This window comes from Ricinus communis, chromosome 8, assembly GCF_019578655.1.
Source record: "Ricinus communis isolate WT05 ecotype wild-type chromosome 8, ASM1957865v1, whole genome shotgun sequence".
Classification (NCBI taxonomy): domain Eukaryota; kingdom Viridiplantae; phylum Streptophyta; class Magnoliopsida; order Malpighiales; family Euphorbiaceae; genus Ricinus; species Ricinus communis.
The window spans coordinates 18,709,064-18,780,820 of NC_063263.1; the positions used below are offsets into that span (position 1 = coordinate 18,709,064).

Genomic DNA, 71,757 nt, shown 5'->3' on the forward strand with positions numbered 1-71,757 from the left:
CCAAACTCAAGTAAATACTTTTTTATGAGTAAAAAGCATAATGTTTAAACTAAATGCTGCTTAATAATATTCAACTTCTGTTGTAAAATAAGCTTTTTGGTTTGGCATACAAACTTTAAACCTTATGATGATCCGTTTGTATCAGGATTTTGTGTATAGTTGAAGGTTAGAAGTTATGAACCCAGCCTTAATTATGGAGGGATCAGAGTTAGCAAAACACTGAAGAAAATAGCAAGATTACCCTGCTTAAACAATTTTTTTTTTTTTTTATCTGGGGTAAGCCACATTTATCATGTATGCTTAAATGTGAAAAGTTTGCTGGGAGGTGATAAACCAATGCTTGAAAGGATTACCAGTTAAGGTCCAGTGAAGGAAAAAAAAAAAGTGTGTGGCTGCACCATATTGGGCTGATAGAGGTTCCACATCCTGTCCCAATTCACATGTAATATTCTTTCAGGATGGGGTTGGGGGGGAGGGGTGGGGGCGGGGTGGGAGTTGTTGGATGGTAGAAGGCTGGGGCATGACTGATTCTGCTATATACTGGGTGCTACAGCTGTTTCATGCTGCTTTTAATTTTTGCACTATAATTAGATTCCTAACTAAGCCTCATACATTCAGAAAGTAATCAAAGAAATAGAGATCCAGTCTGGGCCAGGTGGCTTACATGAAAATACTCTTCTTCTTGTGATGGGTGACCATGGACAAACATTAAATGGTGATCATGGTGGAGGCAGTGCTGAGGAGGTATATTTTATATCTCTTCTTATAGAAATTTAATTCATCTTCTCGTACTTCTTTTTCTTTTCTTTTTTAAGGTTACGGACACTCCAACAATATAATGCAGGTGGAAACATCAATTTTTGCCATGAGTTCTAAGCGGCAGCCATTTTCCATTCCATCTGAACTGGACACTTCATCTTGTGAACAAGATCTGGTAGTGCCACTATCTTTAAGTGCACACGTATACTAGCAGCCCCAAGATATATATGTCCTCTCTCGCTTTAGCTTCTTCTTGCTGATCTTGTTCTTTCCCTATGTTATTGGAGTGTTTTCTTTCTTGATGTTATTCATTTGGTTGGCTGTATTTCTTCTTCCCAAATGTGTAAGAAATGAATATTAGAGGGCAAGGGAATAGGAGGCAGAGGTGTAGGAATGTACATGAACGTGATTTTGCATTCTAAAAGTAATATTATTATGCAGTGAATAAAACTCAAGAGGTACTGCTTAGAGAATGTTTCTAATGGTTACGATAGATGATCCAATTGTGCTTACCCCGTCTAACTTGTAAGAAAAGAAAATGCATTGGTTAGTAGACAAATTGATGAATGATGTTTGCTCCTTATGAGCAAAAGCTCTAGTTTGTCCTTCTTCTAAGTGAATTTCACTCTCCATTTGTGATTTCAGGATGGAAACGAGATATGTACCAGTTCCCTCCATCAGGTGAGTGAAACTCTGGACTGGGATTCACTTGTGGCTTTTTTCAAATGTAGAAGGTACTAATTCAGGTAAACTCTCTGCAGCTTGATTTTGCAGTGACACTGTCAGCTTTACTTGGTGTATCCTTTCCATTTGGAAGGTGCCGTGTAAGCATCCTTTTATTTTAACTTCTACATCAGTCTATTCATGTATACTTTTTCGTTTATGGGATGACTTTGGTACTGATCAGTTAAATCAGCTTTGATAATCTGCTGTGTTGCTCCTTTCTATTAAGTCCGTTGTTTCGGGAGAATGCTATTTCTTAATTTGTTTATTCTTGCTCTTCTTTCAGCATTGGGCGTGTTAACCCTGAACTATATGCTTTAGGTTCTGGTACATGGAATTTGGAGGAAACTAAAGTGGGGGATTGCAAACTGTCAAAACTGGAAGACTGGGTACAGAATTATGTCAATGTACTTTGCATCAATTCCTGGCAGGTATATTTTTTTCTTTACTGGTCTTGGATTTTAAAATACACATGTAATGACACTGTCAATTCGGTTTTTAATTCTACTAAGTAAATGACCTGTTCTTTCCCATTCAGTAGGCCCATTGCATTACCGGTGTGGCCTTGAGCTGGTTGGTGTATGCCAGTTATCTACCATTCTTTTAGGTTAAAGACAAAAACTTGGAATGAATTTGTTGATAGTCTGACATATTGAAATGAAAACAATAACTAGAGGCTTTCCTGCTATGGCTTACTAAAAGGGCAAGGTGCCTCCATCACTACTCTTTGAACTGAGTTGGTAGGATTTTGGATATAGCCCCTTGATCCATTGAAATGTGTATTAACTAGAGGTACAAATATATCATCTCCATACAATGCTTGATTTAGTTGGCAGGATGTAAGGTCTTTGTTTGATGCGCTTGTTTCCACACGCAATCCATCGGATTCCGATCTTATATATCTTCTTATGCAGGTCAAAAGATACATTGATGTCTATTCAGCTTCATCGATGATTGGATTTTCCTCTGAAGACTTGCTACACATATCAGATGTATATAATCAGGCAGAGGAGAATTGGTTACATATTAAGGATTTATTATCATATAAAAATGAAAGCTGCCACTCCTTGTTGCCTGATCTTTTAAGGCAAATCGACACTTATTTTAACTTTCTCTCAAATGTTTCGGAGTTGGCACGCTCCAAATGGACCGAGTTTAATTTGAAGATGATGGGCATCGGTCTTGGGATTATGTTGATGTCACTTTTAGTTATGTTTCTTGCTATTCAGCAGGCAAATAGGCCATATGCTGTTTTCCGTCCTACACCTGGAAATTCTATGATTTCCTTTGACTTAGTATTTGCTTTCTTTATAGTGGCAATACGTGCTGGCAGCTTGTTTTCAAATAGTTACATTTGTAAGTTCTGACTTCTAATGTTTCTACAAATGCTTTTTCTTCTTGTCCCCTATTATTCCCTACTTCTGTTTTGACATTCCATTTTTCTGAACCTTGAGCTCAGTGGAAGAAGGAAAAGTAGCAAGTTTTCTGTTAGCCACAACTGGAATTATCAAGTTACGATACTCAATCATGAAAAAAAAGATGATATATGAAGTATGTGCCTGTAACCTTTGAGGTTGATTATATATATATATATATATTGATCGTGCTGACTTTTCAGATATTTATTTGCAGGCAGTAATATTTCTTCTATTAATATCCATTCTGAGATTCAGCATCGAGGTTGGGCTGTCAAAGCAGGCTGCTACTTCTCTATTTATGAGCGCATCTCCCTCGTGGATGCTTGGGATTGCCCCAGGGCATCCAATATGGATGTATATGTCTGAAATTGGGCCAATTTTAGCTATAATCTCATTAGCATGGTTATTGTATAGAACCACTTCTAGCAGCCATTATTGGGGAATTTGGAAATGCATAATCATGGGAACCATTTCAAGTTATTTACTTATAGCAGTACATTGGCTATCTGAAAGTAGCACACTGAGTCTGGTTCTGTTGCTTCGAGGAATTGGAAAAAGTTATATTCCCAGATTAGTTTATGGTATTGGTCTGGGTCAACTTACTTTAGTGGCATTTGGTCAATGTTTTACAAAGGAGAAACCTTTAGATGGAAACTGGAGCTTGATAATTAAAACAGTGGCCCTGTCATCTGCTTGGAGTTCAACAATCATTCTTTTGTCAGGAAAACAGGGTTCCTTGGTTGCATTAGCATTCATAATTGGAGGTGCTTATCTTTGCTGTAGCTTGCTTATTCTTGCTATAGCTTTAATATTTATTAGTTTGCATCATTGAGCTGTGGTTTATGATTTTTTCTTCTTTAGCTTTGAAAATTTTTGGTGTTTTTTTCATGTTTCTTTAAGTTGTGTCCCTCTTTTCTGATCCATAATGTAATAGTATCATTAGCTGTCACCCTCCTTTAAAGGATTTGTGTATTTGTATAAAAGCCTTTTTTGACAGGGTATTGCATTAAAAAGCTGGAAAATATGGAAGATGCCATTAGCGGGACTGCTACAATGTTGAATTTCAATCCCCTTGCTGTAACACAATGGAATCTTTTAGCCGTGTGTCTATTCTTTGCCACAGGTCACTGGTAAGATAAGATGCTTGTACCTACTTTGATGTTTGCATGCATGCTGAGTGCCTGAGCCTGTTTCTAGTCTATTTTATTAGTTTCATTGGTCATCATTGCAGCTCATTCTCTAATAGTTGAAGCAGTTCAAGCTATCATATAGCTCAGTAATTCCTAAGCTTAGAAGCTTTATACCTATGCGTGCATTCCCTAACCAGAGTTACAAATTTTCAGGTGTGCTTTTGATGGCCTCCGCTATGGTGCTGCATTTATTGGGTGAGTCTTGGAATGTGCATGCATGCACATGTTTGGGATTATTCATAATGGCTGCCTGTGGAACTAATAATCATTTCCAATCAATGAATTTTTCAGGTTTGATGAGTTCATCCTAGTTCGTCAGGCGGTCCTTCTTACAATTGATACTTTTGGTTTTTCACATATTCTTCCTATTTTTGGGCTTCCATTTCTTGCTCTGCACCGATCTTCTTTGGGTCAGACCAACTGCTGGAAAAGTTCTATCTTGTCACGGCTATCTCAGGTGAGTATCTTTTTTACTTCTCCATTTTGTGATGCCACAAAATAATTGTCCAACTTATTTCAGGAGTATTTGTGTATGAATTTTCTAGTCATGTAGGTTTAGATGCTAGTTACATTATGTTTGGCATAAATGAAATCCAGAAGTTCTTACGGAATTCATTTGCAAATCCATATTCCGTGTGTTTGGTATAAACATAAATCATTTGAGAATCTATTTCGTTGAATCCTTAGAGTCAGATAGAGCTAAATCAAATTTTATCAAATTTGATAGAATTTCTAAATGAATTCTAAATTTATGAGATTTTATTTTTATTATTGGCAATTTACCCTTGATTCAGATACATTTTTCTTCTCTCATCCCTATCTTCCTTCTTTTATTCATTTCTCCTCTTTCTTTCTCTCTTTTATCTCTTCAACTCTAGATCAATTTTTAAATAAATTCTACATTTACATATCATACCAAAGAAAGAAGTTCATTTGCAAATAAATCTATTAGAAATTCATTTATGATGAAATGAAATTTTTTTGTAGGATTTGAACCAAACACAATATTAGTTTATGTTTCAATGATTTGGTAGTCTAAGCCATCTAAAAAGACTAATATGGATAAGAATGTACTTTTCAGATGTATATGATGTTTGGACTCATCACAGCCACCACAGTTACAGCCACTATAATATGTGTCACTATTCAAAGGCGGCATCTAATGGTAATGGCGACCATTTAAGTCGGTAATTGATTCTACTTATATTTACACTACTGCCTTTGTTTACTGCTCTCTTTCCTCGTAGGTGTGGGGTTTATTTGCTCCAAAATTTGTTTTCGATGTGGTGGGTCTTCTGCTGACAGATCTTCTAATGTGCTTGGCTTTTCTATTCTATTCTGGTGGAGCGGAAGATGTTGCACAGCAGGATCAGAGTACTGAAAAATGATGGTAAAAAAGATCTTGACTTGGGATTTTCGCTGCTGATGCCAACGGAAGATATAAACTCTGAAAATCTTCTGGGTTCATTGTTTATTCATCTTTTGTAAGTGCTTGTTAGTGCAAGATATTGTTGATCCTGGTTTACACATGTCTGACTGCCAGCCAACGATTAGAATTCTATAAAGATGTGAAAAGCTGGCACAAGAATTTGGCAATTTTGAGAAGAAGAAAAAGAGTTAGGAAGATTGTTTAACTTAGTGGGATAGAGTCTCTTGCTGAGATGTGTTCAGGCCAAAATTACCCTTGAAGTATAATGGTGTTGATGGCATGTGATGTATCTGGTGTTGGCCAAAAGCCTTATAGAGAAGGGGAAAAAAGATATCAAATGTGCTAATTATTATTATTTTCTTTGTCTCATTCTGTATAAAAACCTTTTATTTCCATTATATCCTGGTATATTGCATGCACATTATACTTTCTAGCTTTGTTAACTTTATCAAAAACACCTAACCCTTTAATTATAATCCTATTTCTGTACATATAAATAATAAACCTAAAATCATAATCCTAACCTTATAGAAGGTAAATGTAAACCTTTATCAAAACACATTATGTGTATACTTCAAACACAAAGAAGAGTTTTTCACCAAAGGAGGTGGCTCATTAGCCTCACAAAGATGATTCACCTGAGCCACTTTATGAATACAGCTGAAAATTCCTACAATTTATTTTTAATCGGTTTTTCAAACTATTTGAAAAGTTTGCTTTTGATCCAAAATTATTAGATAGATCATCCTTACTTTGATTAACATTTTCATCCTTTTTGAGTCTAAAAATATAGCTTTTTAATTCCTAAATGGTTAATAAATAAAGGATTATAATTTTTTTAACTTTTAAAAATGAAGTGTTAAATATTGAGTTCTTTTTTTTTAATAAAAAGACTAAAACATAATGTTTGCACTAAAGTGTATATATTATTCAAAATTATTAAATTAAGGACAATTTTACTCAATTTTCAAACAAGAGGGAAGAAAATGTAATTAAAGTCAAAACTCTGAGGGGAAATGGTAAATTGCTCGGCCTTAGAAAAGAATAGAACTGCTGAAGGAGGACCTTTTGTAAAATTTCAAACCAGTCACGTGATAGCACGCTCATCACGTGCTTATATATATCAGTATCAAAAATCAAAAATCCGCAACACATTTTTGCAATACCATCATCTTCTTCCGTGAAAATCTACTCTAATGGCCTCTCTCAAATTCAAATTCCAGTTTCCTCCGCCACTGAGAATTTTCCAAATTCCCAAAACGCCCAACTTCAAAACATCATTTGTAACCTGTAGCCTAAGAGGTGGACCGAGAAAACCTTTGTGGAGGTCAAAGAGAGTATCAACAGAAGCTATACAAGCAATCCAATCACTCAAATTAGCTAAATCATCAAATCCAAGATTACACCAAGTTTTCAACACTAAATTATCAAGACTTCTCAAAACTGATTTGCTTGATGTTCTTGAAATTTTGCAAAACCAAAATGAATTAGATTTAGCACTGAAGGTACTGTCTTTTACTACTTTCTTTTTTTTCTCTTTTTGTTTGAGTATTTTTATACCCATTTTGAAGTTCTTTTATCTGAATTGAAATCAGGGTTTTATTAGGTGTTTGAGTTTGTGCAAAAGGAGATATGGTACAAACCAGATTTAACTCTATATTATGGGATGATTGAGATGTTGGGGAAGAATAAGATGACTGAAATGGCTGAAGGGTACTTTTCGAAACTAGAGAAAGAAGGGTTGAAACCTGATACACGAGCATTCAATGAGATGATTGGGGCTTATTTGAAAGTGGGTACTACTGAAAAGGCAATGGAAATGTATGGAAGAATGAAGGAATCGGGTTGTGTACCAGATAAATTGACATTTGTAATTTTGATTAGGAATCTTGAGGAAGCTGGAAGAAATGATCTTGTTGATATTATAAAGAAAGAATGTGGTGATTATATGGATTATCCTGAGAAATTTCTTGAAGAAGTTGAGAGGAAGAAAGATGTAAGTTATCTTTTTTCTTTTTACATGTCCAGCTAACTTCTGTTTTTTATTTGTTTGATTTTTATGCTCTCTGTTTACGTATTATGTTTAAACGGTGATAGAAAATTTTGATATTTTAATTATAATCTAAATATAGTATCTGGTGATTTAGACACAAGTAAAGGCACTTATTTTCCTTGCTTGTAATTTGTGGTTAATGGCTTAAATGTTATGGAGCTTGGAACCCTCTATTGTCAGTGTTAACTGGGATATAACTGCTATCTAATTTTACACTTACTGAGATGGAAAAGCCGATATACATTTGGTAATCTTGTTAACTTAACATGGCATAAAGACTCCAACTTGGCTAACTTGTTTGAGTATATGAAGAGAAAAAAATATAAGAGGAAGAAGAAGGAGGGAAAAAACAGCCTGTCTTTCTGTCTTCTCTTTGTGTCAGCCCTCTCTGCTCTTACTAGACTCCCTCTCCAACATGCCGTATCATCTTCCTCTCATTGCCCCCTTTTACTATGCAAAAGCCAAAATCTAAATTTATCCTTCCCGTTGGACTTGCTTTAAAGCCCCATAGAAACCTCACCATCTTGACCCATCAAATCTGTACTTTACCAAGCAAAAGGCACGGAGAAAAAAATTCTTTGATGGATCACAGCAGTGATTAAGTCTTACAGTGAAGTTTGCTGGAGAAAGTTTTGAGTTTCTAATGGAAAAATTTTGGGTTTAGAGGTGCTGCATGTTCTTGCTAAGGCACAGACCAGATTTGTCATTTAGTTTTTGCTTGGAATCTCATGTAAAGGCTCATTTTGGCAGGCAAAGAGGATAGAAATTTTTTCTAATGGAACGTGCATTTTAAGTTTACTCTCATGCTCTATGTTAGATGATGTTCAGCATAGCACATAACTACTTTGAACTACGGTTGTTCCACTATATGAAATGAAACATTAGTGAGTCAATTGGAGCACATTCAAATTTCACAAACAAATCATAAGCTAAAGAGAACTGCCATGACACACATACCCGAATGAGCTTTTCATTTTTATGATAACCATGAAAGGCTGTTTAGAAACTAAAGCGTTATTCAGAATTCTTTATGCATGAACTAATGTTTCACCATACTAGTAGGATCCTCTGTTTGTTCCTGTTAAATGTTCTCCTGTAAAATTGTACATCTTTGAGTGGTATTACTTTTGCAGGCAAAAAGGCAGTTGATAAATCTTGGTTGACAATTTCCAATTCAAGGTTGATTTACTCTTATCAAAATCCCGAAGGCTACAGACTGTGCTAAGGTGTCAGTTTTAATTTAAGTGGTTTTGATGTATAACTGTCAAAGCCGCCTAGCAGATGGGCACATGCATAAGGGAGTTGTCAAGCAAGCGATTCGAATCAAGGAAGATGGTTAGGCAAATTTTTTTTGTCTGAACTGCTTTGCATACTGGTTCATTTGAGACATTTTACAACTGTGTTCCTATTCTGTAAACCATTATGCTCCTTAACAATCTGATGGACAAATGTTCCTGTATTTTACAACTGTTTTCCTGTCTGTTCATAGATCATAATGACTTGATGCAAAAGTATGTTTGGATATGAATGGCATTGCTCGGAGAAAAGTTGAAGGCAAATAATTGCTTGGTACCAAAGAGATAGCAACCCGAGTAGAAGGAAAACTGCTGTTAACATCACTGATGGCTATGCAAATGGTTACATATGTCCGCTTCTACGTAGAGACTCCTATTTATAAATCCTCAATCAAATTATTAATTATAGAAACAGAAACAATGCACTTATAAAAGTTAAACTAAATGAGTCTATTTATCCTTCTTATTAAATTAGGATGTATATACTTTATTTTATATTTATAAAACTTTATTTTTATATATTATATATAATTCAATCTATAGTTATATTAGTAATAAATTAGTTTTATTTTTATTTTATAAATTTTTAGTTATATTTATATCAATCTTTTATGTAATATGTTTTTATGAAATTTTTATATTTTATATGCTAAAGTAAATAAACTTGAGAAGTATATACTTATCAATTTTAATTTTTTTATTTATTTCATTGCACTAATAAATTTTCATACATCCAAATAATAATTATTCTTAATAAATAAGATTATTAAATTTTTTATTATTTATGTATTATTATTATAATTTTTAATATTATATATGCATAAATTGATACTTTTTCTATTTATTATATTGGACTAATAAATTATTCAACATGTCACAATTTTTTAAACTATTTTTATGATCCAAATTTAAAGTTTTTATTCTTTTACTGTTTTATTAATTTTTTATTTATATATACATAGACAAAAATATATATATTATATAGAAAATAATAAGATTTATTATTAATTTGTAATAGCTATAATAATTATATTATATAATAATTTTATATTTAAATAAGTCATAAATATCATTTTCATTATTAGCATTTGAGATCACATTTAATTCTTTTATAAAAATTTATAGTTAATATATTATGAATATATCATATGTCATTTTTTCATTAGATAACAATATAACATGGATTCATAAAATTTTGCTACATAAAGTCTCATGAAAAAACTTGGCATTTGTTATATATATAGTAGCAATTTACTTGTGCTAATGCACAATTATTGATAATCTTTTGATCTAAATTTTTAATTTAAAAATATTTTATTTTAATTATAAAATATATTATATTATAAAAAGATAATTATATTTAGCTATTATTTTCTTTTAATAAACACTTAATGTTATTATTTTACTTTAAAATGTAATATTATAAAAATAATAACAAAACATAATAGATATATAGTAAATTAGTGGCAATATATAATCACTAATTCTTTTATTATATTTAGCTATCATTTTAATTTAATAAATATTTAATAATATCATTTTATTTTATTAGTATTTAATATTATAATGTATTTATGTTATCATTTTATTTAATTAGTATTTAATTTCACAATAAATTATTATATAACAACATCAAAGCAATATGTAATTTTATTGGAACTCTTTATTATATGGCTTTATAGAATGTTACCAAATGGAGTATTGTGGAAAAACTTAGCCTACTATATATATATATATATATTAAATTATAGATTATAGATTATAGATTATTTAAATTTTTTTTAAATTTTATTTTTATGCATTATATATAATTTAATTTATAATAATATTAGTCTAAAATATAATTTTTATTTTTATTTTTATGATATTTTTGCTTACATTTATATTAGTCATTTATAAAAATTATATAATATAGTCTTGTGAATTATAAGCTAAGACAAATAAACATAGGAAGTATATGTATTTATCAACTTTAGTTTTGTATTTTTTTTCATTGCACTTAATTAGTTTTAATACTTCCATATTATAATTATTTTTAAAAAATCAATTTGTTAGAATCCTTGCTATTTATTTTTTATTATTACTTTTTAATATCACATACATATAGATTGAAATATTTTTTTAATTATTATATTCGACCAATAATTTCTTAAATTCTTTTAACTGTTTTTTTATAATTCAAATTTAAAAGTTTTACTCTTTACTATTTTTTATTTAAATATATGAATATAAATATTTATTTTATTAAAAAGATAATAAGATTTATTATTAATATGTAGTAACTATGATAATTATCATGCTTACTATAATTATTCTTTAAGAGAATAATAGTTTTATATTTAAATAAGTCATAAATTTTTACTATATTTATTATCAACATTCAAGATCATATATTTAATTTTTATAAATATTATAATTAATAATTTTATAATTATATTAGTACAAAAATAAGTTTATTTTATTTTATGATAGTTTTATATTTATATTAGTCTTTTATAAAAAATCATGTAATATATTATTATAGAATTTTTATATTTTTACATGCTAAGATTAATAAACATAAGTATATATACTTATCAATTTTATTTTTTATCTGTTTTATTGCACTAATAAATTTTCATACATCCAAATAATAATTTTTTAATTAATAAGATTATTAGAATTTTTACTATTTATTTATAATTATTATTATTTTTGATATCACATTTATATATTGAAATCTTTTTTCTATTAATTATATTGGACTGATAAGTTCTTCAACATGTCACATATTTTTTTATAACCTATTTATGATCTAAATTTAAATTTTTTTATTCTCTTACTATTATATATATATATATATATAGGTTGTTAATAATTAAAAATTATGTATAATTATTAAAATATTATAGATAAGTATATTTATATATACAATAGTTATATAATGAATTTATTTTATTCTTGTAAGAAAATTTTTATTCGGTCATTAGTATTTATATTTTACTAATAGATTCATTGTTTAGATAATTTTATAAATATCTTAATTAAAATAATACGTTAAGTTATATTGTAATAAATATTTTTATTACCTAATATTAACAGAAAAATTTAAATATTAAATTCAAAGTGTCACGATTAGTATTTATATTTTATTAATAGATTGTTTAGATAATTTTATAAATATCTTAATTAAAATAATATGTTAAGTTATATTGTAATAAATATTTTGATTACCTAATATTAACAGAAAAATTTAAATATTAAATTCAAAGTGTCATGACCCGATCTGTGGGCCCGTGACCGGCACTAAGGAATAGGTAGGCGTAATGCCACCGAATCCAGTAGTAAGCCTGACACTCACTAACTTACTTAAATCTCATATGATATTACTGATGTCACAATTTATCTTAACTATTAAATCTTACATATTTAAATTCGGTTTGCCAGAAAATTAGGCAAAACCCGAAACTATATAAAATTACAACTGATAAGTCTAGTATTTCTACTGCGGAGAATCTAAGATTTTACAAGTCAAACATACCAAATCAATTACATCACCCGATGATGAAAGAGTCGGGTTGCTAGATAAGAGCTGTGTGAAGACTAACAATCACAGATATGAAAAACAGTAAAATTGAGATTGTTAGTCTCGAGAGTGAGTTAAAATTATATATCCCAAAAACAGTTGTAAACACTTCAATAACACATTTATTTAATTTAAAATAAATACTAAGTCATGCAAAAATAAACATATTATGCCATGCTTAAATAAAAATAACTTTCACTTGCTACGGGATGGAGTACCTCAGCAGAACCCTAATCCCAACACTAAACATATCGACTCTCTCTCATTCTAACAGAACTGACGTCTAAAGAGCGAAGCTCGACCAGGATCCTTAAATCCAATTCAGCCACTATAACTAGGGACTTTTACTCTGGCACACTCACTCTACTCAGCCTAGAGAGCAATGCTCGACTAGGGCAATTCCTAATTTACCTTTTTAAAATTTACAAACCTTTACCCCTTTATTGTCTGTCTCTGATTCATGTTCTACAACCGTCCCATCTCGAGTCAACACGAAACAATAAAATCGTAATGCAGAAAATGAGAAACTTATATAAATAGTGATTAAATAACTGATTAAAGTATTAAATTATGTAATCAAGATTATTCGTGAAACTTCAGCATAACATTTATAAATAGACATATGACTTTAAGTCACAACTTTGACGACCTCCTAGCTCTACTCCGATGCCTCGGGTGGAGCGAGCCGAACTGACGGATTATCTAATTACGGAAAATAATTAATCAATAACGTTGAAACATTTGACAATTAACCTTAGGTCTAGATTCCTAGAACTGACTGTCTAAAAATCTCGACTCGGGTAAATTCTATCGAAAATTCGGTAGAACCTCCCCTAAAATACAAACATTTACCCCCCGTAAAACGGGTCCAGGACCTGCTAGAAAACACTTCAAATATTCAACAATTCATTTTAATGGGAGTCGGGTCCCCAAGACTTCACTGTTTTTTCCGACTCCGCCACATATCATAATTCTCGATTAAAGGCAAGCAGTTCCACAAATAATTATTTTAACGAATAATATTTCTATTGCTCAACACAATTCAATAACATGCGATTTACCAAAGAATTCTAAAATCAACGAGCCAGAGAAATTACCGAGACGCTTGATCGCTCAGTCGACTCGCCTCCAGCCTCCGGAGTCCGATCGACGAACTAGATGCACCATCGGACTCGAAACGACGCGCTGATGATGATCCCCACTTCTGATCTTCTGATCCGATCCCCGATCATCCGAAGAGATTTACTGACGATCTCGGCCGTCGATTTTCAAATGGAGTCCGATCGCCACGAAACCGGTGCCATTGGAAAGCTTGAGCTGAGGAGAGTCCGGATATTTGCCCTTCCGATCGGTCAAAATGTCGGATGCCACCCACTTTCTCTCTCCACCGCAACTACCAACTCCGGCTACCATTTGCGATGCCGCTACTCCCAAAAGAAAAGCCCTCAACTCACCGGTCATTTTGAGACCAAAAACGCTGCCAAAGCACGCAGGAAACAGTTGGAATAGCATCAGGAAGCCACTGCCTTCTTCCTTGCACTTGCTGCCGCTCCGCCGCTCCCCAGACGACCGGCACGGACCTGATCCTTCTTCCTTCTCCCTCTCCTCTCGTCCCCGACACACCGATCCCCTTCCTCTTTTCTTTGTTTCTTTTTTTACATATCGACAATTGGTCCTTGAACCTTTCTTCATTACCATTTAGTCCCTCAACTTTTTTAATTACCGTAATTTCGTCCTACAAAATTTTTGATTAACCCTTAAACTTTTTTAATTAAGCCCCTAACTATTTAATTTGGGCCAAATTAGAATTATTGAAAATATATAATTATATATTTACTCCTTACTTTTAAATGTAAAATTACCAAAAAGCCCTTGCCGACATATATTTAATTACAAAAATACCAAACGTACAAATTTTCATTAAAACCCCATATTAATAAAATTATACTTTTAATCCTTATTCCAAAATAAATTTCCAATTTAGTCCTAATACACAATTAATTTAATTAATCAATTTGGTAAATATTTTCTAACTAAAATTTAACATCATTAGCCAATTAAAATGTCATTTTTTCCAATAATTCTTTTATAAAATATCATTTATAAATTCTTTCATAACTCTAAAATATAGAATTTAATTTATATATTCATTTGGGGAAAAAATTTGAATAACTAAAAATATAATTTATTTCTCAAAGAATTTAATTAATTAATTTCTTAAAATTAAACTAATTGGATATAGAAAATAACTCCCTTATTTGTTTAGCATTAAAATCTCCATTTAAATCATTCCAATTTAAACCAAATAAAAATAAAGTAAAATAATTTTAAATAAAAACTCATTTGTTAATTATTATTAATATTATCATTTACTAAAGGAAAAATTTCGGGTATTACACAAAGGATTAATATTGCTAAAGAAAATAGTATTAGGGATTAATGTCAAAATATAAGAGTTTGAGGATGCAAATGCTTCAAAAATTTAATAAGAAATACTCAAAAAGAATTTCCTTTCATCAACTCAATAGATTTTTCCAATCCAAGTCAATAAAAATAAAAGTGTAAAGATTAAAAATACAAAAAATTGTTAAAAGAACAAAACACTAGTCAAAAATCAATTTTCTCCATTATAAATTATACATAAAAAAGATTATAAAAATTAAAATAACGTGCTATAAGTATAATTACTTTGGTTTATGAACTTATAGTCGATAAATAAGCTGAGATTTTAATTTTTTAGAAAATATACTATATAACTAGTCGTTTATCCGTGCGTTGGACGACTGTTATTATTATTTTGATTATAAAATTAAATTGATAGATATAATTTAATAATAATATTAATTTATAATATTATTAAAAAATGGCAAACTAACTATATTTAAATGTTATTAACTTTTTAAAATTTTTATTAGTGCAATATATAAAAATTGTTTAAAATTATTTATTAATAATTTTAGTATATATAAGTTGATAGAATTAAAATTTTATTATATAATTAAAAAATTAATTTATTATTGAATATAATATTAAAAATATAGTTTAAGATGTATTTTATAGAATTAGAATTATTATCTAATTAATATATTAATTAATAAAATATTAAAATATATTTAATATACTATTTTTTAGGATAGAATTAGTATCATTATTTGATTAAGAAATTACTTATTAGTTAATATAATATATAAATATAATTAATATATTACTTTTTAGCATTAGACTTAGTGTTTAATTAGAAATATAATTTATAAATTAATAGAAAAATTATAAAATAAAATATAAACTTAAAAGTCCTACGTGTCAAAAATTAAGCATATGTGTCAAAAAAAATTTAGATTTTAGAAATTAATACATATATATATATATATATATATATATATACTAAAAATGGTTGATTCACTCCACTAAAAATATTCAATTCACAAAAAAATATTAATTTAGTTCTTGAACATGCTAAGTGTCAAACTCTATAAAAATAGCTTTTCTATTTGAGATAAAGTAAAACTATTTAATCTTATATTATTTGATCCCATTGTCCAATAAAAATAATTAGCATTATATATATTATATAAATAATAAATCTAAAAATTATTATAAAAGTATCTCAAAATTAATTTTAACAATTTATATACATATACCGGTTAAATCAATGACCTTTCCTTTATGTGTCGCAATTTGAATTTAGTCTAAAATTGAATATATTATTTAGTTATTATTTTTATTAGAAATTAGGATTAAATTTCATTATTATTGCTGTTAGAAATTAGAATTAAATATTATTGAAATGTAGAATTTTACTCTAATTTAGTAAAATTATACTCTATATATTTCTAGTAATATTATTTGATTAAAAGTTGTTAATGGAAAATACTATTTAATTATTTTTATTAGATACTAGGATTAAATTATATTAAAATAAAAATTATATCCTAATTTTCTAGAAAAAATATTTTTATATAGCGGAGATTTAATGTGAAGTTTGAGGATTAATACGATCTTTTCTCATAATTATTATGATGATAATTATGACGGACCAATTCAAATTGAATGAATTCAATTCAATTTAGCCAAATATATTCCATGTGATTTTCGTTTTGGACCAAAAACGTATTTCGACTGTTATTTTGGTCACTAAAAAGGAAACAATAAAGAGAAAGAAAAACCGAAAATAAAAGCAAAATAAAACATCACCAATCATTAGCAGAAAATTAAGAAGAAGAAGAAGAAGAAGAAGAAGCAAGAAGGAACACAGCAATGAAGAACAACCACAGCGACCACAGCGGTTGGAGTGTTGATTCGAGATTTAACCAAACTCTCAAAAATGTCCAAGGGTACGCCAATTTCTGATTCATCTTTCGATTTACAGATCTCTCTAAATTATCTTTTTTAATTCCACAGTTTGAGTTTCGATTCTTTATTTTCTTGGAAAATGAATCCATTTCCACAATGTTTACGTATGCTTAGCATTTAAGTTTCAAAAGATTCAGATTTTGCTTTCATTAGTATTCGCTTTTGTTCTCGAGACTTTCTTAGTGTTGGATTATTCAGATCTCTTAATTTAGCTTAGGAATCAGTTGATTCAGTTTTTCATCAACCAAAAGCAAAGCATTTGTTCGTAAATTATAGCATTTAAAATGCATATGTTTGTTTGTGATGAGTTTGACAGAGATCAATGTGAAAGATAACTTTGCAGCAAAATGTTTGATCTTTATGCTCAATATGCTGTTATTAAATTTGACTTGATATGCAAGAATTTGTAATTAAATTCTGTTTAGTAGAAATTCTCATGTTTGGAAACTTCATAGTTGCTAGAATCAATTCAATAAAAAAATAAGTAAAAAGATAAGGAATTTTGAAGCAAATACAATCATTCCCCAGATAACATGATCTTTCACAATTGATTCCAGCCAAGTACTTAGGTCCTTCTATGAAATGATACTGATGATCTTTCTGCGTCCCGGCTCTACTTCTTTCTCTCTGTCTGTACATGTGCAAATTCATATTTGTCCGCCCACGTGTATGTGCAGTGATATTGTGCTTGAAAAGTATTATCCTTTATCAGTTCTATAGTTAAGAAACATTTTTGACATTCTTATAGCTTAAGGCGCTCCTTTGACAACATTTTTTCCTGCTAGCTATGAATTTTATATTTTAAATTGTGATGTCTTCAAAGATGCTTTTTTTTTTCCTTATAAATCCTTTTGCAATCAAGGCTGCTTAAAGGACGCAGTATTCCTGGTAAAGTATTATTGACCAGAAAAACAGATCCGCCGGAGGACCCAAGTTTGCAAGAAAGATCTCCTAGTTTTGGGAGGAGCTTCTCAGAAAATGATGCTGGTACAAGTGATCGAATGGACATGTCGAGGGAGGTGATATAGACGATGGATACCCAGTTTGTCTGTTGAAATGTTTTCTGTACTGATTTTAATGTCGTGTTTAACGAGAATCTTATTTATCATATAGGCAGAAGCCCGGAGTACGGGCAAGCTTAATATTAGCGCAGCTACAAACAAGCTGAAACCATCAATGTCCAATATTGAGACCAAACCCAAAGACAGTCAGAAATCCCCTATGGGTGCTAGAGCTACAGATTCTGCAAGAATTATGAAATTCACTAAGGAGCTATCGGGAACAACAGTAATATTAGGTATATTTCTATGCAGTTTTTGTCTTATCCTTTATTCTTTAATTTATATTAGTGTCTTCTTGATAAAAGTTTGAATATGTGAAATTAAGATATATGTTAGGGATGCTTAGGTATGAGATGAATCTAATCTTTTTTATGAAGTTATATGTTGCCAGTTACAGTATGTTTTTTAACTGCATAATGGAAGATCAGCTTGATCTGTCAAATTAAACAATGACAAAGGCGCGGGCACATAATGATATGGTCTTTAAAGAAAACTGCATGTAGAGTTGAAAGATGAAAAAGCAGAGGTCCTTACAACACTAGAGATCAAAGTCTGAATTTTCATATGGAGTACGCTTGAAAAAGCAGGTTAGATAAAAGAAATACCGGTTGAATATGGATGAGAGTGTAATAGACCTAGTAAAATCAGTCTATTAAGATTTATTACTGGATTTAATTACTTGATGTATGGAATGTTAAGTCTTGGAAACTTAAGAAATGTAGCTGGTCAGTGGTGGTTACTAAGATTCTTGAATTTGCTGAATTAAAATCATCTTGAATTAACTAAAGTTCCATTATGCTTTTTGTACTAATCAACATAATGGAAGAGCTTTGTAAAATTCGTATCTTTTAGCTATGCTTTTTAGCATAGATTGCTGGAAAGTTAAGAAATAAACTGAAAAATAAGACTGAACTACAATGTTTAATTAGATGAAGGATCACACAAGGGAAGATGCAACACAAATTGCATGCATTAATTAGGAGCTGTAGGTAGCAGTTAGCACCACCTGGGATGACGTAGTTGTCTAAATCTTTTACTTATGATTAATGAAACCATTGTTTGAATGTCCTTTCCCTCACATGGGCCAGTATAAAACAATATGTCCAATTTGGGAATAGTAAACAAAAAAGTTGCTATTTTGTTCTCCTTCCAACCTAATACTTCCGAATAACAAAAAATCTTATTTATATGGGCTTTTTGGTCACAAACACTTCTATATTTTTCTATTTATTCCTTATGTTAACCAAATGAGCAGAGGGAAGGATATGTATCTGTCTTTCCTTTCGCCTTCTTTCTGTCTTACCATTTCCTTTTTATCTAATTCCTCCGCAACTAACCTTCAGATCAAGAAAGAATGGCGGCAATTTACTTTCTAGACTCAGATACTCTAGCTGCTGATACTCCTGGCCTTTTAGTAAAAGTGTAATTTCAAGGATGGTTAATGTGAATGTGATTTTTTAATGCTGGCTATTTTATTAAGGGAGGAAGATTTACAATTATGGAAATAATGTTTTTAGGATGTAGAACATAAGAAGAATGGTTGAGTTGATGTCATTAAGCATCTGCCAAGATGAGAAAGACGAAGACAAGAAGGAAGAGAATGATGCATGAAGAGAAAGAAGGGAGAGAGAGACTTGGGAGGCATGGATGCCCACGAATGCAAATCAACAATGAATTTCTCTTTTGTCAAAGTGTAGGAGAATAACTCATATGCTGTCATTTTACAAATACTCCTGGGAATTTCTTTGTTACGTAACTGTTAGCACTTCCAATTAGGCAATGAGACTCAACTGTGAAACACTTGTAGAAAAACCTGAAGGACTTAAAGATCAGAAAGAGTGCTTATCTATAATGACATACCAAGCCAAGATATATAATGACTTAAATTGGCTGAATTAAGGCTTATGAGAAAAGTAGTAGCTAAAGGTCTTCTTCATTAGCTGCACTGAAACAAAGAGCAATCTTGTTGCAGTAAGAAAGGATGAATATGCTAGATACTGCTACAATGAGAGAAAAGCCGAAAACATGGATCAAGATTTTGAAGTTTCATGATACAGCAAATCAAAAGGAGACTTCTGTATCTGATTTGAAGTATATGTGAAGTATCATTAGCTTATGTTTTTTATCCATGAAATTAAACTCCCAAATGCTTCCCTCTACCATCAGGTTTAGACAGTAATGTGCTAATCTGGAATACTAGGGTCTGTAAGAAACATTGCCGGTCATGCAGACTTTGCACAACTCAGAAACTCGGTTGCCAATGGAATAACCTGTGTGATTTTAAAGGACCTTAACTTTCTCATCTTCATGCAGTTTTAGATATCATTTGTTGGACTTACTGCCAACCGCTTCTTGGTAGTGCATTTATAAATGGGGTTTCTGTACTATTCTTAATTCTGTAATTCATTGGCTTGTGGTATGTTTCCACTTTTGCTTCATATAACTCATTTATGTTTATGTTCATCAACAATGGGTTGTGTTCTGCTATGCTGGTCGATGATATAAATTTCTATTTTGCAATTATGTCCTATGATTATTTTCTCATTGATGATTTTAACTTTGGTTGAGGTTTAGGTCAATCTTTACCATATGACTTTTGGTCTTATTTTAATTTCTTTTAATCTAGATAATAACACATTTCATATGCTATAATATTTTCATTTTTCTAATTGATTGTGCAGAGAGATTGCGGGAGTTAGCTTGGAGTGGTGTCCCACCATACATGCGCCCCAATGTTTGGAGGCTTCTCTTGGTAAGCTTGCCTATCTTGAATTTTCTTTCCATTTAAGACCTGATGTATGGTCTACAACCTGGAGTTTGTTTTGGTTTCTTATAATCCCACTCACAATCACAGGCACGTCAATGCACACACACTTAGAGTGTATACTGAAGACCATAATTATTAGGCATTCATGTTATTGTGATGGCAATTGACATGTTTCCTGGAGTTGAAAGCCATGCATATGCATTCTGTATACGGTGTCTCTAGTAAATCCCAATGGCTAGTGAATTTGCTAATTTTTGTTATTATAATCATTAGAAGGGATTAGCATGTATATGGGATCATTACTTCTGACTTGTGTGGCGCAACCTAAAACAGCCTCTTACAATGTTAAAGATGGCTGTTCTTCTATGAAAAATATTTTGCTTGCTTGTTGTGAATTTAAATATGAGCTGACAACAGGGATATGCACCGCCTAATTCAGATAGAAGGGAGGGGGTTTTGAGAAGGAAGCGGCTCGAGTATCTTGATTGTGTTGATCAATTTTATGACATTCCAGATACAGAACGTTCAGATGACGAGATCAATATGCTTCGCCAGGTATTGGTATTCCTGATTGAATGTGCATGCATGTTTGTTGTTGATCCCATGTCCCATGTTCTTGATATTTGCCATTACTTTCCTTTACTCTTTTTTTTTTTCTTTTCAGATTTCTGTTGATTGTCCAAGAACAGTACCTGATGTGACTTTCTTTCAGCAAGCACAAGTTCAGAAATCCTTGGAGCGCATTCTTTATACATGGTCAGATATTAATATCATCTTTCCATTCACTATTTTCAAGTATTCTGACTGTAGTCTTGCATGCAAGAGAATGATTAGATTATTCTTGTGCCTTGAACATGATGATTTGATTAATTATGGAAACTATTCTGATTTGTGTCTTCAGTTAATAATTGGTTAGACTCTCTGCTATTTTTCAAAGAAATCTTGCTCATCTTTTTCAACACTTCTAGTATAGGCAGATATTGCTGGTAGTCTTTGTTTAAGGGGATCGATTCAAATTGGTCCAGGTTAAAATAGGAAAGATAAAACTCTTACAAGTTAGATATGTTCAACTGAATCTTAGTTTTAGCTTTGAAGTAGATGTGACTAGGGAAGCTGGTAAAAGTCCCAGGTTTGAGAACTAGTTATGAAGTTATTCAACTACAATTTAAAGGATAAGGGCTCATTAAGAGAGAACCCAACAATCTCTTGAGCATATGGAACTCAAATACCTTTTTTCTGGAACTGTACTTGGTCTTTTATTGAGGAACTCTTGACAATTCTTGATTTTATAGAACTCAAAAACCTTTTATGGAGTAAATCTCAATGATCTCTTGATTTTATGTAACTCAAAAACCTTCCTCTGAAATTCTGCGTTGTCTTTTATTAAGGAACTTTACTTAAATACAACACCAGGATACTAGGAAATGGCTAGCTATACATGATAAGGAAACCATCCCTCTACTTAATAACTAACTAACATCAGGAACTACTACCCCAGAAATGAACTGAATAAAACTGCATAAAACTAAATTGAAGATAACTTCCCTTTGGGTAGTGTTCACTTCCCCGCCATTCTTGTAACCATCACCTGTAATCCGTGCACAGTTATGCCCTTGACTTGAACAACCTAGATACCTGTGATTGGGTGCATAACATGAGCTCAATCCATTCAATTTCATATCCTCATTAAATAGTGTATCCCACATTAGTCAATGCAAACTAGCATTCTAAGTACAAGATGGGCTTCTATGATTTTGTAATGTCAATTCCATAATCATTTGAGCCCGGATCTCAATGTGGACTCAGATTCGAGCATAGACTTAGACTTTAAGGATGGCAGCCATCAGAGCTTCCATAGTTCCAATATATTTTGCCTTTATATTTCTATCTGTACTACCTATAATGTTCTATTTTATAACTTGTGGAATTGTTTTGCTTTTATCTATTGATATGGTTACTGTTGTGCTACAAAACAGATGCATTAGCTGCCAGTTATGAAGGCATGGGTTTATATAAGGACTAATGACAAGTTGGCTTAGTTGTATGTATCATTAAGTGGAACAATATATAAATTGTTTCTTTCGTTTGCTGGCTATCAGTTACCAGCATATACCCATAACCATAGTGCATATGGCTATTGATGTTTTTAGAGGTGAATATGTTGACAAATTCCTCTCTGGCTAAAATCTTGGAATGGTGTTAAGTTTGTTCAAACATGTTCTATACAGGCAGTCTGGATGAAGTCCCACGTCTTGGGGCGTGATCTCTAAAGTTCTTCCAGTATAGCTGTTCCTCTGTCCCATTTTATTTCTACAAAATTACAAGAAAAATAGATTTTGTCATGTCTCATGATGATTTTGTTTGCCATATCTTCTGTGGGATTGCTCTGTGATTATGCCTTGAGTTGTCTATTTAGGGATATGGGGCAGGGGGGAACATGACAAGAGTTTTCCTTAGATAGTAGAAGACATGCAATACATTAGGTATTTAACTCAATAAGTCCAGAATCTACCACGAGAAAATGTGTAAGGTACTGATACTTGGGCATGGATATGATGTTTTGATGCTTCAAAGTTCAAACAAGGTGCAAAATCTAAGAACACGTTGAAAAACAGCCAAGTCCAACCCAGAACATGCATCCATATCCAATACTTCGTACATGACTCCATTTGATACAGTTCCTAGATATTGGGAAGAACTCTTGTATTGCTTTTGTATTTTTGGTGATACACTGAATTCTTATCCCATTTGTATGCATCACCTGCTTTTTTCATTATAACTTGCATTAAACATTCTTATTTTGGTTCCAAGATCTCGCATTTCCTGTTCCTGAAATTATGTTATTTCAACAGTAGAAAAAAAGAATTTGGTTATAATGTGTTGTATGTTGTAAATGTCCTCAGTCGAATACTTCATTGTTGTTCTAGCAGTAATCTGTTTCTCTTCAGTTGTTATGTTTCTTGAATTCTTTCCAGGGCAATTCGGCATCCTGCAAGTGGATATGTTCAGGGAATAAATGATCTTGCTACACCCTTCCTGGTTGTTTTCTTGTCAGAACACTTGGAAGGAGACATCGAGAATTGGTCCATATCTGATCTATCTCAAGATAAAATCTCTAACATAGAGGCTGATTGTTATGGGTGCCTATCAAAGTTACTAGATGGCATGCAAGACCATTACACATTTGCTCAACCAGGAATACAGAGACTTGTGTTTAAGTTGAAGGAACTGGTTAGGCGGATCGATGGTAAACACTTCCTCTTTCTTTCTTTTTTCTTTAAGAGATAGGGTCTGTATTTTGTACCCACAAGTCCAAATCCATATTATTCCTGTGTGTACCAACAGAGCCCATGAGTCCCTTACTCTCTGAGAAGTACCTCCTGTTCTCTTGGTCGAGGACCAAAAGAACATAGTTTGATTTGCTGCTATAAGAATAGCTTCTTGGAACATAGTTTGATGTGCTGCTATAAAATAGCTTCTTGGTTTCTTTCTGCCATCTGGATGTTTGTTCTTTCCTTAAGAATGCATCAGCGTTCCTAAGCTGATTTCACTAGCACATGGATTTGATGCTCACAGTATTCGCAAAATGTTACCATCACTCTTATATGCATAACCCAGCTTATAAATGAATTTATTTATGCTTTTTATGGTCAAGTATACATGTTATATCTGGTCTTTCTTTCTTTTCTTTTTGAAAACCAGAACCTGTTTCAAGGCACATGGAAGAGCAAGGGCTTGAATTTCTTCAATTTGCTTTTCGCTGGTTCAACTGTCTTTTAATACGCGAGGTTTAATTTCTCACTCTCAAATATTTTGAAATTTTGACATTTAGTTTAGAAAGTGGCCTGATTCTAAGTTTTGATTTCTAACTGAGAATTTTGGCAGTTCTTTTGCTTTTACTATTTAATTTAAAGCCATCTTACCTTTCTGTTTCATTAGATCCCTTTTCATCTTGTTACCCGCCTGTGGGACACATACCTTGCCGAAGGAGATGCATTGCCAGATTTCCTTGTGTACATATATGCCAGTTTTCTTTTAACGGTGAGAGTCATAATCACTTCTTTTTTTTGATTGATGGTAATTTACTGGGTTCTATTTTTCATGCTTGAAATGCAGTACTGCTGCAACAAATTATGCCCACCCCGACCCGCCACATTTTTTTTTTTCTTTTCTCAATAGCTGCTTGGTAGCATACAACTGATTTCTTATGATGTGTTGTACTCCTCCAGTGGTCAGATAAGCTTCAGAAACTTGATTTTCAAGAGATGGTGATGTTTCTTCAACACCTTCCAACTCAGAACTGGACACACCAAGAACTAGAGATGGTACTTTCTAGAGCATATATGTGGCACAGCATGTTCAACAGCTCCCCAAGCCACTTAGCTAGCTAGAGAGAAACTAAATTGACAGTGTCATTTCATTTTCCTCTGCGATAACTATCTGTTTTTATTTTTTGGGGTTCCTTGAAGCAGCTGCTTTATCCCATTTTTGTAGAGGTGATCAACCATTGTTGTCATACGTGTTGTGGCTTGTAATATTTTCGTATACCATTGAGTGAAGAAAAACCGAATAACTTTTGTGTAACAATTTTTGGAGTTAATGAATGGGAGTTAAGAGCATGTAACAATATGTCAATATCTTGTGAGTTTAACCAGCTGTAAATCCTTTAGTCTTTTTGCCTGGTGTGTGTTTTTATCTTTTTGTGTGAAAATATCTCAATGCTTCTGGATCATACCCTTCTTCTCGCGCCTGTTTACTGAGTTTTTCTAACTACTAACATGATCATACAAAAAATCGCGCTCAATAATGGAGTAAATGGAAAATTAGTTATGATAAAGATGACGAGAACATCCTCAGTACCTCACACCCCATGCAAGAAAATTACAAGAAAACAATGTCATTCTGATACCTTCTATTTTATTTGTCTTCTTTCCCATGACCAAGAAAAACAGGATTTTAATATCTATCTAATGGTGCAAATTTGATCAAGGAAGAATCTTGCGTCTGCGGCGGGGAGTCTCTCGTCTAACATACATTTTGTCCGTCTCATTCAGCGGTCGGCTGGATCCGTCTGGCAAGCTCACAAACTTCCAGCCGCCACCACCTCCAAGCTTTCCTCGTGGTCCCAGTTTCTCCACTGTAAAGTTCCAATCCTCAGAAGAACGCCTCCTACTATACTTGTGGCATTTTACCTGCTCTGCCATCTGTCATGGCAAACAGAAGGTATAAATGAAATCATTGAAAATAAAAATTAATTTTTGTCGTAAAACTGGTTTTTTAAAACAGCATATGCAACATAATTCATCCCTAAACTCTTTAGCCAATTTCCTCAGGCCAGACGGACATTTGCCCTCGAGTAACATTTGCTATGAGAATACATTAGCCATTTTAGCTCTAAACATGCAGGTTTACCTGTCTCGCCTTGTCTTTTTGAATATAAGCTCAATCAAACCTTTGTGTGAGTGGTTACAAAGGAAATGAGACGAGAAAACATAACAGTGAGGTAAGCATGGGGCCTATGGGGGCATTAAGAAAATAACAGTACTAATAGGTACTAAAACATAGACCATCATAGAGTGCATTATGCTGATGTTGATTTTCAGCTTCTTTTAACCAGGTTAAATGCACGCGGGACTTACCTTCATTTTATTGAAGTTCATCTTCTGGACGAATTCTTCATACAGCATGTCATCCTCTTTCATGGATATCTCATAGTGGACTTCATCCAGGTCTTTGATGGTACCATCCCAACCCTCTGGCATCACCTTGAAATCAGGCTTGTAAGGAAGGGATGCTATATGAAATTCTTGATCATGAGAATTAAAAAATCTGGAAACCAAAAAAGTGAAAATTATAGAGAGATAAGCTGAATACTCTGGAAGTCATCAGTTTTTGATGCTATACAATTTGCTATCTAACAATACTAAGGATCAAAATGGATTTTTCACTTGGACAATGCCTGAAAAAGCTGGTTATGGATAAAGAAATACCACCAATTTTAACAACAAAGGAAAAGAGAATATACACACATCTCCTTTTTGCTTGTTTGGATGCTTTTCTGACCACATCTTAATTTCCATACCAAACAAAAGCTCGGAAACAAATGCAAGATGAATTAAAGTCTTCATGCCGTCCAGTTATCCATGAGCAAGTAATGTATGGCAAAATCTGATAAACCAATAGAAGTGAAGAATAATGGCAAGTCATTTTCATTTTCCAAAATACAGTTTTATTTATTACCCTATAAGAACTCCCAGATTAACTTCAGAATATAGTACTTACTCTGGGCAAGTATCAAGCAAGAGCTCAACAGAGTCGTCCAAGGGATGACCAAGTTTTTTCTCCTCTTCCTCCTCAAGTTCTTTCAGCCAAAGAATAGCATGCACCCGCTGCCTCATAATCCTATAGTCCTTAGCAAGCCTCTCAACAGTGTAGACTTCAGGATTCTCCTTATGCAAGCGGTACATCTCCGCCTTCTCCGAGTCCTTCAGATAAGATCCTCTGGCACCAGGCTCCCTTACTTGTTTCAACAGCACGCTCATCTCACGCATCTTCTCACCCCATCCATCCACAAAAGCCTTTCCCTTCTTGTTCTCCGCCTCAAGTTCTCTTATCTTATCATCAATCTCCTGCAAACTAGAGACTAATGCAGTCTCAGAAGCATTTAACCGACCACCAACAATCGAGCTAGAATCTGTCTGCTACCCCACTAACTGTCCATCAAAATGATCCTTAGTCATTCCAGTCGACCACGATGAAGCAGAATCCCAACCCAAATCATCAGAACCATTCCCACCAAAAGATCCCCCCACTACACTCCCCCCATCATCTTTCACTTCATGTCCACTCCCACCAAAAGATCCTCCCACTACACCCCCCCAATCATCTTTCCCTTCATTTTCACCATCACCACCTGACTTAGCTGAAAAACCCCGTGTGCTAATAACATGATAAGCTCCGATTACACTATTTAGTCCCCTTGTATCATTTCCAAAACTGGGTTTACTTTTCTCTGTCACAAATCTCACACCATTTGCAGTCGGAAAACGCGATATAACCCTATGAATATTTTGCATATTTGCAATATATCTTACTCCTACAAACCAAAAGGATTCAAACTTTTTTGCTTATCCCTGAAAGCAAGACAGCAAAAAAAAAATTATATATAAATACATATACACTCGTATATACCAACTACCCATTTCTTAGAATACCAAGTTCAATCCCTCAACAGAAAGAAAAACTGAAGTTGATTTTGGTTCGCATGTAAATAAATTAAAAGAAAACTTGTAACTAATATACAAAACAAATGCATTGATGGAATATATATTCGTTCACTAACCTGGAATCAAGTAATATTCTTCAAAACCACTTTCATTTACTATCAAAATGAGATTTGTTGGATTGCAAGAGGTAACCAGTTTGCAAGTTGAAAGTGAACAACAGCCAGCGCAAGATTGAAGAAGGTAGCTAAAACCCCGCCCAACACTTTGAAACGCTGCGTTTTTATGCCTTTGCCGGCTGCTGCTGCGCGTCATCACTCGATCTGGTATGATCTATCGACGGTTCTAAATTCATGTGCGCAAGTAAGAACGGCCGCACTTTCATACTCTTTATTTTATATTAATAATATTATTTGGTCCTTATATTTTAAAAGTTAGCACTATGAGTCCTCCTTTTATTGTTGGTGAAAAAGAACAAAATCTTGAGACATTAAAGTACTTTATGATCATTTGTTCAAAAAAGAAATTATGACTATGATTATAGATCAATATTTTAACCCATTAAATTGTAATCATATTTCACATGTTATGGAATAAAATGTAAATGAAAATTTTCATAATTTTATAAATCCAAATAATAGTGTAAAATTATAAGCCAAGTAATTGTTTAATTAAATTTTAAATATTTTAATGTCTCAATTTTTCTTTTTTTGTTCTTTAATTCAAATATATATATATATATATGTATATTCATGCCACATGCAAGAAAATTCTACAATCTAGTCACCAGTAAAGAACCTAATTTATAAACCTCACTAAAGATTAAAATCGTGCAAAAACAAGGAACAAGGAAACATATATTCTTGAATAGTTAAAAAACGGATATAATATAAGTATTATATTACAGAACTTGGTAGGGGTTTTAAGCTCAAGAAAATTAGGATATTATATATATATATATATATATATATATATAAGACTTCTCTAAGTTATTGGATTCCATCGGATTATTTAATTTATTTTATTTTGAATTTTAAATTTGGGTTGGTAAAATAAAATAAAAAAAAGTGGATGTTTTATTTTATAAATATGATAAATTTAATTTTAACTTTTATTATGTTTTTTTAGAGTCCTGTTAATGTATTATAATATTATTTAAACTTATAAAAATTAATATATTTTAATTTTAATAATCTATTAATATAATTGAGCACTAAATTAGTCAATTTTATATAATACTTAGTTAAAATCTTCATTTACTTTTAAAATTTTATCCATAGTATTTAACAACTATGAGATTCATTTATTTAATTTTAATTATATAAATAACTAAGAGTATTAGTAGAAAAAATACGTAAAATTAATAAATTATTTAAAATAATGCATATAATAGTAGAGAACACTTTATATTAATCGAGAACCACAATGGTATCCTAGCGAGATCCATTTATTTTTTCTGTTCTCAATAATTATCTTTTACTAGCTTTTGATTTTTTTTTTTCTTTTCTCCTTATGCTATTTATATGATTATCACTTCAGTTTGAAGATTCATTATTGTTCTTTTCTTCTCTCAAACTTATTATTTCTTAGTGAAAATAATTAATATATTGTGAAAATCAAATTGAATTTTCAAAGTATTTGGATTCTCTATTAATTTTACATAAAAAGATTATTTTAATCTCTCAATTATTCAATTTCATCAAAAAAATAACTAGCAAAATTAAATTGTTTGTCAAAGTCTTTTTTTCTTCGCACCCTTCTCACTTCTCTTTTCTTCAATTTTCCATTTAAAACAATTTGCAAACCTCATCAAAGACTAAAAATTTCAATAATTGTGATGCAACCTTTGTTTATTTTCAAAATCCAAAACTTGTCACTATAATTATTGAGTTTGGAATTGTAAAAGAGTTTGTTAGTGACTTAAAAATTGTCATGGGTTGTTGTTTTCAAGTGTTTTTGAGTTTTAAGATTATTAATGAGAAATGTTGAAAGATATACTTATAAATTCATCTGCAAATCTAAAGTTTATGTATTTTGAATGAAGTGAGAATTAATTTAGAATTTTATATAATAAAATTAGTGTGAAATTGGTTATAGCTAAATTAAATTCTCACATAATAGATAAAATTTTCAAATTAATTTCAAAATTAGTAAGTCTATATATTCAACAATGCTAAAATATGTATTTCAATTTTATTATTTTCGTTTTACTTTTTTTTTCTCATATCTTTTTATCACAAGAATGGATTTCAACCAAACATAGCATTTATATAAATTGATTCGTCATATGCTTAATTTAATTTTTTAAGAAGAAAATTGAATTGAAGAAGATGGTATATTCCTGAAAATCAAACTCACCACAACTTTCACCTATCAAATGATCAAGAAATTTAATAGGGATTGATTATGATTATGCAGCAACAATTAAAAACTTGTAGGTGCCCAATGAAGGGTCCATAACTTAATATTTTTTTCACAAAGTTAAGCCAATGAAGGATATTCTACAATTCTTATCCATTATAAACTAAATGTATAATGTAGCGAATTGGAGAATGGCATATATACAAGTAAATGTATTATATTTTTTATATTGAATAATTATCACATGTTTAATTATTTAAAATTAATGAATATATATTGATTTAATAAATAAATAGGGATATAACAATTTTCTATTCTATAAATATCATGTAAGTTAAGTGTTAAGACATGAAGTTAGGGCACAAATTGATTTTAATGATGAATGGACGTTCAAAATAGGGGAAAATGCACATTCTCCATTACATGCTCTGCACAAATTGATGTTAATGATGATTTGATGTTCAAAATATGGGAAAGTACAAATTGTGAATTGCATGCTCTCCAATTGTAGGGTTTTGCTAGATTACTATTATGATATCCTATTATTATAGTCTATTTTTTAATTAAAGACTATTAATTAATATTATTTTAAATAATTTATTTATTTTACATATTTTTCTACTATTATAAATTGTCAATAAATTTATATATAATTTTCAATTATTTATACAAGTCAAAAACTTTTATAGTCGAATCTTATAATTGTCAAATACTATTAATTAAATTATAATAATAAATAAAAATAATATATTTAATTGACCTATAATAAAGTACTGTATACAGTTGACTAATCTAGTATTTAGTTTTATTAATAAATTATTAAAATTAAAAGTAATATTAATATTTATAAATTTATATGATATCGTAGATTTACATTTCAATTGTAAAATAGAATAGAATTACAAATTCAATGCTTTAATTTTTAATTTTTTTATTATTTTAGTATCTGAATTATTTTGAAAAAATGAATTCGAATTTGAATTTGGAGGTGGAGTAGTTAAAACAGGAATCCAATAGTATGAGTTAGGTGTGGAAGTGGAATACTAATTTGGACTTTGTTAATTTGAGGATGAAAATATGAATGTTGGGTTGGGTTGTGAATAGGCAGCTTCTCTTTCTTTTTCTTTTATTGTTAGAAAGTTTTTTGGTTTTTATTTTTTATTTTTTCATAACAACTTGTTGCATAACATTTTGGATAAATTGCATGTTTGGTACTAAATTTTTGTATCTTTAATCGGTTTTAATATATTTTTTTCCTTTTTAGTACTAGTAATATATGTGCTAATTGTAACAATAATTCTCCAAGTTAATTTTTTTCCTTTAATTTAAATTATTATTTTACTCGATCTCAAATGAAAATAAAGTTTTATTTCATCGTCTTTTATCTAAAATTAATTTTTTTTTCTCATTTTACTCTCATTTTTAAAATTTTTACACTATGCATGACAATAAAAATAGGAAGTGAATGGAAGATATTTTAAAGAAAAAGGAATGAAGTTGGAGGAGAAAGAATATAAAATATTTATCCTGTGGTGTTTGGATACATAAATTTTTTTATAATTTTTTTATTATAATTATAGAAATAAAAAATATTCTATTATATTTTAATATTTTCTTAGGATTTTCTTAAATAATGTCTTTAATAACTCTATCTTCCTTTCCCTAATTGGGGAATACATACACAATATCCATGTTAGAAATATGGTTTAATTGGACTGAAAATGCAAGTATTCCATTTATTTGGCTTAACTCCCCATCTTGAACTTTTTTGCCCTCTATCAAAACTTCAGGGGCTAAAATGACCCTTTTATTTTATCCTCAAAAAAGATCCACAAGGAGACAAAAACCGGATGAAGAAGCCGGATCCGTGTGAAGGACCCGGGAGAAGGCGGAGCCGTAACGTGACCCGGTGGAATTGGATACGGGTAGAATGAGACTAAAATGGGTAAAGGAAGGCAATTCTAACTTTAACTTTATCCACCAAACAAACACACCCAAGTTACACTTTGTCACTCTTTTTCTACTTTTCTACTTGCTGAGTTAAGCTTTAGGGGGAAAGAAAAAAAAAAAAAAGAAAGCTCTGATTTTTAGGGTTTCCAGTTCTACCCATTTCTATAATTTTTACCTTTCTTTACTTAGAAAAAGAAAATCCATCTTCAGCTCATAATTGTTCTGATTTTTTTTTTCTGAGTCTTGTTTAGTCTTTAGGATCTTCAATCTTTTGTTAACTTAATTTAATTTTACATGGGTTCTACATCTTCAGGTACCTTTCTTTCCTTTTCCTGTTTCCAGCTGTTTTATTTTTGTTTGATAGCTAAGAAAATGCGAGAAATGGAATTTTGGTTTCTAAATTTTGCATAAAGTGGCAATCTTTCTGCTTGATTGGGGTTTTAGGTTTACTTTTGGTTAAAGAACGATTTGATCCTTTGTTTGGTAGCTCAGAAAATTTTAGGAAAGTAAAGATTATGTGATTATTGAAAACTTAGATTCTTTATTTTATGGGAATTTCTTTTATTTAGCAAACAATCAATCTGACCTTATGAACCACAACCCCCAGCCATTTTTTCTTTTTGATGTGATAGAAAATTTTATTAGCGATTGAGATCATACAAACTGAAAGATTTATCTTAGATCTTTTCTTCCTTCTCTTTTATTTAGATGGAACCTTCCTTTGGTTGTGTATGATTGAAACAATTTAGCTAAATTGAGGTTATTCTGAACTTTGTTTTCCTCTATACATTTTGTCCAGGAGTAGATATAGCATTATATCACTTAGCTCAAGTAAATGAATGTTTTGTTGGATTGTATCTCAAATGGGAGAGAAGAGAACCTAGCATGTATAATCAGTGATGTGAAGTTCAATTGTGTTCTATGCATTTTTCCAATCAATTTAGCATATGGAAATCATTGCTTACTATCTGTAAAAGAAGTTTCATGGGTTATCTAGTGAAGTGAAATTTCATTAACAATATCTACCAAGTCAATTTTAGATGAGCTAAAGTTTTTTGAGGATGACTTCTTGTCGCCGAGTGAAATTGCCTTCTTCTCATGGACCTTAACAAAGGCTATAGTAATTAGGCTAGTATTCCACTAACATGTAGTTTATATAGCATTGGGGTAGGTTTTCTCTGCGAGTTAATGATAATCATAAATTGGAACTTGGTAGGGTTGAAGACTTGGGATGTTTTGGTTTTTAAAGCTGTGCGTATTGACAATGCAGCCTAGCCATGTCTGTACAAATTGTAATAAACTTATGATGTAAAGTTTCCATGAAGTTTAATTATGTTCTAGTACTTCATGGTGCTATTAATATATAAAATGGAGAATCAACTGAAGTGCACTTCTTATGCTCTACTGAAGCCTTTGTCAAATCTTAATGTTTTTGCTGGTGTATGTCATTCAATTTTGTCTAACATTTCAACTTTGTACAGGTGCTATGGCATGCTGCATTTCTGTGAGCAAGTTCTGGGTGTATAATTTAGTGTTGTAGGGTTTTGTTTGTAAAACTCAATGGTGCCAAAAGGCTAGTGGGAACTATGGGTTGTTTCTCAACTGTTATTCGACTCAAGGGTAAGCCACCATAATTAGCTAATGGATGCCAAGTACTTCCAGCATCCAATCTTTCTCTCTATCCTTGTACTTGTGGTTTTGCTCTTTTTTCTGTTATGTTCTCAACATTTTGTTATCCTGTGCTATGGTAAATGACCTATGTTTATATGCCAATGGCGGGCGGGCTTATTGCAGGTTCATTGTGCCAACAGTTCTTATCATTCATGATTTGGCTATCCTGTTTCCAAGATGTTGTGTCAGTGCGGACTTTGCTTGAACCTTATCACATTTCTTCGACATCTGAGCTAGCTACTCCACCTATTGCTGGGCTTTTTGATCCCATAGAAATATCACCTGCTGTCTTCCCCCGTTACCCCTATCCTAGTGAATCTTTGCCACCTATGTACCCAACTTTTCCCACCACATATGAACCAAATTTAACTGGGAACTGCCCTGTAAACTTCTCTGCTATGTCAGATCTCATGGATAAAACAGCATCTGATTGCTCTCTACCTTTAGCAGCGTTGGTAGGAAATGTTATATGTTGTCCACAATTTAGCAGTTTACTCCACATCTTCCAGGGCTATTACAGCACAAACTCTGATAAATTGGTCTTGGGGAATTCGGTTGCTGATGATTGTTTTTCAGATATCATTAGTATCTTAGCCAGCAGAGGGGCCAATAGCACAATACCTAAACTTTGTTCTGTAAAGTCAGCAAATCTTACTGGCGGGTCTTGTCCAGTAAAGGATGTTATTAGTTTTGAGAAAATAGTTAATACAAGCAAGTTGCTGGAGGCCTGCAGTGCTGTTGATTCTCTTAAGGAGTGCTGCAGACCAATTTGCCAGTCTGCAATTATGGAAGCAGTTCTTCAAATTTCTGGAACACAATTGACGATCAATGAGAATAAAGAATTAGTGAATGAGACTAATCATGTTAATACCATTGGTGATTGTAAAAGTGTGGTATATTCATATCTCTCTAGAGAACTCTCAGCAGATGCTGCAAATGCTGCATTTCGGACGCTGTCTGCCTGCAAAGTTAACAAGGGTACTATGCTTAATCAAATTCTTACATTTATGTTTCAATTTTCCACTTTTTGCGGGACCATTTCTAAAAATGTTCTGTCAAGTCTACATTTTTTTTTGTGAATCCCTTTAGTTCTTTATAGCGAAGCTTCCTGTCTGTTGGTCCTTTTGGGGTGTCGTATTATGTGTTAATGCTAATGTTGAAGAGAGGATTAGAAGTATAGGTTTATGTGATTGGTAGGATCATAAGGTTCTTATCATGTGATTGGTTATCTTTCCTTATACCTAGCAGTGGTTTTGATTAATTTCTTTTCCCCTTGTGGAAAAGGAGTATATATTTTACTCAAGGTCATCAAGAAGAGGCCTAGAAATCCAGCCTATTGCTCAAGAGTATTTCAATAATAAGGTTCACCAAGTTTGATAGATCGTGGTCCCATTAAACATGAGTTCTTTTTGGTTGACATAATTGATTGTTTTAAACTAAAAAGTGTAAATTTTCTTTCTTTGTTGTGTCAGTTAAATGCATCATGCTCGTTATGTTTTTTCAGCATAGCAATGTTGGTTGTAAAATTTCATGGCTTTGGTTTATTTCACTTCTCTTGAAATAAATGTTAAATGTGCAGTTTGCCCTTTGAATTTCACACAGCCATCTGAGGTAATTAAAGCATGTCGCAATGTTGCTGCTCCCAGTCCGTCCTGTTGTAGCTCATTGAATGCTTATATTGCTGGGATACAAAAACAAATGCTAATTACAAACAAGCAAGCCATAATCTGTGCAACAGTTTTTGGGTCCATGCTACGAAAAGGCGGGGTCATGACAGATGTATATGAACTTTGTGACATTGACTTGAAAGATTTTAGCATCCAAGGTTCATTCCCTTCTTTGAAGTAATCATGTATTCTTTTTCCATTCTTGTTCTCTTCTTTATCGCAGCTGATCTTGTATTCTGTACTGTGAATTCATGCATGTATTGATGCCGGAGCAGCATATACACAACAAGGTTTGCTTCTCTCTCTTCTTCATTCCTGCCTGTATTAGGATATATATGCTCATATTTAGTGAAAATAATGCCTCCTTGAAGTTCTGGCACAACTGGTATTGGATTGATAAATTGTTGAATGAACAATCCTTTTGTTTTTTCTTGCTCTGTGAAAGCTTTTGTATAATGCCAAGTTAAATGATCTGAGGTTATAAGGTGAGAATCCAAGTATGCAACAGAGTGGGAACTGTTCATTTGTTCAATTGACTGCTTAGAGAAGTGGGAAGGCTTGTAATTGTTCTTGTCAAAGTTTGTGAAGAAGCTGATATATTTTCCCCTGTTTTATGGGTCTAGGAAGAATTCGATTTTTTTTTCCTCAATAAATTTTTCTGGTCCTTGCTTGAATATAGGGTGTCTACTCCGAAGCTGGCCTGCAGATGTGGTATTTGACAATTCAACAGGATTCAGCTTTTCATGTGACTTGACTGACAACATTGCAGCCCCATGGCCAACATCATCATCCTTGTCATCCTTGTCTCTTTGCGCTCCAGGTAACTTGTTGGAAAAAGAAAAATTCAATTAATTGTTAGCTTGTGATGTTAAGATATAATAAGGAAACATAATTTATAAGAGTATGCATATAAAATTAATTTGTAAACTATGTTTATGTCTAAAACTTTTCCACCTAATATTTGCAGAGATGTCCTTGCCTGCCCTGCCAACATCAGAGACCTTAAAAAATCCTGGTGCGCCGCATTGCTCTTTGTTATTGTGAGACTTAGTTGCATGCTTTATACTTTCTCAAAAAACCATCACATGTGGACACATAATATGCAAAGCTTTCGGATGCATAAAACATCATCTGGTTATAGAAGTTCAAAATGGTGTCTTGAGGGGTTCATAAGTACTCATTTGAGTACCAGTGAAAATATGCATCTGCTAATCTGCCAATGAGAATATCTTTCTGGAAATTAATTTGCTGTTGTCTGACATGTAGCATGCAAATTCTTTTTTTTCCGTTTTCTTATATAAATAAGTTTAGCCATTTGAAAAAGGTGCTTAGAATTGCTTGTTATGAAGAAATATTGATAGTGGAGATTAGGTTTTTGAATTCAGAGGAAAGCTGGAAGCCCCTTTTTCAATTTTAATTTTTGATAAGTTTGCTGAGTTTGAACTTTAAATGGTAAAGAAAACGAAAAAAGAGGTTAGAATGCTTGTTGGCTGCTGAAATGAGAGTTTATGCTGCCTGAAAACTGCTGCTTTCTGCTTCTTCCTTTCATAAACTTTTTTCTCCCTGACACTTTTCGTGCTAACGTGCAACGCAGGCAATAGAGGTGGTGGCTTGGAGTTTGTGGTACACATTTTTTCATTTTTTATTTTCAGTGCATTGTTGTACTGAAATAGGGTGAGGGATGAACTGGTTTGGAATAGGTGCTTCTGGAAATTGACATTGTCTGGGAAAAAGTTACATGTATATTTTGGGTAGATTTCCATCCATGTATAGTAGTTTTCTTTTCTTTTTATCCTTTCATCTTCTTTAAGCTATTTTTATCCTTGCCCCTCTCTCTCTCTCTCTCACTCATGTCAATTGGTTTGTTTTGAAACTCTAGAAACACTGTTTTATTCTGAGGAACTTTATGTAGTGTAGGTGGTTCACTCGTTTATCTTAGTTCTGTTAGGTTTTTTTATGCCAACTTATTGCTTATTTCTTCTAGGGGGAAACTTTTTAGAAAATAAATATATGTGCATATGTTTTCTTTGGGGAGCCCGTTTGGTGGTTATAATTAGGTGCTTTCTGAGCTTTCCTGCTAAGGTGGTCCCACCCAATCATGACCGTGCATTAGTGCTGTGGCCAGTGGGGATGTACCAATTTGGTTTGTCTAGTACAGAATAGCCTACTTGACTTTGATAGATCGGCCAAATGATTGATAGAACCTATGGTCTTGGACTGAAGTTGGTTCTATTAAGGCAAAAGTATTCATAAGTCCCTGAACTCTTGGTTTTAATCTAATTATATCTTTAGATTTTAAAGTAACGCAATTACATTTCTAAAATTTGAAAAATAAAATAATTATATTTTTGAAATAATTTTAGGGACGTAGTTGAGCTATTATTTTGAACTTGGTCTGTTTAATTTGGACTTGTTTCGATTTTTCATTTTTTTCTTCTTTATTTTTAAGTTTTCCTAATTTTTTTTATTTCTGATTTGAAGAATTTGGTAGAAAACAATTTCAATTTCTCACAGTTAAACAGACTCTAAAAGAATTAACTGAGCTTTGATTAAAAATTGAGAGCTTATTTGTATGTTTTGCTTTCTATTATAGAAGCAGGATTACAAGGCAAGAGTAGTCTCTAGTTTGTTATAGTGACAACTATAAATATTGTGTACCAAATTTAAATTAAATTTCTAAAAGTACGATAGTAAATAACAGTAAAATTAAATGTATGCTGGCTTCTCTAGATTAAAATAATTAAATAACAAAGAATTTTGAAGAGTATTTATTCTCTTAATAGAATTATTATTATTATTATTATTATATATCACTATTATTCAGTTTTTATCAATTTCTTTTAAGAAATCTTTTTTAGAACATCAGATAATATTAGGTCTTTCACAGATTATCTGCCAGCAATATTAAAAATGGAATTGGTTTATTTGTTGATAATAATAATAATAATTTTAATAATTAATTTTTATTCAAAAAAATTATATAATATATTATTTACATTTTTGTTTATTTATTTTTGTGATTTCCAAGGTTTAAAATAAAGCTTTGCCCTTTATATTTATGTATTATATATTAATTAGGTAGTACATATTTATTGATTTATGTGAACAGATTCTAATAACGGGACATTATTTACTCATTGAATTTGTTTATGATAAATAAACTCTTAAAATAATTAATAAATATCAATGCAAATTTTTTTCTAAAAAAATTGAAATGATAAGGAATCTTATAATAAAGTAAAAAGATAATAATAATAATAATAATAATAATAATATGGCAATTAAACTAAGAAAAAAATTATAAAATTTAAATTAATAAAAATTTTAAATTCAAGTATTAAACAACCGGTGAATGCCCACTAACTAAAGTTATGTATTAAATAGGCAATGATATTGAATACAAATTTAAATAGGAATTTTCAATGACATTATAAAACAAGGAAATTAGAAAGAATCTATGAAATATTTTACATGGAATTTCCTGAAGAATGAATTCCGAGAAGGTAGAATACAGGAAAGTGAGGAAGAAATAGATGTAGAAATAAAAACAACTTCCGAAACGAAGGGGACTAAACAGGGATCCACCGAAGAAGATCCTTCTTTTTCCCTTTTTTCGAAAGAAAAAGTATCTAAATTGATTCTTTTCTGTCGATAAGTACCAATTGCATCGTAGGAATTAGAAAAAAAGGATTCTTTTGTATATTGATTAGAATGAAAGGAAAGAACAACATGTCGTATCAATGGAAAATTATGAGAATATTTCATTTTTGTCAGATCGGGCCAAACCTTATTTAAATTCTTGGTTTCTATGTGAATCTTTTCCCGACCAGGCCAGGTCGAATCGGGCCACCACTTAGGATGGGAATGGCTCAGTCAAATTGAACTAGTTTTTCTCTCTTTCTTGCTTATAAAAAGTCAAAAAATAGATTAATCACTGATGCCTATACTTGAATTTAGAAATAGAGCTATGGGAATGTTGTCATAGGCTAGGGGAAAAAAGTTCAGTTCGAAAGGTGTTTCAGTTCCCATCTAGTGAGAAGAAGCTGTATGTTTGGAATCCATATTATGCAAGGAGACGTTGCTTTTGCTAATTCGAATTGAAGGGCGATATAAGATAGGTCTATTTCCGGCATCATATCCATATAGATCAGATCCACCAGAGGAGAAACTCAATTCCGCACTGCTGCTAAGTCGTCGGACTTATCCACCAAGGGATTCGTGAAATTTTTGTGGATTGTGTTATGTTACCTGTTATGGACCTTCAATGTTTCACCTTTCATAGATCTGGGAAAGGCGGTTTTGTTTAGGAAGTGACGTTGAGACAAGGGTTGGTTTCAAGGAAGCCTTCCGTTGTCTCTTGAGAGGAGTAACATGAAGCTCAGAATTATGGGTGTATTCAATACTCTCCAATAAAAGAGGAATTGGTCTATGGTTGATGCAGTAACGAAAAAATAGGAATTCCTAATTATACCTCGTGAAAGCCCTAGGCATGTTCCATTAAACCCATTTAGGAAGGGTAACTCATGTTCGGACGAGACATCACCATTCCTGGATTCGGGCAATGGGATCTATCACATATATTAATAATTAAATTGGAACTTGTCTAAATAAAATTATATATTTCTAAATTTGTCATAGATCGAATAAGTTAAACATCTAAAATATCTAATCTATGACAAATATTAAAAATTAGACCGGAATTCGTCTAAACACAATTTCCATATGCTCCTCGTACTTGTAAATATGTCAAACTAGCTGCTAAAATTGAGAAAATGAAAAATTTAAAGATTCATACTTTAAAAGAAAATTGAAGCAAAAATTAATAAAGCTATTACATAAAGGTAAAGAGGATATGAATGTGAAGTATAAAAAGGCCAAGGCGACTAAGGCTCCATTTAGGCTCCATTTGTTTCGGAAAAAGAAAATCTTAAGAAACAATTTTTAAACAAATATTAATTAATAAATTTTAGAGTTATTATTTAATCTTATGGAAAAAAGTTGGTTTTAAAACTATGAAAACCAAACACTTGGATAATTGGATTAAAGGTATTGTGGATATTTTTTATAGTAATTTATCCAATTCATATTTTTTTGAATAAATAAAATTTTCTTCAATATTTGTGAAATTTCTACTTTATTGTTTATTACGAGTCTAAAGAGATTATATCAAATTTAAAATAAAATTTTATTACAAAAGAAAAGAAAACTAATAACTAGAAAATTCATGAAATTAGGTAATAATTACAAGCGCATTTATTTTATTAATTAATTTATAAATTTAAATACGCTAATTATAAAATATTTCCATTAGTTCTTCTTTTGTATTTAGGCAAACTAATGAATTTTAATTGTTAAAACTCAATAGGAAGTATTGAATTAGAGAACAACCTCTGAATACTAGAGTAATTTACTGGTAATGTCGAATAAAAATAAATTAACAATATTATTTTATTAAATTTTTTATCTCATGAATAAAAAAATTAATATTTTAATAAGTACTTATTCCATAATTATTCTTTTATTTATTTTGATAAATAAATAAGAAACTAATGATAATATGGCTCCAAATTATTTTTATTTTCCGTGATTAATATAACCTAATTTGCACTTCAAAATGGTTAAATTATTTTATTTTTATGTAAACTGTTTTATTAATTTGAAATAAAAATAGATATTGATGTTAAATTAATTAATATAGTATTAAAATTAGATACCAAAAATAAATATATTTGGAGCAAATAAAATTCTTAGACGCGAAACACCAGGAATCTCATAGTAATTAATTAAAAAGGAAAAAAAAGAAAGCCGCTAAGCCAAACCGAATCCGGCGGCTGAAATCAGCTCAGGCTTCTTAAAACCCTTACAGGCTGTTTTTTATTTAGACGGAGAGTATAAAACCCTAATCTCTTCTTCTTGTTTACTCTGTGTGTGCGTGTAAATATCAAAGTTAAGAACCCTAATTTTGTAGAGATGGAGAGTAAATTGACATTTTATCAAACAGATTGCGAGACAATACTCTCACATCTGAAGCACCAAGATTATCACCTTCAACTCAAGAGAAGGTCTCTTACCCACTCATTACATTTATTTATTTCTTTACTTCAATTTTTCTCATGTATGTAAATAGCTTATAAGTTTTATGTTCCAATTTACTTAGAAAGCACTTGAATTTTATAGTAATAGACATAAAGCAATTGCCTTTCAAATTTAATTTCCAATGACTTAATGTTTTGTGTTTCAGTGCCTGTGCCTTGTACCTCACTTTTTACATTAACGTCTTTTAATTGGTTTATACAAATGCACTTGAGCAACTAAAATCATAATCTTGCTTTCTATTTTTTGGGTTAGTTTTGAATAATATATTTCTTTTTTGAGAAAATCTAATTTTGTTTCTAACTGGATGGTGTCTGTGTGCAGGTGGTTGATGGGATTTCCTATGTCTAAATCTGAAAAGAAGAAGCTTTTAAGATATAAGTAAGTGACTTTTTGCCGTTATCACCAAGTCCTGGCACTGCAATTGCATTATAATAATTGTACTAATTTGGATTGACCTGTTTTATACAGGTCGTTGCCTGAATCTTTTCTTAGGGAAGATGATGTAAGTTAATTCTCAAAATGATCATATGTGATGAATGCATTGGTATGGTTTTATCAGAACAGCATTGACATCATAACACACTATGCAATATCACATACTTATACTCTTGTATCATTTTTGTGAAACTACTATTCTATTTCTTTTTGCTAGCCATTTCATGGACACAAAGTTGAAGGATAGAAATTGGTTATAACTTATGTCTTATGGGATGTTTCTTCTAAGGGGGTATATAAGGTAGTGTTACTAAGTAACTATGTGAAAATAACGATACCATACATCTAGCTTGAGAGTACCAAAATTCAATGTGGATGCGCATGCATTTATGTTCATTTTTTTTATTTGTTTCACAGATATTTTATGACACTGTAAAAAAGAATGTTGAAGAAGCTTTTGGAGTAAATAATGGGGAAAGAGAGGATAAACTTATACAAGAGACTAAACAATTGTTTGAAAGAACTAATTTGAAAGAAATCCTTCTATCGTGTCTTGATGCTCTGACAAATAAAGGACTCTTTCTTCTTGCCATGTTACTAACAAGGGGTTCAATCAACTTTGAAAAAACTCGTCCTAAGATGAAGAAGGTGATCAAAGAATCAATTCCAGGGGTTTCTGGGGTTCAAAATCATAAAGTTCAGATAGAAATTTTTACACAGCTATGTCAACTTCTCAAGGACCAGCGAAATGTTCGAGATGATTGTTTGACACATATGTTTCCCACATTTCACTCTCATCATATTTCTGCTATTAAAATACTGAACAGACTAGAGGAGTTGTCTACTGAAACCCTGCTTGCTATGCGTAGGAAACTTAGAGGTGACCCAGCTGGCACTCCTCGTTTACGACAAACCAGACATGGGTTAAGCCGAGATAAGCTGATTTATAAATTAAGGAGAACGAGCGAGAAAATGCTTTCAGAACTCATTCGAGGGCATGGGCTACAAGTGCCGTTATCTAAAGCACTTGCTGTAGCAGGTTTATCACTAAAACTAACACCAGGCTATTCAGACTTCTATATTTCAGACTTTGACCAGTTCTCACCGGAAATAAAATCTTTGCAGAATGAGATAACAAAAGCTATTTGGTTACTGAAGTGTAAGACGAAGGTCAGAATACAAGAGCTGAAGACCTTGCAGCTTCTTTTAGACCCAAATGCCAATGTGCCAAATGCATGTTTAAGAACAGCAATGAAGAAAATGTTAACTGAATACCTTTTTGAATGCAGTGATTTGGATACAATTCCCAAATCTTTATTAGATGCTCTTGCTGTTATCAACAGGAGTTCTCGAAGTATGCCAAGTGGCTTCCTGAAGGATGAAATTGATGAGGAGGTGGATTGCATATTAAGTTTAAGTGCTCAAATGAAGCAGGTTGTTTGGGATTTGCTTCCTGATCATGAATTAGAAGAGGATTTTTCTGATGTTTATATGGAAGAATTAGAAGAAAGTGATGATGATGATGATGGTGGTGGTGATAATTATGATCATCATGACACAGATGATGCTGTTGCTTCTGGTGAGGACGACGATGGTCAGCATCTGGAACCTAGAAACATTCTAAGTAGTAGTAGGAGTTATTCTATTCATTTGGATAACCTAGAAGAGAGTTGTGGTGAGTATGTACCAGAGGATTTCAAGCCATCGTTTTCTAACTTTGAGGGGATTCATGATCCCACCCATTTCCAAGAAAGAAGTAATATTGATGGAACGCCTAATGTGAATGCGACACAGATCAAGGTAGAGGACATGGAAAAATATGGGACATCGAGAATCAATGGAAATTGTTTTTCCTCTTATTGTCCTTCCACTGAAAGGTTAGATAGCAAAAATGAATCTGAACAGAGTGGCACCGTTGATTTAGGGGACCCACTACTCTCTTCTAGCTTTTGTTCTGAAGGGGGAAAATTTATGTCCAATGGGCACAGTGCAAGTACTAACCTATATCTCGGCATCCAAGAAGTTTGTGATGAGGCTAGCATGGTTGCCTACAATCTTATTGGTTGTATGATGGAGAAATTCGCAGAGGAAGAAGGTTTAGATTTAGATTGGAGCACTAGTAAATATCTCAGAGGGGATAATTCTAATCAAGAAAATCCAGGTATTAAAAGTGTTCTTTTCCCTGTTTCTTTTGTTACTTTTGGATGTATTTTGAAACCCTGCTTTATAAAAATACAGAAGCTTTGTAAGGGGAATGTAATATGCCACAACTATAGTTGTTCTCATTCTATTTCTAATTATGGATTGCGGCTCAGATTTACACCTGGAATATGATTCAGTAGAAAATATATAGAGGTAACCTTGTGTAGGTTTGGCTTCTTTACTGCTATATTTGTTCTTTCTCTCTTTTGAAACCAATTATCATTGTAGTAAATTGGTAACTTATATTAGCTTGATAATTTGCGTACTTGTATGTGGCAATGTTCCAGAACTTGCATGCTAAGTAATGTCATTTTGCTATTGTATAATTGCAGAAGAAATGCAGAATACTTCTGAATCTGTTATTGTTCGAGCTGTGGAAGAGCTAGTGCCTTCCCTGCCAAAGAGGTATGTGCCTTCTTCATATTAGCGCACTAAATATGAGATTGGCTACTTGTATCATAGGCTGCATGCTGTTTTCTGGTATTATATGCCCACCAGGTTTTTGATATTGCATCTCTGTCACTGTCATGTTGAGTTGTTATAAACTAAGCATCATTCTTCTTAACCATATATTCGAGGAATGAGGACATTCCGGAGTCAAACTGGGCAGTTTTGCTATATGGGCTTAATTTAGAAATGTACCAGGACTTCTCCCTTCAAAATCCTTATACGCTTCTGTTTCTTCTATCTGCAGTGGAATGGAAAAACTGAAGGAGTTGATGGGCATCCTTTGAGCCTTTGGAGATCAGTGATTGTACTCCAGAAAATACTGCAAGTTTCAGACCTGCTCATGTAACATTCTTCATATACCTCTTTGACTTTATCAGAGAGGCATGAGCCGTACGAGTTGAGGACCTTGGAACAAGGTTGTCCATACTCATCAAGTTCAATTGATTATTGTACAGTGGATCACATAGAAAAGCTTAGTCATACTAACAGCCATTCTTGGTTCATTGATAAAGTCAAAGCCACCTAAATCTTTCAGGTTAATGACAATTATGACAAAATTGTAGCGATGTTGTTAAAAAAATGGACCACATTGTTATCTATTGGAGATTCTTACTAAAGTGTGTGCCGGGTATTTATATTGCTTGGGTTTGTACTTATATTTTTTAAATTAATTTATCTTCAAATTTAATATTTTTATTGTACTAATAAAAATTATAAATAATCAATAAGCGGCTTATAACCACTAATTATGTATGTTACTATACAATACAGAGCCCCTGCTACATCCACTTTTCGCTACAACTAGCAATATACAAACCTATACATTCAACTTCTAATGCGCTACAGAACATATTTTTCCTTAAATATTCATATTCATATTCCGTCTCCTCTTCCATCCTCGAAATTTTATCGATCAATCAGACAATCTGCAGTTCAGTTCAATCTCATTGTTTAGAAGTATGCCATGCCATAAATTCAGCCCGAGAACAGCAGTGCCTCACTTTGCTTGCCTCTGAAAAATGTTGATGGCAGAGTTTCTACAAAGAAACTATGGCCCATTCTACTACTGTTTTTAACCTTCATAGTGGTACAACTTTTATGAAGTAGAAGCCACAAACATGAAAACTCAGAATATCATGACTGCCTGCCTGTGTTTTTTAGCATCACCTGAACGACTGACTAGGAGCTTCCTCCCAGAAAGCAGTTGCTGCTGCCTGAGCTGCCCATGGTAAAAGGCGTATCGCGAACAAGGAATTTCACGCTACGTGTTCCAACGTAATCCAATATCTCAATGCACTCTTGCAAGTCGGAGTCGCTCACCAACATCACCCACTCTTCTTCATCATCCAGATATTTGAGCTGGAATGTTCCATTTTGCAATTTGAATCTTTTTGCAACTTCTTCATACAACTGGAAACACCCTGCAGATGGTTCAAACTTAAACCTAATTGTATCTTCTTTATATGTAGCTTTTATAGTAATTTTTGATCCACTATCATCACAACTTGTTTTGACTTTCGAATACTTCCCCTCCTCAAAGCTTGGTGAACTGGATATACTGCCATGCATCATCGAACCAGAGCCATTTGAAGAGTCGGTCATGCTTGAGCAAGCAGGCTGGTTATGCTCTACAATTCCATCTTCGCCCTCTATTTTGGTATCCAATTCATCACCAGCAGCTAAGGAGCATGAGCTTCTAGACACAAATTGAGTGCCTGAATTGTCTAATTTCATGCTACCCTTGTCCAGACCCCACTTGCCTCCTTTCACAAATGTAGGGGTATTTTCCAGGCAAGCCCAAGGTCCAGAGCCAAGGCTAGCCTCTTGAAACATTTCAGCATCAGTTGCAACCGACTTGGAATCTTCACTGCACGCATTCATGGGAATGCTAGATTTCATTAATAATCCTGCACATGTATCTATAAAGCAGTCATCCTCTTCAACTTTAACTGTGGAATTGCCGCCATCAGTACAAGGAGCTGGAGGTACAGAAACTGCATCCACAGTGGCATTTTCAGAATTTCTAGCTGCACAATTTTTGTCAGAAGAAGGAAAACTTTGTTTAGGATCAAACTCCTGTATTATGGAGCCCGCTGCCACAAATCCCCCAGTGGTAGGGTCAAATTTTAGTCCTCCTTCCACACCCTGAACAGAGTCAAGTACAGTCTGTATTTTTCTTAGTGACCTGTTCACCTTATTTATCTTACGGGATGGCCATCTGGAGATACCATGTTGTCTGCATATCCTTTTCAGTGTTGTCGGACAAACTAGAGAGAAGGCAAGAATTTCAGTTTAGCAGATTCCTCTATATAAACTAAGAAAAGCACATTTGTAATAATATATATATATATATATATATATATATATATATGACCTCACTAATTACTAATACCAGTCAGGTTTGACTTCAGGATCATATACCTCCATTCCAGGAATAAAGGAACGGGAGGTAAAAATTTTACATGAAAGTATTGATGTGTTTTTAGAACAAAAAAACATTGATGTTGATTTACAAAAGAAGAAAAAGGATAACAATTTTCAAAGTCTTAAAAATTATGTTTTCCTTTTACAATTAAGTCCTAAAGAAATTTTCTTGATAATTAAATCCTAAAAAAAGTTTATAGAGGGCATTTCATTATTTTTGCAGCGTTACTCTGATTTTAAAATTAAGTCCTAATTTTTTCTTTTTTCTTATCTCCTTTCTATAATTTTTCATAATATAATCGCGAATCAACTGATAAAAAAAAAAAAAAAACATCATATTTCATTACATATCTTTCTTCTTTTTCTTCCTTTACAATTAAATCTCGTTTTATGTGAGGTAAAATCATTTTATAAAAATATCAGCCACATAACATCATCTTCAACCAACCTCCACCACACTACATTAACTTATTTGTGATCAAAATAAAATAATAAAAGAATTTATAAGTAAGAAAACTATTAAAAAAAGAGATTGAAAAATTACATTATTATAACTAATAGTAGTAATAATGAGCATAAAATATTTAATAAATGAAAAAAAAAAAAAGAGAGATCATATTTATTACTATACTTTTTTAAACTCTAACCACTAAAGCCTATTTAATGTGTTTGTATTAATAAGATGCATCCCATTCTTTATTAATAAAGAAAAGAATTCAAAATTAACCAATAAAGGAAAGTGCTTATAATCCTTTATAATTTCCTTCGTTAAATTATAAACCATGACATTTGGAATGAAATTTTTGTAAATTAATTGTAAAAGAAGAGAGAAAGAAGAAAAGAAAGAAAAACAAATTAGGACTTTGATGTGGAAATCGGCGTGGCAAAGATATATGTATAACTAGAGCCATGTCAACATGTTCCCTTAGAGTTGACAGACTAGGACTAACCAAATGTCTTTTATACCCTTTTGGGACTTAATTGTATAAGAAGTTTTTCTAGGACTTGATTGTCAAAAAGGTATACCTAATAGGAGTTCAGAAATCGTTATCCCTAAGAAAAAAAAAATAGAGAATTTAATGTCAAAATGAGAGAAGGTGACGTGAAGCTCACCGCCAATGCTTTTGGCAGCATTTTTGAGACTTCCTGCAAAGTATTGCTGAAGAACACTCAAGCTCACATTTTTCTCTGCCGTACTCCTCTTCTTCTCTAGCTGTCTTCTTGATGCACTCATCACCTAAAATTTAGTATATACAAAATGTTAAACCTCAACCAAAGACTCCATTCTCACAAAGAAAAATGACTATCACTGCAAATGTGAGTTAAAGATTCTAGAATTCTGCAGTAAATGAATAAAAAATGGTTTATGATGCATGATGCATAAGAATACTAACGCGTTCTCTATTATGGATGCTTTTTCAATTTTAGACGTATAATAATAATTCACCATGAGGGAACGAACATGTGTTTAAGAAGTCACCTGTTCATGAGGACCATCTGATTCCGCTCCATCATTTCTGGAACTAGATGCATCAAGAGGTATCTTGTCAGTTGAATTCAAGTTGGCTTCAGATAGTGTTGTTTGAGAACTTATTGAAGCTGACATTGGTGGGAAACTTGGTACTGCTCCTTTCTGAAAATTAACTTTGAAAGTTTCTCGTCCGCCTAAGTCTGCATCTGAAACTGTTCTCAAACTTATACAGATTTTCTGCATGGTACCTGAGAGATTGTTCAACAAGAGTTGCTGTTCCGAGCTACCCTTTATATTGACCGGGAGAAAGAACTCTAATATGTAATCATCATCACCAGTATAAGTGCTTCTTAGCCTGATTGCAACTGCAGCATTAAGGCCATACTTGCGTGCATGATGAACAAGCGGATACTCGGTTATGTCATATGCCTTCACGTCAGGGAAAAAGAAAGGGTGATTTGATTGAAGCGCTTTTCCAGCTATACCTTGTCCTTCCTCGATACAATGTTCTGAACAAGCATGCACGAAACCTTCCATCTTTCCATCCTTCACATAACAAGCTTGACGCCAAATACAAAGAACAGATTTCTCAGCAGGCCTTGAATTACCATCCCTAACACGTACTTTTATAATTTCATCAACGGTTCCCTCCGCATAATTGCAAGGAACCCATGTTAGAGCAAGCGGCAATCTATGTGCATGGCATACAGCTCGTAAAACATCAGATATTTCAGCTAGGGCAGCTTTTTGATTCCTTGAGAGGCTCTGAAACATTTAAAAAGACAAACTTAGACGATGCAGTATGCATAGCTTAAACCATCTCTTGTTTGTTAAATTTCATTATGATGGACATTTGACTCTTTTTTCTTTTAAACTTTTATTTGCTTATAGGAGAGCTGTGAGGGGATATCAGCAGAAAAAATTGGCAGCGGAAAGAAAGCTCGTGAGAAATACCTGAGGAAGAAGTCGAGGTGGTGCAGTGCTTCTTAAATTTACAGTCTGCAAATAATTGAGTCAAGACAAGTCATGAGACCATCAAATATCATCATTTACACAAAATTGCACGCTAAAAACGAATTCTAACCAATCTGATTGTATTGGCGAATAGCTCTGAATACATCACATAATCAAAATAGAAAGATATACATATAAAAGAAAAAGAATATGACATCATGAACCAACAAGTATTTTCAGAATCATAAAGAAGAAGAACATTAAAAAGCTTCAGCATTATTTTAAAAACATTTGCTATGAAATTCCCACTAGCAACACTAAGCATAAAGTTACTATACATAAAACCATATAAGAATATCCTTTTGCCCTATTTAAGTGATCAGCTAGTTAGCTTACTGCACATGTTATGAATTTTCTAGAAAAGAGGTGCACACTTTGGTTCTAATTGTTTCTTATGTTTTGCCAGGCACAAGTCCAAACACTTATTTATTCTTCCTTTCCTTTCTATTCCTTAAAGTCAGAGAATGGCTACATTGCTAAGAGTAAAAGTTTCTGAACCCTACCAACTAAGATAAATCTAGAAATTTGAACAAGGTGAAACCATTTCATGAGAGATTTTGAAATAACAAAAATTTACTAATTTGTCATATATATATTTCAGAACTCTTCTAAGCCATTGCAATATTACAACTCTTCAAGAGCGAACCACATGTTCCCCTTTCCCCTTTTCACAGTTAATTAGTAGAGTTACAGATTTTTGTATGATTGTGGTTGCTGGGTGATGCTGTAATATATTGCTATAATGAAGGAACAGAGAAAGTACAGAAAGACAAGAGAAAAGAAGAAGTTATTTAAATTAAAAAATATTGGTAAATAGAACTAACCTGGAGTGCAAGGCAAACACTTTCCATCTCTGAATCAAAATCAGGTTTCTCCTTAACTGTGACAAGTTCCAGTACAGCGCAGCAGGACATCTCAGGAGGCTGAAAGACAGGCAAGGCAATAGAACCTTGGACTCTATGATGAAGCGCATGCTTTACCCGCAAGTACTCAGCATTGCTATAATAAGCTACGTTCGAAGTCCATTCTGGAACTTTAGAAATGAATACACGGCCAGGAAGCCCGAGAGGAAGCCCAGGTTTCACTTCTGCAGAGAAGGTATACGTCCTCGACACTTCACGATACCCTGCTAGACTTTGGTCGAGTAAGTACGGTTGCTCAAAAGTGGTCATGATATACTGATCTCCATGCTGTATTGGGATCCAAACTTGTGCCAAAATGCCCCCACCAGATGATTCTTTCAACAAGGATAATGCCCTTAGCATCTTTTCATCAAGTGACAATCCAACTGGTTGTGAGATCATACGGTTCGCGATATCAGATAAGTTGCTCTGTCGCTGAGTTCCATTAATCTGCTTTGTACCCAGGTCATCAGTGTTCATTGCATCCGAGTGACAAATGACTTGGAAATTTGCTTGCTGAAATTTGTCTCCACAACTGTAAGAAGCCCCAGCAGTACTAGATGCATCACCACTGACAGAAAAGGTCGAATTCGGTTCTGAAACATTTAACGCATCAAAAGATGCATAGGCTGTTGACTGGAAAGGCAACAATCCATAAAAGGCAGACATCTGGTCTGCCGCTGATGGGCTGTTGCACCAACCAGCATATGTATCGAAATTCATGAGCTCTGAGAAATGGTTGAATACATCCTCCTCCGAGATCAAATTCCTGGTACCACCAGTCAACTGAGCCATTCCATCCACCTGTGCTCTAGGTGAACCCCAATAATTAATCCCCTTTTCTTTCGATGAGAAGGGGCTTTCCATTCTAGTTTATCTAACCAAAGAAAAGAAACTCTCTCCCAACCCTCTAAATGTCAGAGAAGTATCTTGAGCAATTCTGCCCAATATTCTCTCTCATTTGTTTATGAATACACACAAATCTCATCCACATATCCATAAAAATTTCACTTCCCTATATTTTCTTCCAAGGAAATTCTGTGACAAAAGAACTCAACTTTGCCTTTCATAGAGTGAAGTAGCTTAACAGCGCAAGATCTCACTTCTGTTCAGTCCTACATATAGCGCACACAGAACCTATGGATAAAATAAAGAAGGAGAAGAAAATCACCAACCAACCACCAAATATATATCACATCTTTCATTAATAACTTACCGTTTTCTATTTATAGTAAAAATAAAACGTTTAAAAAACTTACCTCAACATAGATGATGACACCCAAATTTTGCAATCTCCAAAGCTGCCGCAATTCACTGCAACAAAAGTCCACAGCTTTCAATCAACAACAAACCCACCTCAAGTTTGTCATCTTATACACCAAAATAACAAAAGGAAAATTAACACCAATGGATACACGTATCGAAATCAAATTTCTAACACGCATACTATCTGGGTACTAAAATAAACAGTCAAAAAAGGCAATTAAATTGTTTCGTTTTCCAGATGAAATGAATCCAAATACAAAAGACTAAACTATAAGAATCCCCAAATCGAAAACCCTAACCCCGAGGAAAACTAGAGAAAGCACCGACCTGAAAGAGTAGATCTTTTCAACTTTTCCTCGGAAATCTGCTACTATTCAATAAACAAGAAGCCAAAAAGAATCTAGAGTGAGAAAGTGATTAAAGAAAATGAGGGAAAGAGCAGAGAAATCTGAATGTTTTTCTTTTTCAAAAAAGAAAAGAAAACAAGGCTAAGAAATTCATTGAGAATAGGAGACACCGAACATGAAAGAGATAAGTAGTTTGTCGCTGAGATGGAGATTACCATAATTAGAAAGCTTTCATTTTTTTATTTTATTGTTTTTGCAAATTGTTGAGTGGTCCAACAATTAATTAACTATCACTAACTTTTTGTTTAGTATTAAAACAATTATTATTTGAGATTTACTTTCAGAATGATGTCACCTTACAATCAAGATACTGAGTTAAATTAATTGTTTCTTGAGATTTGAAGAGGAAGAGAGAGGATTTGATTTTGGATTTTAGATCCACAAAAGATTGGGTACGTTTGGGAGCAATTAGCAATCGAGTGTAGTTCCAGAGTTTAATACTCAAAAGTTGTGCTTTTCTTCCGTTCTTTTTCTAAGCTTTTTATTTTTTTCCTTCACCGCTTTGTTTGTCAAGATTCTCCCCAGATTTATTTTGTTAAGCGGTCTGTTTTGCAAATAAATTATATATATTAAAATATCTATGCCCTAATATTCTCTATAAAAATAATTTTTATAATATTTATAAAAAAATTTAATCATACTTTAAACTAATTATGAATAAAAATAAAATCTTTATCATGATAAATTTTATAATTACTGAATTTTATTAAATATATATATATATATATATATTAAGAATATATATTATATTATATTTCATCTTATTATATTTTTTATTATCTTATCAATTTTATTTATATAATATATATATATATATATATATATATATAAATATCTATTTTATATTTAATTATTATTATTTTACCTAATATAACTAAGTATTAAAACTTTAATATCCATTAAATTATAATATTACGATAACTATAAATTTTATTTAATTTCAAACGTATAACTATAAAAAGATATTACTGAATATATATTTCTATATTAGATGTGATTTAAAAAATAAATCAATAAAAACATCTTTTAATTAAAATATAAATTATTATTTAAAATAAATTCTTATCGAACTTAAAAAAAACTTACGAGGAACCGAACTAATTATAAAATAAATAAAAATAAAAATATTTTTTATAATAATATTATATGCACTTGATAGAATGGTTTTAGAGTAACCTTCTTATATTGAAACTTGATAAAAGTAAAATTTTATAAATAGATTTAATCGAACCATATATCCTAAATTTTATTTATATAATTATTAATATTTCTTTATATTTATTAACATTTTCATTGTAGATTAGTTGATTATGAGCTAGCAATAAGCCTTTCATAAGATAAATATAGTTCTTAACAAAGATTTGGTTTGATAAAATCAAATTGAGGCTCTTAAGGGTAAAGGTTATTCTCTTTTTAACATATACTTTATTTGAATATTGTATAGTCTCGATCTAAGTTTAGTTTAGTTCAAAACAAACTTAATCCATAATTATAATTTCACATTCATTGAGATTAAATCATAATAATCACCAACCTATTTTAATCTCATTTCTCTATAAAATATCAGTATTATTCTTTAAAGTAAAAATTAATTGATTTCAGTTTATTAATTTTGGAGATTAAATTTCATTAATTGTCTCACATTTTTCTTTTCAATATTATAATCTTTTAAATTGCAGTTAATTCGGAAAATTTTAAAGTATTATAAAAATAATATTTTCAAATATCAAAATAAATATTGAATTAAAAAATAAATAAAAAAGAAGAACTTCAAGAAGAACCATTTTAATTTGTGTATCACATGAAAGTTATTCCTTTATAGTTCTAATAAATGTGCAACTTTATTTAAATTTGTCTCATTCTGGATTTGCTAGTCAACCAGCGATTTAATTGGTTTTTTTTTTCTTTCAAAAATCTCAGTATACTCACATAATTATAAATACTTGCATTTAATATTTATTACGAACTTTTATTATAACACTTTAAAAATGAGCATTTTATATTTGTATATCATTTTAATCAATCATAAATGTTTTACACTATAAATATTAGGTTAAATTTATTGTGTAAGATAAAAAATTAAAAATCAAACTATAATACATATAAATACAATATACATTAATAATAATGTTAATATTTAAATAATTATTTACATCGTGTGTAATTAAAATTTATAAAAATTATTTATAAATTTAAAATTTATGTTATTTAAATTAAGTGAATGTTAATTTAGAATTCTATATAATCAAATTTTATGTAAAATTAATTATAATTAAATTAAATTCTAATAAAATAGATAGAGATTTTAAATAAATTTTATATTAGAGATCCAAATACTACTAAAATATTCATTATAACTTCTTTATTTTTATTTTATTTTTTTTTACATATAGTTTTTCAAATAGAATAAATTCTTTTATAAATTTCAATTAAATTTAATATTAACATCAAACTTTCTTAAATTTAAGAATGTATTTTATTATTATTTATTTAATATTTTTTTTAAAACACACTTATTAAATTTAATATAAAATCCTATTTTAGAATATAAAATATAAAATTAATTTATAGTGTTTATTCTAATAAAAAATATCTAATAATTAAAATAAAATATAAATTGGACAAACAAAAGATAAAAAATGCATTTGATAATTATATATATATTAAGTTAATAATTATTAAATAAAATATAATTTAGGACATAAAGAAAAAAGAAAAAAGAAAATGTGTATATGTTTAGAATGAAGAGAATTTAAAAAAGAAATATATATTAAAAGAAAAGAAAGAATCTAAGGTGACGCAAGCAGGAAAAGGAAATATTAATGAAAAGCATTAACTAACGAATGTCAGAAAACAGCAAATGAGGTAAGCAATAAAAGGAAAGGTGGGCTGATAGTGGGGAAGTGAGTGCCACGTGTGGGGCTGAGTCAAAGACTGCATGTATCTTTAGAAAGTTTTAGAATCTCTTTTTGTGATTGAGAAACAGAAAAAAAAAAAAAAAGAAAAAGGGATTGGATTCCAAAGTCCTTGTGACTGATTCCTAAGCAAACTTTTTCTTTAAAAAATCTGTTTATATTGTATATATTTTAATTATATATTAACACTCTTTTTTTAATAAAAATTTTAATTATCTAATTTAATGCATATAAATTTTTTATTTTATTTTTAAATAGATATAAAAAGTTTTACAATATTTAAAAAAAATATAATTTAGACTAATTATTTTTTATAATTAAATCTATTAAATATTTTTTTAATTCAAATTACTTATTAAAAATAATAATTAGTATGAAATAGTAAATATCACTTATATATATATATATATATATATATATATATATATAGTAATTTACGGTAATAATAATAAAATAAATAATATTTTAATAAAATAAATTTATTTTTAATATATATTTTTAAAAATTAGTCTTTATGCACTTATTTTAAAGTAAAAAGATAGTAAATAATAAATATTATATATTACGACAGCCAATGCAGAACTGTCATGTTAGAAAGTGGTGGCTCTGGTCAAATGATACTCCTCCTCCCCTAAGGTTTGGCCATTTCCTATGCTAAAACCTATCTGAGTTTCCTTCCACTCTCACTCTAAATAGTTTTGTAATTCCATTCTCAAATAAATATGATTAATTTACTAATTACTTTCTCCATTTCAAAACGACTTTTTTTTTTTTAACCTTTGCAATATTACATCATTGGACTATATTATAAATTAAAACCTTTTTATATTAAAGTTAAAAATAATAAAATTATGTTTATGATTGAAACTTAAAAAGTATGTAATTAATGAAGAATCCAATTTTGACCTCTGCAATATTTATTACATTACCTGTCTGTACTGTAAATTTAGATCTTTCTATATTTAAGTTAAACCATAATAAATTATTATTTTTTAGTAAAATCCAACGGTCAATAGCTATTTTTGGATGTTAGGATCACAAGATGCAATTACGTTAAAAAAATTCTAAAAATAGGAAAGGAATAGGTTAGTACATATAAAAGAATTGATTATGTGGAAATTTTTGGAATATAGTGAATTAGAAAATTACCATTAATCAGTTGTAGATATGACCAATCAAAAAAAAGAATAAATTTTGAAGAGAGAGAGCTCCACGTATAAAAATAAAATATATATATTAATAAAATATAATTAAATTTTAGAATTAGATATTGAGAGATATTTTTTAAATTAGTTGATCTATGTTTTGAATTTTTAAAAACTTAAAAGGTAAAAAAGAATATGGCTTTGCTCCAGTGCCAGATGGCTTTCTATGGTGCAATAACGTGTGGCGGTAGCACAAAGTGTTTTGGCTTTGTATGATATCGCACGACTTTCATACAATTTTACATCTATATTTGTTTTTGGAATAAAATATAAATAAAATTAATTAGTGACTATTATTCAAATATTTTTAAATAATTTATCTTCATATTTATTATTATTTCTTTTTATCATCGTAAGAATCTATCATTTATCTCCTTTATCTATTTATATTTAAAAAGACTATAAAAAATGTGCTAACTAGATTTAATATGGAATATTGCTCCCTACACTTGTAATTAAAGGAGAAAATTTAGCATTAGACAATAATCCAAGAGTGATCTTGAAATAAATGAAATGTAAAAGATTTTAAATGTCTTGGCAATTGAAAGTTTAATATATGTTTAAATTTGTACTCGTCCAAATAGTATTTTATAGTAGGATTGTTGGACAGATATTTAAATAACCCATGAATGGATCATTAGAAAATAATTAAACGGTTTATGCAATATTTATAGAGAACAAAGGTTTTCATGCTAATATATAAGGATCAGATAGTTTTGAGATCATTGGGTATTCTGATTCCAATTTTGCAAAATGGCTAGATAGTAAACAATCTACTTCATGCTATGTTCTTATGATGGCCAGATGAGTTGTATCTTAAAAAGTGTCCAATAGATCCTCATAGCTTTTTCAACTATGACCGCATAATTCACAGTTTATTTGGAGCATCTAATCATGACATATAGTAGCAAAATTTTGTCACTAGGCTGCATATCATTAATGACATATTATAAGACTATTAAGGTTATTATGTAACAATAAGTCTGCAGTTTTATATTACAATAATAACAATATGTCATACTGCTCAAATATATTGACATTCAGTTTCTATCTGTTAAAGAGAGAATTCAGAGTGACCAAATTTATATAGAACATATAAGGACAAACTCCATAATAATGGATTCGTCGATTAAGGGACCGCCACCTAAGACCTTTTATGAGCATACTACTCATATGGGTGTATGCATATTTAGTAATACCCCACTTTTGAATGTTTTATGGATTAATACATATGTTTATATGTTTATTTTTATGCACGTTAAAGTTTATAATTCATTTTATTTTTATGCCTTTGAATTTGATTGTGATTGTGGATTGATCTCTTTAAAGAATAAACAAAACCAATTGGAAATAGACATGTTTTCATATCATATTGCATGTAATTTCTATGCCACTCATCCATACTTGATCTATGTCATTAAATGTTAATATGGTGAGCACGGAAGGTTTAGTCACACATATATATGATGAAAGCCACCATGATCTCATATGGATATAGAAAATGGATCAGATTGTACTTGAGGGGAAGTCTAAAGAAATAGCAAGATAGTATATATACATAAGGAGTTTTGTTTGATATAATTGGTTCAGGTTTCATATATAGTCCAAATGGGAGATTGTTAGATTTTTTAATCTCTATTATATGCATTTACATATTTAATATCAATTATATTAATAACTATTTTATTAATGGACTTATTTAAAGTGACTCGTTTATATGGAATCAATAGGCTTCTAAATTCGCGTATAGATTAAATGGATGGATACCGTTTTATGACCAATATAGGTTTAATGGAGTCCTATTAGATTAGAATATAAAGACTCATAGATTATAGTTTCTAATACGTCAAATCACACGTCAACTTCTATTTCTATCCATAAGAGATAGAAGGAAAGAAATCTTAAAGAATTTAGAGATTTGACTAAGGAAAACCATACATGTTAATTTAAGAACTCGTTCATCATATATTTCATAAAAGATTTGATTGCTTTAATAGAGACATATTTATAGCTAAACTTTATTAATAATTATGGCATATGATAGTTTTAGATATTAAAATTTAATAATCAATATAAATTTTGATATTTATAATTTATATATATGTTTTGTGGATGGTTAATTAATTATTATTATAAATAATAAAGTCTAATAATATATTGTTGCTTTTATAGTAAGAATAAGTTGCTAAGGAATTTAGTTTGCAATTCCAGATAATTGATTATTTATAGGGAATTTAAGTTGCTATAAATATTACAAAAAGATGTCATGGTTCGTTCACACGTTTAGTAATACTTTTTACGCTAATTTTAATGACTGATTTGGCATATCCCTGACTACATTGCAAACCCTCAAATACTCAGTTGCTAAAGCCCTCGGCACGTGTTGAATCCCACCGCTTACATATATATTAATAGAAAGTATATTTTATTAATATTTAATCACAAAAAATTGTGTTTCAATAATATTAAAATTTAATAATTAAATATTTAAATTTTTAAAATTATAATTTAGCATGTAATAAAAAATTATTAATATTTAAAATATAAATAACGAGGACTATATAGATGATGGTAAATGATTATAAAGATATTATAATATTTATTAAATTTAATAATTTAAGTGTTTGAAATTTTTATAATTATCACTGGTTCTGTAAATTCATTATATATATATATATATATATATATATATATATATAACAAGTTAAAATTCAGAAAAATTGATTCAGACAAATAAAATAAAATAAAATAATAAAAAATTATTAAAAAAATATAAAGATACAACAATTATATCCGTGACGTGAACGAATGCTTTCTCTAAGAATATATAATTTATCTATACCAATTTTTTTTAAATAATAATGGTTTGAAAATATTCAAAAGTTAATTATTTTAAAAACAAATACAATTTATAAGAATTTAAACATTGTTATTATTGAATTTCAATGAGTTCACACATTATATTTATAATTATACTAAGGAACTTACATTGACCTGCTATTAAGATGCTATATATATTTATTTATAAATATTTATTAAATTAATATCAAATTATAATATCTAAAAATTTTAACATTTGATTGTTAAAATTTCATAAGTATGTAAACTATTTTTAATATTTTCTCATTTATAGATTAATTGATATTTTTTTATAAAAGAAAAAAACTATGAACGTAATATATTGTGCGATATCTTAATATACTTCTCTTCTTTGAAAAAATAGGTCAATTTCTATTTTTTTTTGCAGATTAAGAAAAATAATTAATTTAATTAAGGTAATAATTTGTTGTTTAGTGTTTTATACACATTCCTATTCATTTATATTATATGATTCATCTTGAAAAATAACCTTTCTTTAATTTTATTTAAGGCAAGCCTCAAGCCAATAAACTTGCAAAGTTGATTAACATGTCAACCAATAAAAATGGGTAGCAAATTATTGGTGGCATAAATTAAATAAGAATATTTGCTATAGTTTATCTTCAAAAGACAAACTAATCACACTTTAGAAAAAAACAGTGGCCTATAAATTGTAATTCAATTGTGATGTCAACTTGCAGGGTTTTTATTTATTATTATTTTTTTCTGAATAATTAACTCATGATTTTTATTTTAATAGTATTACTCATAGCGAGCTACGTGCGTATATTATTCTTACAAAAATCATAATCTAAAATATTTAATAAATTAATGTATAATATGATACTTAAATTAATGCAAAAATTATATATTATTATATATTTTATAAACTTAGTTAATAATTAGAATTTTAAATAATTTTATATTATGATACATATAATTAAATTTTTTTAGTGACTCATTGTCAACACTACATTTTATATATTTAAATATATCTTTATTAGAATTATTATTTATAAAAATGATTTATTTAATTGAATAGTTATTTTTATTAGTCTTTTAAATCATTTAACTATATTATTTTAGTAATTATATAATAAATATATTGAAATAAATTCTCCATGTTAATAATGAAAGAAATATGTTAAAAAGTTTAATATTTTAGTTTTAGTAATTTTTAAATTTATAATTTATGATATAATGCTTTTAACAGTAATAATATTATAATAAAAATAAAAATAAAAATTTTATGTTTCGAAGAGAGATACGGAAAATATATAGAAAGAGATCAACTTTAAATTTAAATGATAAAATGAGTAAATTATTAATAAAAATAATAAATAGTAAATAATTCATGAAATATTATAATAATAAAGAACAGATAAACATTGACAAAATTTGATGAATAATTCGTTTAGTATATAAAATATATTAATCATATGAAGTAATTCACTTGCAATAATTTTAAAAATAATGAACATATGAATTAATATTACCAATAAAATAAAATTAAAAGTGTCATATTTTTTTCCTGACTTTTTATCTTTAATTTTTGTGATTAATTTAGCTTCTTCTTATCTTCAGTTTTTGTGATTAATTTAGCTATTTGAACTCCAAAATATACATATATAGTGTAGTATAGTAATTTATTAATTTCTTATAGAATTAGAATCGAATTAGATTAATAACTAATTAATTAATTTATAAAATATATTGACTTATCAATACAAATTATATTAAAAAAATTTATATATTTTAAAATACAAATTATTTCATAATTTATTTTGAATAATAGGTATTTTAGTTTATAACAAAATATATTTAATTTTCTTCTTCCTCTCTATTTTTTTTTTTCTCTTCCTTAGTTCCTTTCTCCCTTTCCATCTTTCTTTCATTTCAGTATTTTCTTTTTTCATATAAATATACTGAAATTACAGAACAAGAGGAGTGAGGTTTTATACTCAGCAAAACATAAGAAATGTCGTGTTTCGTTATTTGCACAGTAATTGTCGTTTCCAATATCAGAAGGAAATTCTTGAAGGTCAATGCAATTTTGCAAATTAATATCTTCTGTCATTTACATAAATTCATTTTATATTTGCCAAAGTATAAGGGCCAGATTTATTTAATACTTTTATGGCCTTAAAAAAATAGTCCATTTTTAATTTATACATAAATACAATTTTCATTGCTTTTCTTTAAAATATCATATTAAACTTTCTATAATGTTACGATTTAAAATTATATTAATTAATCTCAGTAATAATTACTTACTAAATTAGCAATTAGAAAAATATATTATAATTTAGACTGACCAAAAAAGATTTATTTATTTAAATATAAAAATTAATATGATTACCTTTATTTGATGAAAAAACATCTTTATGCTTTTTGAAAATGATGCCCTTTAAATAGAAAATTAAGTATTATAATGGCTTAATTGGTAAAAAGATATCGTATTTTACATTTAAACAGATTTAGTACATAGATTTTAAGTTCTTCACTTAAAATCGATTTCTGTTTTAAATTTAAAAAATCATTGACAAAATTTATTAATGTCATATAATTTTGATAAAAATATAAAATAATATATAGTAAAATTTTTCTATAATAATATTTTATATGAAAATAGTTTTATATAATTAAAAATTTTAATGTGATTTGAATCAATTGTAAATATAAATAAATTTTATATTATATAAATTTTTAAATTTCATATATATATATATATATATATATATAATTAAAAAATACTTATTATATTATATTTTATCCTATTGTATTATCCCATCTCTTCTATGCTATTCGTATAACAATAATAAAATATTAATATATTCTATTTTCAAATTTTATTATTTTACTAGTAAAATTATATATTAAATTAAAAATATTAATATTTTATAATTATAAATTATTTAATTTCAAATATATACCTATAAAAAAAATTTCCTCTATATTTATGGTGAGATTAGGCCTGAGCAATACAATTTGATATTTAATTGGTCCAGAAGCAGAGACAAAATTAATGTTTGTACTAATTTGAATTGAATAATGTTAAATTGTTAAATGACGTATGTAATTATTAGATGGCCAGCTGTCCATCTAATAATTTGTATTGTATATATTTTGCTTAGATTCTGCCTCACACTATTATCTTCACATGACGCATTCTTGTCTCCTAAATTCCTTCAAAGAGCTCAGTTGTTCCTTCAAAATCACACCAATAATAATCTTTTCTAATTTATTTTATTCATCATAAATTTATATATTATAAATAAATAATTTAAAATATTAGAAGAAGAAATCTAAAAAAATCTAAAAATCAAAATAATTACCAAATTATATAACTTTATTACTCTTATTACAAAAAAAAATAAAAATTGCAACAAATCCAAGAAAAACAAGCAGAAGAAACCTGAAAAAAGAAAAAAGAGAAAAAAAGCAAATTAAAACAAATTTGTACCACTATAATATTACCAGTAGCGACCACCTCTTTTAAAGCTAGTGTTTTCGCTCTAGCTATCAACTAGTAAGAGGCCATCGTTCAATGTCCATCAGTAAGAAGCCGTTGCTTAACTCTCCACTAATAGCAGAAACCGCCATAGTAGCATCATTTGCCATTTTTTATGTGTCTCTTATAGTGTCCTATGTTGTCGTCACTCACCCTTAACAGTGTTGTCTAGGATCAAACATCACCGATGCATAACGGGTATCGTTTTGCTATCGGTCCTGCTGCACGAAGTGGTAGTTTGAGAGGTGGCATTGCTGGCGGGAGTTGAGGCAGCGATAGTAGTATTTACTAACCGGCGACATAATAATGAGAATGAATTTAACTTTGTAAGGTGAAAATAATGGGTATGGCTGAGGCGTACAAGTTATTAGGTTGTGGATAAGGAACATGGGAAGTTTGAAAATTAAGGACTCACGTATCTTAGATGGAATTTTCAGTCCCTTTTAGGTCGATATTTGTAACTCTTTTACAAAATTTAAAAGTGATATTGAGCTATTTTAGAATAAAGGAGTTTAATTGAACATCTCCAAATAGGTCGAAGATTTCTTTTGTACCTTATGCTAAGAAATAAAACTAAAAAGAAAATACAAAGTTAGATAGTGGCCCAACTGTACTAGTTGTGGTGGTGGGTTTGCATCTTGCAAAAGTCTTTATCATTCTACTTGTAAAGTCACGCCTGCCCCATCAAACTTCTTAATTGATTATGCCTTCTTATTATACTTTTGTGTAACACAAAATTCTTATTGCCCATTAGTGCAAGTAGCACTCAACTTGCTCTTCTTTCTGCAATTTAACTCATCTTATTTAATTCCATAATATAGATACGTGATGGGTTTTTATTTATTTATTTATTTGCATCACCATTTATTAGATAAAACTAGTTGACTATTGTTATTATACTTTGGAACGGAGTTGACTATTACTTTTTAATTCGAAAAACACTGCCACCATTAATCAATAGTAAGATAATTTCTTTCTTTTTTTGGTTAGAAGGGGTGGGCGAGTAAGATAAGCAACTACTTGGTGTAAGAGTTCAAGTTCATAGATAAAAACTTTAAAATTGTTTTAATATGAATTTAATAGATATTTTTCCATAAATCATTTATATTAAAAAGGATAAGCTTCGAAAAATATGAATCGAAATTCTTACAAAATAAAGCCATACAATTTAACGAATCTTTCACTTATTTAATGGGATGGTTGAAAGATTATCTCTGGTTAAACTCTTCGCAACTTATTAATGGATATAACCCTTTTAGTATGAATAGCTTTTCAGGGTGTGAATGTTCATATTTATACATTTTATTTTTTAAGAGATAGTTTTCTAGAAATATAAGATCTTTTTCAAATAAGTCAATTTGGGTTTCATTATTTTCTTTTCAAAAATCATCTTTTTATTGCTTTGTTCTTTACCGATAAAGAGATATGAAAGGACTTTTTCACTTATTAAAACATCTACTTCAAATATATAAATATTGGTTTATTAAAAATACGTAAAAAGAAAAAGCATTTCAATTATATATGATGCATTTCTCCTACATCATAAGGCACTCTAAGATATTCAACTAAATCTTATATTTATATTAATTAGGATTGGCTGTACGGATTCTCTTTGTCCACTTTGAGTTATATTTTTCCAAAAAAAAAAAAAAGTCACTTGATTACTTTGTGTACCACTTTTGTACGTGTGAGCAATTTACTGGTGCTTTTCTGGATCCACATATAAAATAAATGTGGAAGCACTTAGAAATCCAAGAACTTCAGTATAAGAAGGGGAGAAACCTGAACAAAGATATGCTAAATAATCATGCAATTTTGTGTAAAACTTGTATGAATAATTTTACAAGTAGTTTTGTTGTTCTTAGGCCATTGATGTCATTGTTGAAAGCTCAGTTTGCTTTTTAAGAATTTGCTATTTTGTTTGCACATTTATAGTAAAAAATATAAAGTTTAAAAAATAAAGGTCAAATACTCAAGTGATTATTAAACAATTATACTTGTGTATTAAATAACTAAACATTTCTATTTATATATGAATGATGCATAAGCATTGGGTTTCTTTTCACCACACACACACACACATATATATATATATATATATATATATATATATATATATATATATATATATTTATATAGTTTAATTAAAATTTTAAATTTATGCTTCGAGTATACAGTTTCGTTAAAACTCTTGAAGTAGTATTTTACTGTCTGAAATACCTTTATATTAGTTAAACTAACTATAGATACATATACACCGAGAGTTAAAAATAAAAGAGAAATGTCTAAGAGGCTCAAAATTAAAAGCAAAATAAAATGTTTAGTAAGATAATGGAAAATCATAGTTTAAAAAAATTAATTATTTCACTTAGATTACTGAATACCAATTACATCAATGATTATTTGAGAGTATCTTTAATTTTAGAAAGAGCAATTGTACAAAGTACAAAGTACAAACCAAATGATAAGGATACAAATAATAGAGTTAAGGCTGGTCAACTAATTGGATATTGGGGGATGCTTCCAACATTTTGATTTAAATTATTTTTGTTTGGATGTAATGTAATCAGTACAGAAAAAAAATGATATACGTGTCCATATTATATATAATTATTTAAATAATAATTAGTAAAATGAACATTTCAATAATAAATTAGGTGAGTAATTTATTATTATAATTTAGTATAATAAAATAAATATTTATTTTTTATAAAAAAATAAGGTTATTTATTTATATAGATTACATCACATTGTAATACATCCAATTAAATATTCAAACTATTAAATAATACATGAATAATTGATAACATTATGCCTATGATAAAAATGATAAATTTTCTTACTATAAATAGATTTCTTTATTTATATTTTTTATTTTTTATATTAAAATATATTTATTAAATTATTAATATTAATAAAATATTCATATTTTTACTAAAAAAAATGATAAATTCTCACATAAATCATGGTTAAGGATGAATCATTTCACATAAATTATAAAATAGTCTTAGGATTCATGTGCGGTAGTCCACAATGACATATGATCTAAGCAAAAAATTTATTTTTTGATAAAAAAGATTAATTAATAATTAATGGTGTCAGAAAGAGAAAATCAGAAGCAAAACTGCTTATGATGAACTGGAGTCTATGTTTCTTCTATATCATGTGAATATCCTTTGGAAGACCCACCAAATATAATACACCAACCTCTACATTATCAAATCCTGTTGGTGAGATAAGTTGACTCTCAAACTCTTAGGCCAACATGACTCTAAATTTTTAACTGTTTAGGTAGTTTAATATTTTAATTTTTAATAATAATTTAATAAATATATATCTTGTCTAACTTAAGCTATATACAAATAAAAATACTTTATTGTATAAATTTTTTATAATATACATATTTTTATAAGAAGAAATTGATATATTTTTATTATACTAAAAAGATTAATATATATATATATATATATTATACTACTATGCTTTATTTCCAAATATAAAGCAATCCTAATTTAACTACATGAATACAAATTTAAAACATAACATTGTATTCACTTTGTCGCATTATGAATTTATTATTATCCGTACAATCTTAAATTTAAGTAGTACTTATATGAAGTAGTTGAATTTATATAATTATAGTATTGTATTTCAAATAGAATCAGTATTAAACAAATTAAATAACAATTAAGTTAATGTAATTCAAGTCGACCACTATTATTATTATTATAAGCTAATGTGCGCTTGAGAATTTACATTAACCTATATTAATAAGTTTTAATTATTACATACTTTTTGTCCTCTAATTAATCAGACAAAATGTTTCAATGTATATAAGAGCTTTGTATTGCCATAATAAAGCTATGATAATATGTTAGTATTTGACTTCAATCGGTAATATTACTACCTTTAATAATTTCTTTTATATAATAGCTCTACGGTATCAGTCTCGGATATATTTTTTCATTTTAATGAACTATAAATACCTACAAGCTTACATATTAAATTGTGTGTATGATATTTTTTTCTTTTATTTGTTATTTTAATTCATTACTTATTATATTGATATAAAATAATATATGTATTTAATAATAAAGATATAATTGATATACAATCTTTTATAATTAAATTAATTGCTGATTTAAAATTCTAACATAGTTATATTAAATAAAAATGCTAACTTTTAGAAGTAAAATCATTGTTAATTTAAAATTTTAGTAAAATTAAAATCTAAAATTTAGAATTTTATTAAATATGTTATTAATTGTAAATATTATATATTATTAAATTAAATTAATAAAAAATCTAATTGACCTAATTAATTAAAAACTTAATAAGAATCTACTAATAAATTTATCTATCTTTCTTTCTTCGTACTTTTATATATATATTATAATTATGATAAGTTCATGCAAAATATAATTTATAATATACTTAAGAAAACACATCAATTATTTGAAAAAGATAAATCAATATTAAGTATTAAATATGAATTTTAAATATAATCAAATAAAAGTAACTTTTAGAATATCTTTATAAGTATTCTAATAGTTTAATCTGATTATCAAATGATTTAATTATAGAAATTTCATATTATATTAACATTCAATCAGATATTCTTTCGAGTGTCCTAATTTTTTTATTTTTTTATGTATCGAGAAGATTATCAGAAATAATATTTTGATTTGGCAAAGAATTCCCTTCAATTTTATGAATTAAATTCGTACTGATAATTGCATCCAATATTTGGGTCATGAGATTCCAGATAGTAAGACAAGGTTAGGCCTGCATTACAACTTAAATGGACACATACTCTAACTAAATAAGCAAAACCCAAATTAAGCTTAGTGGACTAGTAGTTCCTCAGGTTACTTCAACTCCCATAATCCTTCTCATGCTTCATAAACTTCTGTAAAATTTTCAAAAATATTGGAAATTATATATTTTATATCAATTACATGGTCTCTCAAAATTTATTTTAAAAATATCTAAATTCTTTATAAATTTTTGAATAAAACAACTTTTTCATCAAAAAAAAAAAAAAAACTTCAAAAGCATAAAATAAATTAACGTAAATTCACTAAAAACAAATAAAAAACAAATAGATTAACGAATCTTTGCTTTCGGAATCAATTTTGAAGTCAAAGTCGATAATTATATTAAAAAATAAAAAAAATAGTTTTGAGTCTTTAAAATAATTTATATCGCACAATTTTATTTTGTTTCTCTTCAAATTTTTATTTCTTCTAGTTGATTTCTAATTAACATTAATAAAATCAACATATTTACAAGAGTTTCAAACATAATTAATCAATTCGAATTGATTTAAAAAAAAAACATGAAAAAAAAGTAAAGAGCAAATCTAGAAATACTATCAATTTGTGATAAAAAAACTAAAAGTAAACAAAAAATCAACAAAAGTTAGAGAAGGTCTCATGGTTAGGCTTCACGCCCACAAAATACACCATTCACACCCATGAACAAATATTCACGTCCATAAAATCTGTCTAGCTTAAAGAAGTGAGAAAAACCTTAATAGTCTTTACGACCCGTGTTCCAGCCATGAAGTTACAAATTTACTACCATGAACAAAGATTCACACTCATGAAGACCCTTCCTTCCAAAATTTTAAAGAAACTACATAATGATTCACAACCAATCTATGAAGTTGAAGATTTATGCTCATAAAGACCCTTCCTCCCTAATTTTTAAAGAAATCACATAATAATTCACAGGTAGCATGAAGTTGAGGATTCGCGCTCGTGAAAGATTTTTCTCTCTAAAATTGAAGAAATCATAAAAGATTTCACAACTAAAGTTCCTAGTCATGAAGTCAGTTTTTTTATAATTATGAACTTTTATTCCTCCCATCACAAGGTCTAGATTTTTGAATTTGGATTTAATTCCAAAACTTCATGGCTGTGAAGGAAGATTTTCGCCCGTGAATGTCAAATTATGAAGGTTTTTTTTTTAAAAAAAATGCATTAATTGAGGCTCTAATATTTCACTAAGAACTATATAAACTCAATTTTAATAATTTTGGACTAAGCAAGAGCATTGTTTCGAGCTACCATTTGTATTAACTCTCAACTATCTCAAAATCTTCTTTAATTCATCTTGCTTTAAATATTCAAGATTAGGTTTGAATCTTTAGTTGGTTGAGTAATTAATTCTTATATACAAAGCTCAAAAGGTTAAGTTGAATGTTTGTGTAAGGAATCGATTACTCTTATAACTAAGATTGGAAATTTTAGATTAGGTTAAAGTTTGAGCCTTGGAAAAACACTTGGATTTAAGTGTTAACCATTGAGACATTTGTAAAAAGTTTAAGTGTAAACTTAAAAATACTTGGATTCGATCTTGCATCCATAAAAGGATCATTGATAATGAAAATTTTAAGTGAAGCTTGAGGAGTGGATGTAGGAAGGGAGTTGGCCGAACCACTATAAATTCTTGAATTTGATTTTCTTTTTTCTAGATTCTTATATTTACTTGTGTAGATTTAATTGCTTGTAATCTCATTGTATTGTTTAATTACTACTACTAATATTGACTTTTACACTCAAGCTTTTCAAAGTAAAAATTTGTAGTTGAAGTTGATTTTTGTAAATAATCAATTCACCCACTCTCTTGGTTGCCAAAAACTATTTTAACATATTATAACATTGCCATAAAATAAATAAAAATATTGATTTGTTGCAAAAATAAACTAAAAGACAACATACTCGAAGTGAATTATGGCCAAAAGTTGAATACTTTGAAACAAGAATGTTGATTGGCCAAATGCATATTTAGACACCTGAACTTTCATGAATTAATCACTTCACTCTAACTTTCAATTTAACCTAATAAACACTTTTACTTGTATTTTTATAATATTTAAACACTTTTTTATATGTGGCTTTATTTAACATGTCTACGTGTATAATGCATACATCTTTTAAAGTTATCATTAGACAAAGTTTGGGTGTCTATTAGGTTAAAACGTAAACTAAAAGTATTTCATAGATTATAAAAATAAAACTTAATTATCTATTAAGTTAAATTGAAAGTTAAGGTGTTAAAATGACTAAATGATCAAAGTTCAGGTATCTAAGTATGCATTATGCCATGTTGATTCGTTGCAAAAAAAAAAAAACCACATACTAGCAGGTAAACTATAACGTGATAGAAAAAATATCGAGTTATTAAAAAATAAACAAAAAATATTGAATTACTATAAAAATAAACTAAAAAAGTACATATTTAAAGATAAACTATAGAATAACAAAAAATAAACTAAAAACTATATATTCTAAAACAAAAAATATTGATTTTTTGTAAAAAAAATAAATCAAACATAAATAAAAAAGAAATAAGAATACAATAAAAACTAAACATAAAATGCATATGGCATGGAATATGACATGCGACACTTATCAAACTATTCCCACCATCTAATGCAGATGACATACTAAAAGCACACATAGCATGCATGTAAAATGCCATACTAAAAACACTAAGGCCATGTTTAGTTTGGTGTAATGACCCCCATTAATAAAATAGACATTACATTAGAGTTATCATTCCTTTTTTTGGTAGAGTAAATTTTTTTTACTATTATGTAATAAAAATTACTTAAATAATCATCATTACTTTCAATCTTGTATTAGCCAATATATCAACCAATAAAGGATATTTTATTACATTACTTCTTTTCTCTCTTCTTCATTTTTATTTCTACAATTCTACTTCCTAAAAAGTTTCCAAATTAAAACTCTAGCTCTCAAATAAAAATTCAAATCCTCTCCCATGTAAGAATTTCTTCTCCAATCTCTCTTTGTCACTCTGTCTCTCTTCTTCATTATGATTCGTGGGCCAAATTCTCAAAAGTCTTGGTTTTTCTTCCTCTTTGCTATGGTAACAAATGGAATTAACAATAGGTTACAGTCCACAGGTCGCTGCCTTAAGCATAGACTCATTTCTTCATGCTTTTTTTGATTCTCACGCTCTAGTTGAAGTAAACAATCCTTGCTCCTTTTGTCCCTTCCTTTTAATACGTGCTCTTTTTCTATTTATTGAGAGAATGCTATGGCTTCTAATAGATCTTTAAGTGATCGAAAATGAATTGATTGAACTTAAAATGCATATGATTTTATTATAGGGAGTTCTATTATAGACATGGATTAATGAGGAATTTGGGTTGGTGATATATTTCTTATTCTATTCGGTATAAAGAAATGAGGTGTAACATGCACACTAAATCTATTGCTTTCTGCATATCCTTATGAACATGAAATAATTCATCTAATTCAAATGATTACTATCTTAGCTAATTCTTATAATTCCTACTTAAAATGATAGATAGTACCATTGATGCTTGGCAAAAGTTTATTACTTTGTTATACAGTTGTTTACTTTGATGCATGTGGAATATTGAAAGAATCAATATTTAATTTGTTTCTTATGATGTCTAAAATATCTAAATTAGACCAAATTAATATTGTTGGATGCTTCACTATTTTCATGCATTTTCAGCTATGATTTATGATTTGTATTTTTTAAAGTAGACTTATTGATGAGTTATTTTAATCATAATATTGTGTGAGGTTCTATTTTAACTATGTAATTATCTTTTATAATGCAACAATGTCAAGTTCTATTGGACCAAAAAGAAGTTTGGGTGAAAAGTTAACTGTGACCATGAAACTAATAATATATTCTTCACTATTCCTGATGATGAAAAAGAAGTTTGGGTAAAACCTTTACTTAATGGAGATATTTGAGCATTGTGGAGTATTTGTATGGCGTTGGATATTTAGTTGTATTATTATCTTTTACATTTGTGTCTTGACAACTTTTGTTTTTGTCATATTTATTTAGTAGTAATGGTTAAAATTAAAATATAATATGAATAAAGTTTATTTATGAAGAATAGACTTGTAAGGCTAAATTGTCAACTAACTTTCTTTTTGCTATTATAGCATTTATATATTACTATTCTATGTGTTATGTTCATATCGTAACATTTTTTATAATTATATTTGTTCATTCTTGCTCGTGAATTATTTATAATATTATTTGGACGTTTAGTTTTACTAATATTATCATTTTTTAAGAATAATAATATTTATAG

At 29.8% G+C, this 71,757-nt stretch overlaps 7 protein-coding genes across 14 annotated transcripts in view; 5 read left to right on the forward strand and 2 right to left on the reverse strand.

The window, feature by feature from the left end:
- The window catches only part of LOC8263162 (GPI ethanolamine phosphate transferase 3), an 8,624-nt gene extending 2,707 nt beyond the window's left edge, over positions 1-5,917 (forward strand). The window contains exons 8-20 of the mRNA XM_015726075.3: positions 619-744; positions 845-934; positions 1,405-1,440; positions 1,521-1,576; positions 1,769-1,913; positions 2,397-2,838; positions 2,942-3,033; positions 3,115-3,664; positions 3,898-4,030; positions 4,244-4,285; positions 4,382-4,547; positions 5,172-5,255; positions 5,338-5,917. Coding sequence (XP_015581561.2) covers positions 619-744; positions 845-934; positions 1,405-1,440; positions 1,521-1,576; positions 1,769-1,913; positions 2,397-2,838; positions 2,942-3,033; positions 3,115-3,664; positions 3,898-4,030; positions 4,244-4,285; positions 4,382-4,547; positions 5,172-5,255; positions 5,338-5,478 — 2,103 coding nt within the window. The 3' untranslated portion in view covers positions 5,479-5,917. The remainder of the gene's footprint in view (positions 1-618; positions 745-844; positions 935-1,404; positions 1,441-1,520; positions 1,577-1,768; positions 1,914-2,396; positions 2,839-2,941; positions 3,034-3,114; positions 3,665-3,897; positions 4,031-4,243; positions 4,286-4,381; positions 4,548-5,171; positions 5,256-5,337) is intronic.
- A 737-nt stretch (positions 5,918-6,654) lies between these two features.
- LOC8263161 (pentatricopeptide repeat-containing protein At1g62350) lies at positions 6,655-9,131 on the forward strand. Its single transcript, XM_002530257.4, has 3 exons — positions 6,655-7,024; positions 7,126-7,515; positions 8,706-9,131. The coding sequence occupies exons 1-3, from the start codon at positions 6,716-6,718 to the stop codon at positions 8,733-8,735; spliced, it is 729 nt and encodes a 242-aa protein (XP_002530303.3). The 5' UTR covers positions 6,655-6,715; the 3' UTR covers positions 8,736-9,131.
- A 7,379-nt stretch (positions 9,132-16,510) lies between these two features.
- On the forward strand, positions 16,511-25,242 carry LOC8263160 (TBC1 domain family member 22B). The gene is made up of 10 exons (XM_025159325.2): positions 16,511-16,766; positions 17,648-17,804; positions 17,899-18,082; positions 20,528-20,598; positions 21,031-21,168; positions 21,278-21,369; positions 23,589-23,860; positions 24,316-24,401; positions 24,553-24,654; positions 24,843-25,242. Exons 1-10 carry the CDS (start codon positions 16,690-16,692, stop codon positions 25,002-25,004), a joined length of 1,341 nt encoding a protein of 446 aa, XP_025015093.2. The 5' UTR covers positions 16,511-16,689; the 3' UTR covers positions 25,005-25,242.
- A 178-nt stretch (positions 25,243-25,420) lies between these two features.
- On the reverse strand, positions 25,421-28,188 carry LOC8263158 (protein GAMETE CELL DEFECTIVE 1, mitochondrial). Its single transcript, XM_048377954.1, is given in 4 exon segments — positions 25,421-25,817; positions 26,253-26,442; positions 26,896-27,746; positions 27,956-28,188. Coding segments are annotated over 3 exon segments (1,203 nt in total). The 5' UTR covers positions 27,690-27,746; positions 27,956-28,188; the 3' UTR covers positions 25,421-25,598.
- Positions 28,189-32,206: 4,018 nt separating this feature from the next.
- Positions 32,207-37,423, forward strand: LOC8263157 (uncharacterized GPI-anchored protein At1g61900). 4 transcript variants are annotated; one of them, XM_048378101.1, is made up of 8 exons: positions 32,210-32,460; positions 33,629-33,767; positions 33,942-34,796; positions 35,398-35,643; positions 35,743-35,775; positions 36,165-36,305; positions 36,453-36,500; positions 37,080-37,423. In XM_048378101.1, the coding sequence occupies exons 2-8, from the start codon at positions 33,734-33,736 to the stop codon at positions 37,151-37,153; spliced, it is 1,431 nt and encodes a 476-aa protein (XP_048234058.1). In that variant the 5' UTR covers positions 32,210-32,460; positions 33,629-33,733; the 3' UTR covers positions 37,154-37,423. The 4 variants fall into 4 exon arrangements, with proteins under 4 accessions (XP_048234060.1, XP_048234058.1, XP_015581563.1 ...); XM_015726077.3 differs by having other exon boundaries at positions 32,218-32,460; positions 35,761-35,775; XM_048378102.1 differs by lacking the exon at positions 32,210-32,460 and adding an exon at positions 32,884-32,906.
- Positions 37,424-41,282: 3,859 nt separating this feature from the next.
- On the forward strand, positions 41,283-45,322 carry LOC8263159. Of its 4 annotated transcripts, XR_007216881.1 has the most exons (7): positions 41,283-41,547; positions 41,903-41,959; positions 42,050-42,083; positions 42,434-44,177; positions 44,255-44,371; positions 44,551-44,623; positions 44,913-45,322. XR_007216881.1 is itself a non-coding variant. In XM_015726074.3 (6 exons), exons 1-6 carry the CDS (start codon positions 41,456-41,458, stop codon positions 44,950-44,952), a joined length of 2,040 nt encoding a protein of 679 aa, XP_015581560.2. In that variant the 5' UTR covers positions 41,286-41,455; the 3' UTR covers positions 44,953-45,322. The 4 variants fall into 4 exon arrangements, 3 of the variants coding, with proteins under 3 accessions (XP_025015092.2, XP_015581560.2, XP_048233537.1); XM_015726074.3 differs by lacking the exon at positions 44,255-44,371 and having other exon boundaries at positions 41,286-41,547; XM_025159324.2 differs by lacking the exons at positions 42,050-42,083; positions 44,255-44,371 and having other exon boundaries at positions 41,285-41,547; positions 42,886-44,177.
- Positions 45,323-45,386: 64 nt separating this feature from the next.
- LOC8263177 (protein NLP9) lies at positions 45,387-52,586 on the reverse strand. Of its 2 annotated transcripts, XM_002530252.4 has the most exons (7): positions 52,073-52,586; positions 51,739-51,793; positions 50,402-51,616; positions 49,518-49,562; positions 48,573-49,328; positions 48,206-48,329; positions 45,387-46,935 (listed from the first exon to the last, which is right to left on the reverse strand). In XM_002530252.4, the coding sequence occupies exons 3-7, from the start codon at positions 51,344-51,346 to the stop codon at positions 45,848-45,850; spliced, it is 2,958 nt and encodes a 985-aa protein (XP_002530298.1). In that variant the 5' UTR covers positions 51,347-51,616; positions 51,739-51,793; positions 52,073-52,586; the 3' UTR covers positions 45,387-45,847. The 2 variants fall into 2 exon arrangements, with proteins under 2 accessions (XP_002530298.1, XP_048233536.1); XM_048377579.1 differs by lacking the exon at positions 52,073-52,586 and having other exon boundaries at positions 51,739-51,815.
- Positions 52,587-71,757: the final 19,171 nt, after the last annotated feature.

Bases quoted from the DNA above. Each gene is read 5' to 3' on its own strand.
- LOC8263157 (XM_048378101.1), top strand. From the start codon at position 33,734: ATGGGTTGTTTCTCAACTGTTATTCGACTCAAGG. The intron at 35,776-36,164 runs GTTTGCTTCTCT...GCTTGAATATAG, and splicing joins AGCAGCATATACACAACAAG to GGTGTCTACTCCGAAGCTGG. The intron at 36,501-37,079 runs GTGCGCCGCATT...CGTGCAACGCAG, and splicing joins AGAGACCTTAAAAAATCCTG to GCAATAGAGGTGGTGGCTTG.
- LOC8263160 (XM_025159325.2), top strand. From the start codon at position 16,690: ATGAAGAACAACCACAGCGACCACAGCGGTTGGAGTGTTGATTCGAGA. The intron at 16,767-17,647 runs GTACGCCAATTT...TTTGCAATCAAG, and splicing joins ACTCTCAAAAATGTCCAAGG to GCTGCTTAAAGGACGCAGTA. The intron at 20,599-21,030 runs GTAAGCTTGCCT...AGCTGACAACAG, and splicing joins ATGTTTGGAGGCTTCTCTTG to GGATATGCACCGCCTAATTC.
- LOC8263159 (XM_015726074.3), top strand. From the start codon at position 41,456: ATGGAGAGTAAATTGACATTTTATCAAACAGATTGCGAGACAATACTC. The intron at 41,548-41,902 runs GTCTCTTACCCA...GTCTGTGTGCAG, and splicing joins CACCTTCAACTCAAGAGAAG to GTGGTTGATGGGATTTCCTA. The intron at 44,624-44,912 runs GTATGTGCCTTC...TTCTATCTGCAG, and splicing joins GTGCCTTCCCTGCCAAAGAG to TGGAATGGAAAAACTGAAGG.
- LOC8263177 (XM_002530252.4), bottom strand. From the start codon at position 51,346: ATGGAAAGCCCCTTCTCATCGAAAGAAAAGGGGATTAATTATTGGGGT. The intron at 49,563-50,401 runs GTTAGTTCTATT...AATTATTTGCAG, and splicing joins GTGTTTGCCTTGCACTCCAG to ACTGTAAATTTAAGAAGCAC. The intron at 48,330-48,572 runs GTGACTTCTTAA...ACTAAATTTTAG, and splicing joins CAGATGGTCCTCATGAACAG to GTGATGAGTGCATCAAGAAG.
- LOC8263161 (XM_002530257.4), top strand. From the start codon at position 6,716: ATGGCCTCTCTCAAATTCAAATTCCAGTTTCCTCCGCCACTGAGAATT. The intron at 7,025-7,125 runs GTACTGTCTTTT...GGGTTTTATTAG, and splicing joins AATTAGATTTAGCACTGAAG to GTGTTTGAGTTTGTGCAAAA. The intron at 7,516-8,705 runs GTAAGTTATCTT...TTACTTTTGCAG, and splicing joins AAGTTGAGAGGAAGAAAGAT to GCAAAAAGGCAGTTGATAAA.